Below are 66,279 nucleotides of genomic sequence, written 5' to 3'. Positions count from 1 at the left end.
AGAACAAGAAAAAGTCGCTGGGGGCCAGATCTGGAGAATTCGGTGGGTGAGGAAGCAATTCGAAGCCCAATTCATGATTTTTTGCCATCGTTCTCAATGACTTGTGGCACGGTGCGTTGTCTTGGTGGAACAACACTTTTTTTTTTGACGCGATTTCGACCTTCGTTTTGACGCGATTTCAACCTTCAAACGCTCCAATAACGCCAAATAATAGTTACTGTTTTCCCTTCTCAAGATAATCGATAAAAATTATTCCAAGCGCATCCCAAAAACAGATGCCATTACTTTGCCAGCGGACTTTTGAGTCTTTCCACGCTTCGGAGACGGTTCATCGGTCGCTGTTCACTCAGCCGAGTGTCGATTGGACTCAGGAGTGTAGTGATGGAGCCATGTTTCATCCATTGTTACATATCGACGGAAAACCTCGGGTGTATTACGAGTTAACAGCTGCAAACACCGCTCAGAATCACCAACACGTTGTTGTTTTTGGTCAAATGTGAGCTCGCGCGGCACCCATTTTGCACAGAGCTTCCGCATATCCAAATATTGATGAATGATATGACCAACACGTTCCTTTGATATCTTTAAGGCCTCTGCTATCTCGATCAACTTCATTTTACGGTCATTCAAATTCATTTTGTGGATTTTTTTGATGTTTTCGTCTTTCGGGGGTCCACTGCGTTCACCGTCCTCCGTGCTCATTTCACCACGCTTGAATTTTGCATACCAATCAATTATTGTTGATTTCCCTGGATCAGGGTCCGGAAACTCATTATCAAGCCAAGTTTTTGCTTCCACCGTATTTTTTCCCTTCAGAAAACAGTATTTTATCAAAACACGAAATTCCTTCTTTTCCATTTTTTTTCACAATAACAAAAGTTGCTTCTCACAAACTAATTGACTTACAGACGTCAAATTTTGACACGAATCATTTGAAGGTTTGTACTATATAAAAATAATATGCATTTAATACTAGCGACGCCATCTATGTGTCAGACCGGGGACTTATCAGCCAACCTGTTACGGCCGTAAGTTCGGCCAGACCGAATCTTATGTACCCTCCAACATGGATTGCGTAGAAACTTCTACGAAAGACTGTCATCCACAATCGAATTACTTGGGTTGTATGGGGGTCGCTTATATTGGGGCTATATACAATTATGCACTTGATATGGCAAAATTTCTGTGTGATTTGGGGCTACATATAACTTATCTGAGGGCTACATATAACTTTAGACCGATATTTACCTAGTTAGGCATGGTTGTTAACGGCCATATACTAGCACAATGTACCAAATTTCAACTGACTCGGATGAAATTTGCTCTTCCAAGAGGCTCCAAAACCAAATCTCGGGATCGGTTTATATGGGACTATATATGATTATGGACCACTATTGGCATGGTTGTTAAATATCATATACTACCACCACGTAGCAAATTTCAACCAGATCGGATGAATTTTGCTTCTCCACAATGCACCGGACTTCAAATCTGGGAATCGGTTTATGTTATATGGGGGCTATATATAATTATGGACTGATATGAACCAATTCCTGCATGGTTGTTGGATACCATATACTAAGATCACGTACCAAATTTCAACCGAATCGGTTGAATTTTGCTCTTCCAACCGGCTTCGGAGGTCAAATCTGGGGATCGGTTTATATGGGGGCTATATATAATTATGGACCGATTTCGACCAATTTTTGCACGGGTGTTTTAGGCCATATATTAACACAACGCAGCAAATTTCAGATTAATTTTGGTCTTCCAAGAGGCTCCGGAGTTCAAATCTGGTGATCGGTTTATATGGGAGCTATATATAATTATGGAGCGATGTGGACCAATTTTTGCATGGTTGTTAGAGACCATACACTAACACCATGTACCAAATTTCAGCCGGATCGGATGAAATTTACTTCTCTTAGAGAATCCGCAAGCCAAAATTGGGGGTCTGTTTATATGGGGGCTATATGGTCCATTTGCAATACCATCCGACCTACTTCAATAACAACTACTTGTGCCAAGTTTCAAGCCGATAGCGTGTTTCGTTTGGAAGTTAGCGTGCTTTCAACAGACGGACGGACGGACATGCTCAGATCGACTCAGTATTTCACCACGACCCAGAATATATATACTTTATGGGGGTCTTAGAACAATATTTCGATGTGTTACAAATGGAATGACAAAGTTAATATATCCCAATCCTATGGTTGAGGGTATAAAAACAATGTGTTGATAGTCAAACCAGAGATGAAGTTCATCCAATTCTTAGATATCGTCCAAAAAATGGACAAAAGAATATAATACATTCCGAAAAGTGCAAGATTTCACCGATCCAAGGTGTTGCTTCGTTGGCACAAAAGTGGCCACCTACCGAATTTGGGTTTTTCCGATAAGAAGCCATTTCGAATTGACCAGTTTGGAACAAATAAAATCATCGGGTTTACCTGTCAAAGAGGCCAGCTGAGAATGTAAACAAACCTTCGATTGGCCACCAGAACTAAAGAGCCACCGATGGTGTATAGACCTTCATCTGTAACGGACAATTGTACAAATACAAATCTGATTCATACAGATACAAAGCTATTCATTTCAAAATAAATGTCAATTTAAATTTTTAAAATTTATTAATAAATGTAATTAATAAATAAATAAAACAAGGAATTATTTAAAAAACTAATTACTTTTGTGTTTCTTTTTCTCGATTAAAACAGTATTTCATAAAGACGTAACATTTTACATTGCGAAAATATTTTTTTAATTTGGACAAAACTATTTTCTTATAGATCATAGAATGTGAACATTTTCTTCTATTTCAAACATCATTATGTTCATCAATATCACAACATTTTAGCCTTGAGCGAACATTGTTTCAGATGTTCGAATGTTAAATGGTCGCCCCAAAAAAGCTGCAATCATATTTATTTTTTATTTATTAATTATTAAGTTACAATTAACATTGATAACTTAAACAAGTAAGGAAAGTCTAATGTCGGGCGGTGCCGCTATATTATACCCTGCACCACTTTGTAGATCAAAATTTTCGATACCCTATCACATCCGTCAAATGTGTTGGGGGCTATATGTAAAGGTTTGTCCCAAATACATACATTTAAATATCACTCGATCTGGACAGAATTTGATAGACTTCTACAAAATCTATAGACTCAAAATTTAAGTCGGCTAATGCACAAGGGTGGAACACAATGTTAGTAAAAAAATATGGGAAACATTTAAATCTGAAGCAATTTTAAGGAAATTTCGCAAAAGTTTATTTATAATTTATCGCTCGATATATACACGCAAAAAAATAATTCTTTCCTCCCAAACGAAATTTTAGACAAACAAAGTTCGTTTCTCATTTGCTTTTCGTTGAAACGAAGTGTATTTGGAAGAAAAGTATATTCTTTTTGTGATAAACGTTTATTCTTTTCCAGGATGTAATAACAATTTCATAAAGACTAACTCAAAACAATTTTTTTCTGGCTAATTGCATTTTCACATCTTTCTCACTTCCACGAAGTTTTTTATTTCTTAGCACCTTTTTCTGTAATACAAGCAATGTAGAAGAAATTATACGATTTTATAAATTTTAAATTTTTTTTACCTTTCGCCAGGACGGAAAATCGAACCGCGGACCATGCAATTTGTAAGCCAACACACTATCCACTGAGCTATGTAGCCGTTATAGTCATCAATAGACAATTACCCATATAAGTTATATTTATATAGCATAGCTTGCGGCGCCCACGAGCCGATTAAACAAAGTTTATTTAACAGAAAAATACATTTAGTTGGGCACCGTGGTGCAGTGGTTGCTACGTCCGACTTGCATGCCAAGGGTCGTGGGTCCGATCCCTGCTTCGACCAAAGTTTTTTTTTGTTTTTTTTTACATATATTCCAGAGATGGTCGAAAGATTCCGAAAAAATGTTCAACATTACATTCTACTATATTAAATTTTACTATGAACTTTAAAATGTGTCTTATTAAAGACCTAAAGTCAGAAAAGAACAGTGTTTGAGATAAACGAAATGGACTGTGTTTTTGGTTCAAAAATAACTTTTTTTATTGAAAAAATAAAAATTTTGTACCAAATGAATTTTTTTGGTGATAAAAGTGTATACTTTTCGAAGCAATTCAAAAAACTCTAACAAAAGAAAAACGTTTTCGGTACACGTTTTCCAAACGTTTTTTTTCTTTGCGTGTATGTATTAGAAGTTTAGGAAAATAAGAGTCATTTTTACAACTTTTCGACTAAGCAGTGGCGATTTTATAAGGAAAATGTTGGTATTTTGACAATTTTCGTCGAAATCAGAAAAACATATATATGGGAGCTATATCTAAATCTGAACCGATTTCAACCGAATTTGGCACGCATAGCAACAATGCTAATTCTACTCCCTGTGCAAAATTTCAACTAAATCGGAGTTAAAAATTGGCCTCTGTGGTCATATGAGTGTAAATCGGGAGAAAGCTATATATGGGAGATATATCTAAATCTGAAACGATTTCAACCAAATTTGGCACGCATAGCTTCAATGCTAATTCTACTCCCTGTGCAAGATTTCAACTAAATCGGAGCAAAAAATTGGTCTCTGTGGTCATATGAGTGTAAATCGGCCGAAAGCTATATATTGGATCTATATCTAAATCTAAACCGATTTCAACCAAATTTGGCACACATAGCTACAATGCTAATTCTACTCCCTGTGCAAAATTTCAACTAAATCCGAGCAAAAAATTGGCCTCTGTGGTCATATGAGTGTAAATCGGGCGAAAGCTATATATGGGAGATATATCCAAATCTAAACCGATTTCAACCAAATTTGGCACGCAATGCTACAATGCTAATTCTACTCCCTGTGCAAAATTTCAACTAAATCGGAGTTAAAAATTGGCCTCTGTGGGCAAATGAGTGTAAATCGGGCGAAAGCTATATATGGGAGCTATATCTAAATCTGAACCGATTTGGCTAATATTTTGCAGGTTTTTCGAGACCCATAAAATATTCGGATGTACGGAATTTGAGGAAGATCGGTTGATATACACGCCAATTATGACCAGATCGGTGAAAAATATATATGGCAGCTATATCTAAATCTGAACCGATTTTTTCCAAAATCAATAGGGATCGTCTTTGAGCCGAAACAGGACCCTATACCAAATTTTAGGACAATCGGACTAAAACTGCGAGCTGTACTTTGCACACAAAAATACATCAACAGACAGACGGACAGACAGACAGACAGACAGACAGACGGACATCGCTAAATCGACTCAGAATTTAATTCTAAGCCGATCGGTATACTAAAAGATGGGTCTATGACAATTATTTCTTGGCGTTGCATACAAATGCACAAACTTATTATACCCTGTACCACAGTAGTGGTGAAGGGTATAAAAACAATATAATGCACTTAAAACACATAAAATTAAAAAATATAATTACTTAGATTTTTGTTTCAAACTTTCTGAAAGTATTTAATTTCTATTTTAAGACATATTTTTAAAAATCATAACAAAAATATTTCGATTAATAACAATACTTTTTTATTACATTTCACATTCTGCGTTAACCCTCTAATGCCCCAATTTTAACAAGAAAAATTTATACGGTAAAATTCAGTATATGCTGCAAAGCCTCTTGATCAGTTTCAACTAAATTTTCTTTTTATTTTATCCATTTCTGTTGTCTTAAGGTGTGTTTTACTGAAAGCTTCCTTATAAAATGAAGCCCGCCTAAAGGCGGGCTTGGGCTTTAGAGGGTTGATTGATATAAAACGAAGCTTAGGGAGAACTTGGAGGAGCAACTGTAGGCGTCCAATACCATTCGGCCCATGGTACACAAGCTCTAGCGGTTTCCAAAAATCCTTTATCATTTGGACAGTATTGTAAGGAGGCAGGAACACCCAATTGAGTACATTGCCAGTAGGCTGTCTTATTTTTGAAATGACGATATACACCGATTTGAAGTTCTTCATGGGTTTTACAACCTGGTTGTCCAGAATATTGGGGTGGAATGGCTGCTTGGCTCAAGGCCAAAATTGCGAAAATAACAACGAAGAAAAATGCTATCGCTTTCATTTTTGCGCCGAATATTGTAGTAACAATTGGATGAACTTTTTTACTAATTTGGAGCAGCAGCAATGACTTGGTTTTTATATGGCATTTGGAGGCCCGTCTTCAGCATTGTTTTTTTTTTATTAATTATTTTTATGATGATAAGCTATCATAACATTATTGTACACAGATAAATTTAAATAGATAAGAAAATTTGGTACTTTGCGGATTAGCTTGTTCACAAAGTGATTTTATTTCTTGTATCCATGTTGATTAGAGCACTTAGATAAAAGCTTAAAATATATTCTTATTTGGTGTTCTATAAGAAACAAGCAAAAAACTTCAAAGAAATCTCGAAAAAAATGTTACGACAGAAAGACTGTAGGTGCCTTTTTCGAAAAAAATGGTCTAAATTCTGTATATTTAGTCTACAAATTTTAATCTAAAGCACATAAGTGCATAATTTTTTTTTATTATACCCTGCGCCACACTGTGGAACAGGGTATTATAAGTTAGTGCATATGTTTGTAACACCCAGAAGGAGCCGAGATAGACACATGGTGTCTTTGGAAATAATGCTCAGGATGGGTACCTGAGTCGATATAACCATGTCCGTCTGTCCGTCCGTCCGTCTGTCTGTGAACACATTTTTGTGATCAAAGTCTAGGTCGCAATTTAAGTCCAATCGCCTTCAAATTTGGCACATGTTCCTAATTTGGGTGAGAATAGAACCCTATTGATTTTGGAAGAAATCGGTTCAGATTTAGATATAGCTCCCATATATATCTTTCGCCCGATATGCACTAATATGGACCCAGCAGCCAGAGTTTTATACCGATTTGCTTGAAATTTTGTACAAACATGACACTTAGTCGTATAGTCAAGTGTGAAAAATGTGATTGAAATCGGTTCAGATTTAGATATAGCTCCCATATATATCATTCGCCCGATGTGGACTTATATGGCCCCAGAAGCCAGATTTTGCACTAGGAGTACAATTAGTAGTATAGTCAAGTGTGCAAAATTTGATTGAAATCGGTTCAGACTTAGATATAGCTTCCATATATATTTTTCGCCCGATATGGACTAATATGGCCCCAGAAGGCAGAGTTTTGGCCCAATTTGGTTGAAATTTTGCACTAGGAGTATAATTAGTACAATAGTCATGTGTGCCAAATTTGATTGAAATCGGTTCAGATTTAGATATAGCTCCCATATATATCGTTCGCCCGATTTACACTAATATGACCACAGTGGCCAATCTTTTACTCCGATTTAATTGAAATTTTGCACAGGGAGTAGAATTAGCATTGTAGCTATGCGTGCCAAATTTGGAAATCAGTTCAGATTTAGATATAGCTCCCATACATAGCTTTCGCCCGATTTACACTCATATGACCACAGAGGCCAATTTTGTGCTCCGATTTAGTTGAAATTTTGCACAGGGAGTAGAATTAGCATTGTAGCTATGCGTGCCAAATTTGGTTTAAATCGGTTCAGATTTAGATATAGCTCCCATTTATAGCTTTCGGCCGATTTACACACATATGACCACAGAGGCCAATTTTTAACTCCGATTTAGTTGAAATTTTGCACAGGGAGTAGAATTAGCTTTGTAGCTATGCGTGCCAAATTTGGTGGAAATCGGTTCAGATTTAGATATATCTCCCATTTATAGCTTTCGCCCGATTTACACTCATATGAACACAGAGGCCAATTTTTAACTCCGATTTAGTTTAAATTTTGCACAGGGAGTAGAATTAGCATTGTAGCTATGTGTGCCAAAGTTGGTTGAAATCGGTTCAGATTTCGATATAGCTCCCATATATATTCATATATTCTGATTTCGACAATAATGGTCAAAATACCAAAATTTTACTTGTAAAATCGCCACTGCTTAGTCGAAAAGTTGTAAAGATTACTCTGATTTTCCTAAACTTCTAATGCATATATATCGAGCTATAAATCATAAATAAACCTTTGCGAAGTTTTCTAAAAATTGCTTCAGATTTAAATGTGTCCCATATTTTTTGTTACTAATACCCTAGTGCATTGGCCGACTTAAATGTTGAGTCTATAGATTTTGTAGAAGACTATCAAATTCTGTCCAAATCGAGTGATATTTAAATGTATGTATTTGGGACAAACCTTTATATATAGCACCCAACACATTTTTTGATATAGTATCGAAAATTTAGATCTACAAAGTGGTGCAGGGTATAATATAGTCGGCCCCGCCCGACTTTAGACTTTCCTTACTTGTTTCATGTTAGCCTGATACCGAAACAGGCAATTGACGTCCAAATGCATTATATCTAATTATACAATAATTTTTCGAGCCTTATGGACAGATATATATTAAGGAACATGGTTAATAGAGCTATTGAAAAGAAAACGCCAGATACAAATCTATACACGCCTGGACTGTACATGTTTCGGTTCGGGCGAATGAACCTTTCCACAGCCTTTGGCTGTGAGAGATAACTCAATGTTGGGCCCTTTATGTTAACTCCTTATGGAGAAAACATTTGGGAATTTTCCTCTTACAAATTGAATCATCTTTTCTCCCACTGTACATCATCTTTTCATATAACTTACAAGTCCCTTAATCTTATTTTTATTTCGTTTTGTTACATAGTAATGCAACAACATGAAATTTATTTTAAAATTTTTATTGCAAAATTTTTAAAATTTTGCAATAACTTAATTGTGAATCCATATCTTGCAAACTATAAACGATATTCGCCCACGCACGCAAACTTTTTTGTAGAGTTTTACAACCCAGCAAAAAAAAATTGTAAGTTGTTCTGTTAAAATGTTATGTCTATGGAAAATTTTGTAGAAATTTTAATTCTATAGAAAATTTTGTAGAAATTCTAATTCTGTAGCAACACAGCAAAAACAAATATATACGGCCGTAAGTTCGGCCAGGCCGAATCTTAGGTACCCTCCACCATGGATTGAGTAGAAGCTTCTACTTCAGACTGTCATCCACAATCGAATTACTTTAGTTGCGGTAACACTTGCCGATGGCAAGGTATCTTAAAACTTCTTAACACCGTCTTCTAAATTGTAAGTTAGTCCATACGGTGTATATATTAAACAAAACAAAAAAAGCCGATTAAATACGTATATAATTCAGCTTGAAAAAATTTTCTATAGAAATAAAATGTTGACAAAATGTTCAATAGAAATAAAATTTTGCAAAATTTTCTAAAAAAATAGAGTTTTAACAAATTTTTCTATAGAAATAAAATTTTGATAAAATTTTCTATAGAAATAAACTTTTGACAAATTTTTTTCTATAGAAAAAGAATTCTGACGACATTTTCTATAGAAATAAAATTTTTAAAAATTTTTCTACAGAAATAAAATTTTGACAAAATTTTCTACAGAAATAAATTTTTGACAAAATTTTCTATAAAATAAAATTTGGATAAAATTTTCTATAGAAACAAAATTTTACAAAATTATCTATAGAAATAAAATTTTGACAAATAGAAATAAAATCTTGATAAAATTTTGTATTTTAATAAAATTTTGTCAAAATTTTCTATAGATATAATATGTTGGTAGTTTATTTTTGGCCATATGGATCAATTTTTGTGTGATTGGGGATCGGCTATATATAACTATAGACCGATATGGACCAATTTTGGCATGGTTGTTAGCGGCCATATACTAGCTTAATGAACCAAATTTCAACCGAATCATGTGAATTTTGCTCCTCCAAGAGGTTCCTGAGATCAAATTTGGGGATCGATTTATAGGGTGGGCTACATATATAATTATGAACCCATATGGACCAATTTTTGCATGGTTGTTAGAGACCTTATGATAATACCACGTACCAAATTTCAACCGGATCGGATGAATTTTGCTCTTCCAAGAGTCTCAGGAGTTCATATCTGGGGATCGGTTTATATGGGGCCTGTAAATAATTATGGACCGATATGTACCAATTTATGCATGGTTTTTAGACCATATACTAATATCACGTACCAAATTTCAACCGGATCGGATGAATTTTCTCCTCCAAGAGGCTCCGGAAGTCAAATCTGGGGATCAGTTTATATGGGGCCTATATATAAATATGGACCGATATGGACCAATTTATGAATGGTTGTTAGAGACCATATACTAACACCACGTACCAAATTTCAACCGGATCGGATGAAATTTGCTTCTCTATGAGGCTCCGCAAGTTAAATCTGGGGATCGGTTTATATGGGGGCTATATATAATTATGGACCGATATGGACCAATTTTTGCATGGTTGTTAGAGATCATATACCAACACCACGTACCAAATTTCAGCCGGATCGGATGAATTATACCTATTATTATACCCTTCCCATTCTATGGTGAAGGGTATAATACCACAGTTTTCACACAAGGATTATGTTGGTAATCTTTATCGATTCAAAAGTTGTAGAATTATTTAAAAAAACAATTTGGAACCACTGTGCGATGGTTATCTTTTATATTTTTTGGGAGCCACCGTGGTGCAATGGTTAGCATGCCCGCCTTGCATACACAAGGTCGTGGGTTCGATCCCCGCATCGACCTAACACCAAAAAGTTCTTCAGCGGTGGATTATTCCACCTCAGTAATGCTGGTGACATTTCTGAGTGTTTCAAAGCTTCTCTAAGTGGTTTCACTACAATGTGGAATGCCGTTCGGACTCGGCTATAAAACGTAGGTCCCTTGTCATTGAGCTTAACATGGAATCGGGCAGCACTCAGTGATAAGAGAGAAGTTCACCAATGTGGTATCATAATGGACTGAATAGTCTAAGTGAGCCTGATACATCGGGCTGCCACCTAACCTATCTTTTATATTTCGCGATTGGTCAACCCTATACTGGAACAAGTATATACAGCACTAAGTTGCGCCTTCTACACCCGCAAGAAGTGAAGTCGGTCTATATGGAGGCATTACCAAATGGACCGATAAAAACTTAATCCGATACACGTTTTTGTGAGCCTAAAATAACAGAATATTTACAATTTCAGGCAAATCAGATAAAAACTACTGTTTCTAGAAACCTAAGGAGTTAAATCGGGAGATCGTTCTTATGGGGGCTATACTAAAATATGGACCGATACTTACCGTTTTCGGCACACCTCCTTATGACCCGAAAATACCTTTAGATTTCCAATTGCAGACAAATTGGATAAAAACTACGATTTCTATAAGCCCAAGACCCCAAATCGGGAGGTCGGTTTATATGGGGACTATATCAAAAACTGGACCGATATAGCCCATCTTCGAACTTGACCTGCCTGCAGACAAAAGACGAGTTTGTGCAAAATTTCAGCACGATTGCTTCATTATTGAAGACTGTAGCGTGATTACAACAGACAGACCGACGGACATCGTTGTGTCGTCTTAGAATTTTTCCCTGATCAAGAATATATATACTTTATATAGTAGGAAATCGATATTTTGATGTGTTACAAACGGAATGACAAACTTATTATACCCCCGTCACCATTCTATGGACGGGGGTATAATAAGGAAAAATAAATCGCTATAATAATTATTATAAGATGCATTGGGAATGCCATATTTACTCAACTATAAAAATTTCCCACTTAAAAGTTTGATGAATGTCGTCAAAAATGTAACGTATTAATTCTAAGAATTTAAATATATATGAAAATGCAATCGACGCTATTTGCATTGATCTGCCATGTCAAATGTTCTAATCTAATCCACAAACACCTCAGAATGTATGTTGATATAGAAATTAAACTAATTCACACATCAATCAAAACTTGCTCTTCGAAAGAGCGCTGTATGGTTTGAGAATACTATGATGGCTTATCGCCATATAGCAATCGGTGCAAAAATTGCTAAAGTCAGGCCTTCCAATGAAATATAAGACCATGTCAGTGCTCTAAATAAATCAGTCAATACATTCATCTTAGTCTTACAACAGTTGTAAAACATGAAGGCCGCGGCAGTTTTCTTCATTGTATTTTTCACGGTTTTAGCACTAAGTGAAGCTGATATATCTGATATTCCTCCCAGATATTCTGGACAACCTGGCTGTAAAACCCAAGAAGAGCTTCAAGTTCGTATCTATCGTCATTTCAAAAAGAAGATTGCATATTGGGAATGTACACAATTGGGTGTTCCTGCCACCTTGCGCTTTTGTCCCTACGAAACAGGATATTTGGATGCCGCAAAAGATTGTGTTAGTTGGCGGCAATGGTATTGGACACCCACTGTTGCCCCACCCAGCTCTCCTTAAGTATAGCATGATTTAAAAGAATACAAAAACCAATATATTATGGAATAGAGATGTGTGTAAGGATGAATGTTCACACAAAATAATATTATAATTTTTGAACTTACAATAAATTGTTGTTAAATAAAGTTTTTAAGTTCAACAAAATTTTCATTTATAAATATAACAAAATTGGTTGCTAATGTGACAAAATATTACTAAAATCGTAATTATATTTACAAATTATATATATATTAAAATGTAATTAGTTGAAATATCAAGAGTAAATAAGGTACAAAGTTGGTCTATATTATACCCTAAACTGGGATTAGTATACCTAAATATTTGAGGAGTACAATATTAAAATAAATTTTAATTTAAATTTCTTGAAACCCAATTTCATTAATAGGAAGTCTGAACTGAGTATTGATAATAAGTTGCTAATCTTTAAGGTTGTCTTTAGTAGTATGCTCTTTATGCCGCTGCCGTTTGGCATGATGCATCTGACTGTCATATCGAGCGCCTACATGTAGCTCAGAATAAGTTACTGAAGATGATATATAATCTTCCATATTTCTACCCTACCTCGAGTCTTCACTCTATCCACAATATTCCTTTTGTCAAAAACAAACTATGTACTATTGTCAATAAATTTGCCGACAATTGCTCTTGGTCAAGATATGATCATATCAACTCACTTTACCATTAATCGATTCCCCTTTTATTCAATCGTAACTATATATAGCAGTTTTTAGTTTTTTTTTCTCTTTTTATACCCACCACCATAGAATGGTGACGGGGGCATAATAAGTTTGTCACTCCGTCCGTAACACATCGAAATATCGATTTCCGACTATATAAAGTATATATATTCTTGATCAGGGAGAAATTCTAAGACGATATAACGATGTCCGTCTGTCTGTCTGTCTGTCTGTTGTAATCACGCTACAGTCTTCAATAATGAAGCAATCGTGCTGAAATTTTGCACAAACTCGTTTTTTGTCTGCAGGCAGGTCAAGTTCGGAGATGGGCTATATCGGTCCAGGTTTTGATATTTGGGGTCTTGGGCTTATAGAAATCGTAGTTGTTATCCAATTTGCCTGAAATTTTAAATCTAGAGGTACTTTATGACCGCAAAGAGGTGTGCCAAAAATGGTGAGTATCGGTTCATGTTTTGGTATAGCCCCCATATAGACCGATCTCCCGATTTATCTTCTTGGGCTTATAGAAACCGCAGTTTTTATTCAATTTACCTGAAATTGGAAATCTAGAGGTATTGTAGGACCACAAATACGTGTGCCAAAAATTGTCAGTATCGGTCTATATTTTGGTGTAGCCCACATATAGACCGATCTCCCGATTTTATTTCTTGGGCTTATAGAAACCGCAGTTTGCATCCGATTTACCTGAAATTGGATATCGAGAGGTACTTCAGAACCGTAAAGAGGTGTGCCAAAAATGGTGAGCATCGGTCCATGTTTTGGTATGGTCCCCATATAAACCGACCTCCCGATTTGGGGTCTTGGGCTTATAGAAATCGTAGTATTTATCCAATTTGCCTGAAATTGAAAATCTAGAGGTACTTGAGGACCATCAAAAGGTGTGCCGAAAATGGTCCGTATCGTTCCATGTTTTGATATAGCCCCCATATAGACCGATATCCCGATTTTACTTCTTGGGCTTCTAGAATCCGGAGTTTTTATCCAATTTGCCTGAAATTGAAAATCTAGAGGTATTTTCGGGCCATAAAGAGGTGTGCCGAAAACGGTGAATATCGGTCCATATTTTAGTATAGCCGCCATAAGGACCGATTAAAGGTCCTAGAATACCTCTAGATTTCCAATTTAAAGCAAATTGGATAAAAACTACGGATTCTAGAACCCCAATAATTAAAATCGGGAGGTCTGTCTATATGGGGGCTATATCAAAACATGGTCCTAGAATACCTCTAGATGTCCAATCTCAGGCAAATTGGATATAAACTACGCTTTCTAGAAGCCCAAGAATTAAAATCGGGAGGCCTGTCTATATGGGGGCTATATCAAAACATGGTCCGATACTCACCATTTGCGTCACACCTCCTTATGGTCGTAGAATACCTCTAGATTTCCAATTTAAAGCAAATTGGATAAAAACTACGGATTCTAGATGCCCAGAAATAAAATCGGGAGATCTGTCTAAATGGGGGCTATATCAAAACATGGTCCGCTAATCACCATTTGCAGCACACATCTTTATGGTCGTAGAATACCTCTAGATTTCCAATTTAAAGCAAATTGGATAAAAACTACGGATTCTAGATGTCAAGAAAAAATAAAATCGGGAGATCTGTCTATATGGGGGCTATATCAAAACATGGTCCGATACTAACCATTTGCGGCACACCTCATTATGGTCCTAGAATACCTCTAGATGTCCAATTTCAGGCAAATTGGAGAAAAACAACGCATTATAGAAGCCCAAGAAATAAAATCGGGAGATCGGTCTATATGGGCTTCGAATTGCTGCCCCCAAGGACTTTTTCTTGTTCTCAGACCTCAAAAGGATGCTCGCAGGGAAAAAAATTTGGCTGCAATGAAGAGGTGATCGCCGAAACTGAGGCCTATTTTGAGGCAAAACCGAAGGAGTACTACCAAAATGGTATCAAAAAATTGGAAGGTCGTCATAATCATTGTATCGCTCTTGAAGGGAACTATGTTGAATATTAAAAATAAATTTTGACAAAAAAATGCGTTTTTGTTTGTTAGACCGGGGACTTATCAGCCAACCTATTATAATAATATAATCTCTGTTGTTCCTAAACAACCAGTCGTTTATAGTTTTGCAAACTGTACCAGGTGTTATAAATGTCATAAAGACAACGTTAAAATAGATAAAAAATAGATGAAAATAAACATGTTTACTTCATAGCTTATTGTGGTCTGATTATATTTAATAAACAAAATTCATTTTTTTTTTTTGAAAATAAACCTGAAGATTAATATAACCCAGATAGTTTAGAAAACTGTCAATTGGCCAGATAAACCAATAATTGTCGGGAAACTTAGTAGACTTAAAAATATCCACTGCTTTTTTTAAAACAAAACAAAACAAAGAAAGATATTTTGGTTTAATTTAATTGTACTACTTTTTTGAGGTTTTCCACAGCCTAATGCAATTTTATTTATCCCAAGTATGTCTCAAAATTTTTATGAACTAAACGCGAATATAAAATTCAATGACTGACTAATTTCACTGTAGGTTAAAGCACAAGAAAAAAAAATAGTAGAATCAAAAAAAAAATGAAATAAGAATAAAATAATGGAATTTGTAACAAGTATAAACGGCCGTAAGTTCGGCCAGGCCGAATCTTATGTACCCTCCACCATGGATTGCGTAGAAACTTCTACGAAAGACTGTCATCCACAATCGAATTACTTGGGTTGTGGTATCTTAAATCGTTTTCTAAATTGTGATCCATACGTGGTATATACTAGACAAAAAAGGTATGTGTAGGTAAGTCTACACATAATTACGAATCGATATGGACTTTTGTACGGTACGTAGGGAGCTAGAATTGAAATATGGGGGTCGCATATATGGGGGCTATATACACCCAGCAAAAAAATTTGGAAGTTCTTCCAAAGGCACAACCTTAAAAGCACTTCCAGAAGATGCACTCCCATTGAAGTTCTTTATTTTAACTACCCAGGAAGTTCTTTTAATTCAATTTTTTATAACTTGATTTGTTCATACTTTTAATGGGTATTTTTAACTTTTTTTGTTTCAAATAGGTTAAAAACAGAGTAAGATTTCATAAAATGGTACAAATCATTTAAATTTTGTCGAAAAAAAGCTAAATTCAATTTGAAAAAATTTTGATTTTTGAAAATATTTGAGGTCAAACGTTTCCAACAAGGGTTAGAATCCATTAAAAATTATAAAAAATTATAAAAATTATTTATTTGAGAAAATATAATAGAATTTTTTAATTTACATCTAAAACACTGAATTCGGATTACATCTAAAGAAGTGATGCAAATTCAGTGCAACGGCTGTTGAAATGGAGAACTTCCGTCCTATGACAAGCCCATGTTAAATTCATCGCTTCTGCGTCCATTATGCACCACTTCCGGATCCAAAAAGAACATTTTCATTACTTATTTGGCGACGCTTTTTTTGCTGGGCAATTATTGATATGGAATAATTTTTGTGTGATTGGGAATCGATTTATCTGAGGGCTATATATAACTATAGACCGATATGGACCTAGTTAGGCATGGTTGTTAACGGCCATATACTAGCACAATGTATCAAATTTCAACTGACTCGGATGAAATTTTCTCCTCCAAGAGGCTCCAAAACCAAATCTAGGGATCGGTATATGAGGGCTATATATGATTATGGACTGATATGGACCACTTTTGGCATGGTTGTTAAATATCATATACTACCACCACGTACAAAATTTCAACCAGATCGGATGAATTTTGCTTCTCCAAAAGGCACCGGAGGTCAAATCTGGGGATCGGTTTATATGGGTGCTATATATAATTATGGACTGATATGAACCAATTCCTGCATGGTTGTTAGATACAATATACTAATATCACGTACCAAATTTCAATCGAATCGGATGAATTTTGCTCTTCCAAGGGGCTCCGTGGACCAATTTGTGCATATTTCTTAGAGACCATATACTAACACCATGTACCAAATTTCAGCCGGATCGGATGAAACTTTCTTCTCTTAGAGGCTCCGCAAGCCAAATCTGGGGATCGGTTTATATGGGGGCTATATATAATTATGGACCGATGTGGACCAATTTGTGCATAATTGTTAGAGACCATATACTAACACCATGTACCAAATTTCAGCCGGATCGGATGAAATTTGCTTCTCTTAGAGGCTCCGAAAGCCAAATCGGGGGATCGGTTTATATGGGGGCTATATATAATTATGGACCGATGCGGACCAATTTTTTCATGGTTGTTAGAGACCATATATAAACACCATGTACCAAATTTCAGCCGGATCAGATGAAATTTGCTTCTCTTAGAGGGTCTGCAAGCCAAGTTTGGGGGTCCGTTTATATGGGCTATACGTAAAAGTGGACCGATATGGCCCATTTGCAATACCATCCGACCTATATCAATAACAACTACTTGTGCCAAGTTTCAAATCGATAGCTTGTTTCGTTCGGAAGTTAGCGTGATTTCAACAGACGGACGGACGGACGGGCGGACGGACGGACATGCTCAGATGGACTCAGAATTTCACCACGACCCAGAATATATATACTTTATGGGGTCTTATAGCAATATTTCGATGTGTTACAAACGGAATGACAAAGTTAATATACCCCCATCCTATGGTGGAGGGTATAAAAGTGGTCATGATTTTGGGGCCAATGATTTTTATACCCTCCTATATAACTTCGCCATTCTATACTAACTTTGTCATTATTTTTATAACGCACAGAAATATTGGCCTCTGGCCCTATAAAGTATATTCTTGGTCGTAGCGAACGGTATTAAAATGGGGCCCACACTGAAAAAATATTGGTGTGAGGTCAAAGATTTGTACGAATCAAAATTTTGCTTTGCATAGAAAACGCATTTCTCAGATATAAAGTTTTATCCTTGTACAAAAATCGATCAACTTTTCAATAAAGTCGTTTTGGCCTAACCTAACCTAACTTAAGCTCAACTTGGTTTAATAATTCTGAAAAATTCTTTAAATTTCCTCACTTTCTGCATATTCACTACAAAGCAAAAAAAACCTTTAAAAATAGAACGCTTTAATATAACGATTTTTTTACTTGAAACAAGGCATAATTTATACTTATATAAATTATTTAAGTTGTTGTTAACATGACTCCGCCTTGCATACACAAGGTCGTAGGTTCGATTCCTACTTCGACAGAACACCAAAAAGTTTTTCAGCGGTGGATAATCCCACCTCAGTAATGCTGGTGACATTTCTGAGGGTTTCAAAGCTTCTCTAAGTTGTTTCACTGCAATGTGGAACGCCGTTCGGACTCGGCTATAACATAGTATCTGGCAGCACTCAGTGGTAAGAGAGAAGTTCACCAATGTGGTATCACAATGGACTGAATAGTCTAAGTGAGCCTGATACATCGGGCTGCCACCTAACCTAACCTAACATGACTCTGAAGCACATGAAGAAAAACGATGAAAACACTAATAATTAAACTTTGTTTCCTAGAATCAAGTAAGCAAAATTTAAATTTAAAAGAGAACAAGCTTAAGGTTGTCCTTATTCCAATTTTTCGTTTCATTGAAATTAGTGTAAAGACAAAATCTTTGGAACATGCCAGGAAAATGAGCCCCAAAACTCACATATGTGGGACGACGCTTCATAATGAATATTAACCCCAAAAATATGTAACTGAAGCATGAACATCAACCCGATAATAATATTAGGGCTAATTTTCACTTTTCGTTTACGCAAAAACCAAAAATGCTATTCGGGATTATTTTCATTTGAAATATTGTGGATAAGTTTCATAATGCAAACGGGTCCCAAAAATAAAATGAAGTTACTTCCAAAGAAAACTTTGGTATTGCTGTTTTCCATAAAATTTTTGGGGTCCTATTTCATTTAGGTTATGAATATGGGCCCCCTGAAAAAAGCCCCTAACCACCAATTGAAACATGGCAACAAATGTAGGGCGACATTTCATACTGAATATGAGCCCCACGAAAATGAGTCCCAAAAAAAAAAAATTTAACCGAAACATGAAAATTGACTACAAAATAAAATTGGGGCTTATTTTCACTATTGATTTAAAATACCGCGTGAAAATGAACACTAACTGATGGAAAAACAAGTAAGAAAAGTCGAAAGTCGGGCGGGGCCGACTATATTATACCCTGCACCACTTTGTAGATCTAAATTTTCGATACCATATCACATCCGTCAAATGTGTTGGGGCTATATATAAAGGATTGTCCCAAATACATACATTTAAATATCTCTCGATTTTGACAGAATTTGATAGACTTTTACAAAATCTATAGACTTAAAATTTAAGTTGGCTAATACACTAGAGTGGAACACAATTTTAGTACAAAAATATGGGAAACATTTAAATCTGAAGTAATTTTAAGGAAATTTCGCAAAAGTTTATTTATGATTTATCGCTCGATATATATGTATTAGAAGTTTAGGAAAATTAGAGTCATTTTTACACCTTTTCGACTAAGCAGTGGCGATTTAACAAGGAAAATGATGGTATTTGAACCATTTTTGTCGAAATCAGAAAAACATATATATGGGAGCTATATCTAAATCTGAACCGATTTCAATCAAATTTTGCACACTTGACTATACTACTAGCTGTACTTCTAGTGCAAACTTTCAACCAAATTGGGCAAAAACTCTAACTTCTGGGGCCATATAAGTCCATATCGGGCGAAAAATATATATGGCAGCTATATCTAAATCTGAACCGATGAAATTTGGCACACGTGACTATACCACCAATTTTACTCCTTGTGTAAAATTTCAAGCTAATCGGGATAAAACTGTGGCTTCTGGGTCCATATAAGTGCATATCGGGCGAAAGATATATATGGGAGCTATATCTAAATCTGAATCGATTTCAACCAAATTTGGCACGCATAGCTACAATGCCAAATCTACACCCTGTGCAAAATTTCAACCAAATTGGGCCAAAACTCTGGCTTTTAGGACCATATTAGTCCATATCGGGCGAAAGATATATATGGGAGCTATATCTAAATCTGAACCGATTTCAATCAAATATTGCACACTTGACTATACTACTAATAGTACTCCTAGTGCAAAATTTCATCCAAATTCGGCCAAAACTCTGGCTTCTGGGACCGTATTAGTCCATATGGGAGCTATATCTAAATCTGAACCGATTTCAATCAAATTTTGCACACTTGACTATACAACTAAGTGTTATGTTTGTACAAAATTTCAAGCAAAATTTCACAGACGGACGGACGGACAGACGGACATGGTTATATCGACTCAGGGACCCACCCTGAGCATTATTGCCAAAGACACCATGTGTCTATCTCGTCTCCTTCTGGGTGTTACAAATATATGCACTAACTTATAATACCTTGTTCCACAGTGTGGTGCAGGGTATAAATATGGGGTTATAAGAAAAAATATTACTCATTACGAATCTCTTTTGAATCGAAAAGCCTACTTTGTACTCTTTCCATGAGAGAAAGTCTACAACACCCGCCGAAGGCCATCGACTCAAAAACAAATCTGATGCAATACAATACTATTCAGAACAACAACAAAAGCGTGTATAGTTTCGTCCATTGGCAAATCCAAGAAAGCAAAAATAGGTCCTACTTCAACACGAAGAACAATCTCAAAAAGAAAATTGGGGTTTATTTTCATTTGAAATATTGGGATTTATTTTCATAACTCAAACGAGCCCCGAAAATAAAAAAATACTTCCAAAAAAATTTTGTGTTGTAGTTTTCTATGTAATTTGTGGGGCCCTCCTTCATTTAGGTTTTGGGGCGCTTTGAATATGGGTCCCATGAAAAAAAAGCCCCAAACCCCACCGGCCGAAGGCGGCCCTCTCAAAAAATAAATCTGATGCAATACAATACTATTCAGAACAATAAAAGTGTCTATAGTTGTCAATATAGTAAAATTCCTAAAATGCGAAAATAGGTCTCGCATGAAAACGAAGTACAATCCGAAAAATGAAAGTGGGGTTTATTTTCATTTGAAATATTGGGGTTTCTTTTACTCTTGGGCTTAGTTACTCCCAACAAAAAAAGTGGTGTTATTGTTTTCCATATAATTTTTGGGGGTGCTATTTCATTTAGTGATGGAGCCCATATTTATAGCGCCGATCTAGCGATGTCCATCCGTCTTTCAGTCTGTTGAAAACACCCTAACTTCCGAGCGAAACAAGGTATTGGCTTGAAACTTCTGATAAGTACACCCTCAAAAAAAAAATCACTTCTGTAACATATACCCCAAACACATTTTGCTTCAAGCATATATATTTTCAGGATTGGTGCAAACAAAATATTGTTTGTATTGTTCAAACATATTATGTTTCACCTTAGGGTATACATTGGTAGTAAAAAATTTTAGTGAAATTGTCTTTGTGTGGATATATTTTTATGACGCCAATTGGTTACTTCCCTTATTTTACTTGTAGCATATTCTCTAGGTCTCTCTTTCTAAACACATATATGTTTATAGGCTATTTCCAATTTAATATATGTTTGCATCTCAACATATTATATTTACAAATATTTTATGTCCCAAACATAATATGTTCTAACATATTAACATATATGTCCCAAACATGTTATGCTAGTTTATGAAAATTATATGCTTGCACTTAAAAATATTGTGTTGTAAATTTTGAGTTCCAAACATATAATTTTTACACCCAAACATATGAAAAACAGTCTTTTTCGTCCGTGTATATATACCTTCTAACAACCATGGAAAAATTGGTGTATATTGATCCATTGAATTGAAACCACAACCCTTTAAATGAAAAGCGGCTATGCTAACCATTACACCACGGTGGCTCCAACCGGAGCATTTTGGAGGAGCAACAAAATATTATAAAATTTAAGAACAATTTCAATAATATTGAATATTTTGTTTTGGATGTTTTAGGAAAAATAGATCTCAGGTCTAGAGAATTTTCTTCTAGGTAAAGATTCCCATTTTATGTTAAAGTAGAATCTCCCAACTCTAAGGACAAAATGAGAAGGGCAGCTGGAAAGCTGTTAACTAAATTTGAAAGCTGAAATAAAAAACCAAATACTACTTCTCTCCAATTTTTTATTTTATTTTCAATATCCGACAAAATCCAAAGGTTTATTGCTTTAAGGTAAAACTTCTACAGTTGGAGGAACTGGGAAGCTAGGTGGAGCTACAGTAGGTGTCCAGTACCATAAGCCCCAAGGTACGCAAGCTCTTGCAGGTTCCAAAAATCCTTGAGCCACAGGGCATACCTCCAATGTGGCGGGTTGTCCCAACACTGTGCATCTCCAGTAGCCGTTCTTCATACGGAAATGGGCATAAACTCCCACAGTGAGTTCTTCTTCAGTTTGACATCCTGGTTGTCCCGTATATACTGGGTTGTTGTTGCCGTTGTTGTTATTCAATCCTTGATTAAGGAGTTGAGCTTGACATGCCACGGCTATGGCTAAAAGGATCAAAGAAGTAACGTAGACCTTCATGTTGATTGAGATAATTGTTGTTGATTATTAGACGCTTGTAAATTTGCTACTGTTCTGGTGGGTTCATTCGAGTTCGCTTATATATGAAAGGGTAGCGATATTTGCTACATTAGGAAAATAAAGTAGCCATATTAGTTTAAACTAACGATACCTTAAATTATGTAGCATTTTACTCGCATGAATAAATCATTTTAAGGGAGGTGTTTTTATTATCAGATAGTTATTAAGGTGGGTCGATTGGTTGGAAAACAAACGGCTCGAAATAAGTATATTACAAAGGGTCTGTAGAAATCGAATTAAGCGGGGCAATATGTTCGTGGTGTTGAATAGATGGCGGGCCCATATGGGCAGTAAGACTAAATCATTTAAGCGTTTACCGCACCATCGAGTAGGACATAGTAATTGTGGCTTGAAGTCTCCTATTGAAATAAGTCTATTCTCTAGTTTACTTTTTATACCCTGCGCCACACTGTGGAACAGGGTATTATAAGTTAGTGCATATGTTTGTAACACCCAGAAGGAGACGAGATAGACACATGGTGTCTTTGGCAATAATGCTCAGGGTGGGTCCCTGAGTCGATATAGCCATGTCCGTCTGTCCGTCCGTCTGTCTGTGAACACATTTTTGTGATCACAATCTAGGTCGCAATTTACGTCCAATAGCCATCAAATTTGGCACATGTTCCTAATTTGGGTCAGAATAGAACCCCATTGATTTTGGAAGAAATCGGTTCAGATTTAGATATAGCTCACGTATATATGTTTCGCCCGATATGCACTAATATGGACCCAGCAGCCAGAGTTTTATACCGATTTGCTTGAAATTTTGTACAAACATAACACTTAGTAGTATAGTCAAGTGTGCAAAATTTTATTGAAATCGGTTCAGATTTATATATAGCTCCCATATATATCTTTCGCCCGATATGGACTCATATGGCCCCAGAAGCCAGATTTTTGGCCGAATTTGGTTGAAACTTTGCACAGGGAGTAGATTTAGCATTGTAGGTATGCGTGCCAAATTTGATTTAAATCGATTCAGATTTAGATGTAGCTCCCATATATATCTTTCGCCCGATATGCACTTATATGGACCCAGAAGTTTTATCCCGATTAGCTTGAAATTTTGCACAAGGAGTACAATTGGTAGTACAGTCATGTGTGCCAAATTTGACTGAAATCGGTTGAGATTTAGATATAGCTCCCATATAAATGTTTTTCTGATTTCGACAAAAATTGTCAAAATATCACCATTTTCCTTGTTATATATATATATATATATATATATATATATATATATATATATATATATATATATATATATATATATATATATATATATATATATATATATATATATATATATATATATATATATATATATATATATATATATATATATATATATATATATATATATATCGAGCGATAAATCATAAACTTTTGTGAATTTTCCTTAAAATTGATTCAGATTTAAATCTTTCCCATATTTTTATACCCACCACCATAGAATGGTGACGGGGGTATAATAAGTTTGTCATTCCGTTTGTAACACATCGAAATATCGATTTCCGACTATATAAAGTATATATATTCTTGATCAGGGAGAAATTCTAAGACGATATAACGATGTCCGTCTGTCTGTTGTAATCACGCTACAGTCTTCAATAATTAAGCAATAGTGCTGAAATTTTGCACAAACTCGTCTTTTGTCTGCAGGCAGGTCAAGTTCGAAGATGGGCTACATCGGCTTATAGAAATCGTAGTTTTTATCCAATTTGCCTCAAATTTTAAATCTAGAGGTATTTTGGGACCATAAAGAGGTGTGCTAAAAATGGTGAGTATCGGTCCATGTTTTGGTATAGCCCCCATATAGACCGATCTCCCGATTTTACTTCTTGGGCTTCTAGAATCCGATTTTTTTATCCTATTTGCCTGAAATTGGAAATCGAGAGGTATTTTCGGGTCATAAAGAGGTGTGCCGAAAACTGTGAGTATCGGTCCATATTTTAGTATAGCCCCCATAAGAACGATCTCCCGATTTAACTCCTTGGGTTCTAGAAACAGTAGTTTTTATCTGATTTGCCTGAAATTGTAAATATTCTGGTATTTTAGGCTCACAAAAACGTGTATCGGATTAAGTTCTTATCGGTCCATTTGGTAATGCCTCCATATAGACCGACTTCACTTCTTGAGGGTGTAGAAGGCGCACTGATCATGAAAATTGCTTGAAACTCAATGTAAAATTTCCAGATTTTACTTCTACAGATTTAAGTTTTCAAATCAAGACGTTATTTTATAATATTCTTGCACACTTACAAGAGATGTTAATGATTCCTCTAAAACTCAAACAAAAATGGTTCTTATAAATCCAGAATCTGATATAGTCCTCATAGGTGAAATCTTTAAATTTATCTTCGGGAAGTGTCCTCAAGTCCTCAAGCCCTCCTGAAATTTCAAAGGAAACCCTAATATTTGGTTCATGGTGGTGGGTATTAAAGATTCGGCCCGGGCGAACTTACTGCTGTATATACTTGTTTTTACTAACATTGCGTTTCACCCTAGTGCATTAGCCGACTTAAATGTTGAGTCTATAGATTTTGTAGAAGTCTATCAAATTCTGTCCAGATCGAGTGATATTTAAATGTATGTATTTGGGACAAACCACATTTAACGGATGTGATATGGTATCGAAAATTTAGATCTACAAAGTGGTGCAGGGTATAATATAGTCGGCCCCGCCCGACTTTAGACTTTCCTTACTTGTTTAAATACCAATTTTGTGGAAACTCTTGAGCATTGACACTTCTTCGAACATATCATCATCTTTGATATCATCGAATACGCTGCCCAGCTGGCAGTTCAACATTTACGACCTTTACAAATTTGCGACAGCCGCAACCCTGAAAAAGTTTAATACAGATCATCTCTGCTACCAAGATTCTGGCAATAGCTACGTTCTGTCAACCCACCTTAACAATTTTATTTGAGTTGTCTAAAATGTCTTATATCTTGGAGCAGGTGATATTTTCATTTTGGTTCCAGTCTTTACAACGCATAAAGAATTTCCTCTGATATCTCTTGTTTACAACTATTTTTCCAAAGGGCTTTGCAATTCTCATTTATATCCAATGCTATTTCGTATCATAAAAACACAAACAGCAATATTTGTTGAATTAGTTGAACTTGTTTTCATCGTCATAGCGTATTTTTATAATATTGTAAATTAATTAAGTAATAAACATAGACAAAAACAAATCAGACAATAAGAGGGCGGTTCGGAAACTTCTTAGCCTATCAATGAAAGAGAATAGTTAGTTTTTCAAAAATATTTTTATTTTTATACCCTCCATCATAGGATGGGGGTATATTAACTTTGTCATTCCGTTTGTAACACATCGAAATATTGCTCTAAGACCCCATAAAGTATATATATTCTGGGTCGTGGTGAAATTCTGAGTCGATCTAAGCATGTCCGTCCGTCCGTCCGTCCGTCCGTCTGTTGAAATCACGCTAACTTCCGAACGAAACAAGCTATCGACTTGAAACTTGGCACAAGTAGTTGCTATCGATGTAGGTCGGTTGGTATTGCAAATGGGCCATATCGGTCCACTTTTACGTATCGCCCCAATATAAAGGGACCCTCAGATTTGGCTTGTGGAGCCTCTAACAGAAGCATATTTCATCCAATCCGGCTGAAATTTGGTACATGGTGTTGGTATATGGTCTCTAACAACCATGCAAAAATTGGTCCTCATCGGTCCATAATTATATATAGCCCCCATATAAACCGATCACCAGATTTGGCTTGCGGAGCCTAAAAGAGAAGCAAATTTTATCCGATCCGGCTGAAATTTGGTACATGGTGTTAGTATATGGTCTCTAACAACCATGCAAAAATTGGTCCACATCGGTCCATAATTATGTATAGCCCCCATATAAACCGATCCCCAGATTTGGCTTGCGGAGCCTCAAAGAGAAGAAAATTTCATCCGATCCGGCTGAAATTTGGTACATGACGTTGGTATATGGTCTCTAACAACCATGCAAAAATGGGTCCATATCGGTCCTTAATTATATATAGCACCAATATAAACCGATCCCCAGATTTGGCTTGTGGAGCCTCCAAGAGAAGCAAATTTCATCCGATCCGGTTGTAATTTGGAACATGGTGTTAGTATATGATCTTTAACAAGCGTGCCAGAATTGGTCCATATCGGTCCATAATTATATATAGCCCCCATATAAAACGTTCTCCAGATTTGACCTCCGGAGCCTCTTGGAGGAGCAAAACTCATCCGATCCGGTTCAAATTTGGAACGTGGTGTTAGTATATGGTCGCTAACAACCATACGAAAATTGGTCCATATCGGTTCATAATCATGGTTGCCACTAGAGCCAAAAATAGTCTACCAAAATTTTATTTCTATAGAAAATTTTGTCAAAATTGTATTTCTAGAGAAAATTTTGTTCAAATTTTATTCGGTTCATAATCATGGTTGCTACTCGAGCCAAAAATAATTTACCAAGATTTTATTTCTATAGAAAATTTTGTCAAAAGTTTATTTCTGTAGAAAATTTTGTAAAAATTTTATTTCTATAGAAAATTTTGTTAAAATTTTATTTCTGTAGAAAATTTTGTCAAAATTGTATGTCTACTTTGTCAAACTGAATTATATACGTATTGGATCGATCTTTTTTTATTTAATATATACCACGCATGGACTTACATACAAATTAGAAGATGGTGTTAGGAGGTCTTAAGATACCTTGCCATCGGCAAGCGTTACCGCAACTTAAGTAATTCGATTGTGGATGGCAATGTTTAGAAGAAGTTTCTACGCAATCCATGATGGAGGGTACATAAGCTTCGGCCTGGCCGAACTTACGGCCGTATATACTTGTTCAATATTATCTCCTGAAACTTCAATACACTTAGTCCAACGCTTTTCTAGCAATTCTATCCCTTGATTAAAATAGTTTTCCTCAAGGTCTTCCAAGTAGTGGTTTAGAACTGTAATTGCATCCTCATTTGAGGTAAAACGCTTGCCAGCAACGAATTTCTTTAGATTTGGGAACAAGTAAAAGTCAGTGGGAGCTAAATCAGGAGAATAAGGTGGGTGGTCAAGCAACTCGTACTTTAATTCGTTGATTTTAGCCATTGTTAAAACCCTTTTGTGCGCTGGTGCGTTGTCTTGAAGCAAAATTATTTTTTTGTGTTGTAAGCCAGAACGTTTTTCTCGAATTTGTACATTTATATTAATTGATCCAAAAGGTGGCAATAGTACTCTGAATTTATTGTTTTAGTTACCCTTTGGAGATCAATCAATAAAATACCTTTGAAGTCCCAAAAAACCGTTGCCATAACCTTACCAGCCGATTGAATTGTTATTGCCTTCTTTGGGACACTTCCTCCAGCTTCAGTTTGGATTGTTCTTTTGTCACTCTGGAGTATAGTGGTGGATCCATGTCTCATCAACAATTATGAAACGACGCTTAAAACCATCCAAAGAAGCTTGAGAAATGTTCATTCATATGCTTTTTTGATCGACTGTTAACAAATGCAGAACCCATCTTGCAGAAAGCTTTTTCTTCTGTAGTTCTTCATGCAAAATTAAATGGACTCGATAATTTGAGATGCCCATGATATTAGCAATTTCACGCACTTTTGATTCGTCGATCATTTAATACCATATCATGCACTTTGGCTACAATTTCTGTTGTTGTTGCTGTTTTTCGACGTCCACTACGTGGTTCATCTTCAATGCTTGTACGACAACGTTTAAATTCAGCAACCCAATTTTTTACTGTTGCATATGAAGGAGCATTTTCACCTAACACATTCACCATATCATTATGAATTTCTTGTCCCGATAAACATTGTAAAAAAAAAACATCGGATGCGTCTTTTTTGAACACTTGTTTCATATGAAGGAGTTGCTTTATATGAAGGAGTTGCCAGATCGGAACAAAATTTAACATGTGTTCATTACAAAGATGGAAGTTTCCAAAACACTTATATATTTATAGCTTATTTAGATTAAAGCCTCTGCTTTAAACATTGAGAAATAAATCAAAACTAAGTAGGAAAATAGAATTTGGTGTCTTTTTCGAATGTCCTTCTAAGTGGACATCGGTAGTGAAAGGGTTAAGGTATGGTATGATCCGAATTCAGTGTTTTGGATGTGAATTAAAAATTTCTGTGATATTTTACCAAATACATAATTTTTTAAGATTTTTAATGCCTTCTGTGATATTTTGCACAAATAATTTTAATTTACATACATACATTTTTTAAAATTTTTTATGGTCCTAAAATACCTCTTGATTTTCAATTTGAGGTAAATTGGATAAAAACTAATGTTACTATAAGTCCAAGAAGTGAAATCGGGAGATTGGTTTCTATGGGTGCTATACCAAAACATGGACCGATACTCACCATTTTCGGCACACCTCTTTATGGTCCTAGAATACCTCTAGATTTCAAATTTCAGGCAAATTGGATAAAAACTACGGAGTCTAGAAGCCCAAGAAATAATATCGGGAGATCTGTCTATATGGGGGATATACCAAAACATGAACCGATACGCACTATTTTTGGCACACCTCTTTACGGTCCTAAAGTAACTCTAGATTTCAAATTTTCGGCAAATTGGATAAAAACTACGGATTCTAGAATCCCAAGAAATTAAATCGGGAGATCGGTCTATATGGGGACTATACCAAAACATGGACCGATACTCACCATTTTTGGCACAACTCTCTATGGTCCTAAAATGCCTCTAGATTTCAAATTTCAGGCAAATTGGATAAAAACTACGGTTTTTATAAGCCCAAGACCCGAATCAGGTGGTCGGTTTATATGGGGACTATATCAAAACCTGGACCGATATAGCCCATCTTCGATTTTGACCTGCCTGCAGACAAAAGACGAGTTTGTGCAAAATTTCAGCACGATTGCTTCATTATTGAAGACTGTAGCGTGATTACACCAGACAGCCAGACAGACGGACATCGTTATATCGTCTTAGCATTTCTCCCTGATCAAGAATATATATACTTTATATAGTCGGAAATCGATATTTCGATGTGTTACAAACGGAATGACAAACTTATTATACCCCCGTCACCATTCTATGATGGTGGGTATAAAAAGTTAAAATTATCCTTTAAAAATATGAAGCGAGTTACAAAAAATTTAATTAAAAGAACATAAGGAATTTTTTTTTCGTATTTTTAGAACTAGGACATTTTTGTTTAACTAAGTTCATCTTGGCTTTAATAATTCACAAAAAACAACCAGTCTTTAAATTTTGTTGATGTTTTCTTGATTACAAAGCAAAAAAAAAAAAACAAAACATTAAACAAGTATATAAAGAAGTAAGTTCGGCCGGCCCACCACCATGAATCAAATATTATAGTTTCCTGTGAAAATTTCAGGGGGATTTGGTGACAAGCAGATCAGTTCAACCAGTACACTTCCCGAAAATAAATTCAAAGATTTTACCTATGAAGACTAGATCAGATTCTGGAACCATATTTGCTTGAGTTTTAGAGGAATCATAAACATCGTGTGCAAGTGTGCAAGAAAATGAAATGAAAATGAAATAACGCCTTGATTTAAAATCTAACATCTGTAGATTTTTACCCCCATTATCTGAATGCTTACCAGAAGTAAAATCTGGAAACTATAATTCAGTTTCAAGCAATTTTCATTATCAGTGCACATGGACCGATATTCACCATTTTCGGCACACCTCTCTATGTTCCTAAAATACTTTTAGATTTAAAATTTCATGCAAATTTGATAAAAACTATGGTTTCTAAAAGCCCAAGAAGTAAAATCGGGAGATCGGTCTATTTGGGAGATAAACCAAAACATGGACCAATACACGCCATTTTCGGCTCTCATATATAAGGTCCTATAATACCTGTAGATTTCTCATTTCAGGCAAATTGGATAAAAACTACGGATTCTGGAAGCCTAAAAATAAAATCATTTCATGCACACCTATTTGTATACCTAAAAACCTCCAGATTTTCTATTTCAGGCAAAGCGGACAACAATTACGGTTTCTAGAAGCCCAAAAAGTAATATCGGGAGATCGGTCTATCTGATGGCTATATCAAAACATGGACCTATACTCACCATTTTCGGCATACCTTTTTATGGTCCTAAAATACCTCTAGATTTCCAATTTGAGGCAAGTTAGATAAAAACTACGGTTTCTATAAGCCCAAGAATAAAATCTGGAGATCGGTCTATATGGTGCCTATATAAAAACATGGTCCGATGCTCATCATTTTCAGCACACCTCTTTAGGGTTTTAAAATACCTCTAGATTTCTAATTTCAGGAAAATTGGATAAAAACTACAGATTTTAAAAGTAAAAACTGGAGATTGGTCTATATGGGGGCTATACCAAAACATGAACCGATACTCACCATTTTCGGCACACCTCTTTATTGTTCTAAAATACCTCTAGATTTCGAATTTCAGGCAAATTGGATAAAAACCACGGATTCTATAAGCCCAAGACCCCAAATCGGGAGATCGGTCTATATGGGGATATACCAAAACCTGGATCGATAATCACCATTTTTAGCACACCTCTTTATGGTCCTAAAATACCTCTAGATTTCAAATTTCAACCAAATTGGATAATAACTACGGATTCTAGAATCCCAAGAAGTAAAATCGGGAAATCGGTCTATATGGGGGCTATACCTAAACATCAACCGATAGTCACCATTTTTGGCACACCTCTTTATGGTGCTAAAATACCTCTAGATTTCCAATTTCAGGCGAATTGGATAGAAACTATCAATTCTAGAAGCCCTAGAAATATAATCGGGAGATCGGTCTATATGGGGGCTATACCAAAACATGGACCGATACTCACCATTTTTGGCACACCTCTTTGTGGTCATAAAATACCTCTAGATTTCCAATTTCAGGCAAATTGGATAGAAACTAAGGTTGTTATAAGCCCAAGACCCCAAATCGGGAGGTCGGTTTATATGGGGACTATCAAAACTTGGACCGATATAGCCCATCTTCGAACTTGATCTTCCTGCAGATAAAAGACGAGTTTGTGCGAAATTTCATCACGATTGCTTTATTATTGAAGACTGTAGCGTGATTACAACAGACAGCCAGACAGACAGACGGACAGACGGTCATCGTTATATCGTCTTAGCATTTCTCCCTGATCAAGAATATATATACTTTATATAGCCGGAAATCGATATTTCGATGTGTTACAAACGGAATGACAAACTTATTATACCCGCGTCACCATTCTATGTTGGTGGGTATAAAAAGTTAAAATTATCCTTTAAAAAATATGAAGCCAGTTACAAAAAATGGCATTAAAAGAACTTAAGGAAATTTTTTTTTCGTATTTTTAGAACAAGGACATTTTTGTTTAACTAAGTTCATCTAGGCTTTAATAATTCACAAAAAAAAAAAACAAACCATATTTAAATTTGTTGATGTTTTCTTGATTACAAAGCAAAAAAAAAAAACATTAAAAAATAAAAAAAATATCAAGTACGCCTAATTCAAATTTAAAAGAGAATTTTGTCCTAAAAATATTTTTGCTTCAATTCTCCCCTTCTGTGGCTCGGAAACAATATCAAAGTCATTAAAGTAAAGGCAAAATATTCGGAACCATGCAAGCATTTTTTTCAGTTTGGCCAGTTGCCAATTTTGTGAACAATCAAAATGATCGGCTTTACTTGTCAAAGAAGTCAGCTGAAATTTTACACTATCGATCAGTGATGCCAACTCTCGAATGGCGAAAAACACCAAAAATATGTTATAATTTCTAACATCCCAATTCCGATAATAATATGGATAACTTGGCCGCCAGAACTCAAGCGCTGCCTATGGTAATGGCGTTAGCTGCCGTCGAAATGTCGAATATTTTCGGGAAAATGTCCTTAAGACAATATCGAAGCCTTGGGAATACAAATATGTTCGCCACAGATTATGGGCAAGAGTCTGCACCAAGAATGGCCGAAAAAGAAATGGCCAACATTTCCAGATCTCAATCCGTTGGTAATTTGTTTTCCCGGAATTTTTTGCTTTTGAACAATAATATTAAAAAAGTGAGAAAATGTAGCGCTTTACTTTGTTGCATTACATATCAGCCACCTTGCATATACTACTCTAAAACATCGTCTTGTTGCATATGTCCATAGAAATACCGGACCTTTTATTTTTTGTGCCATTTTAGTACCTTATAATATATCTATGACGAATTCTTTCAGTATGTAATGGGTGGTGCAGAATGTACATCCATTAATGTAGCTAGACAATTTTCCTAGGGGGGGGCTATAGCCCCCCTAGCTAAAAATTTATAGACTGAACTTATAGGTTCAATTAATGTTTTATTTCATAAAATTGAATAAAAAATTAGACATCAAAATAACTCGACAATTAATTTATAATAAAGCAACTAAAAGTAGTTCCACACTTTTCCCAGCAAAAAAATTGTGAGTTGTTCTAAAGGCACAACTTTAAAAGCACTTCCAAAAATGTCCGCAAATTTGTTCTTTGGTGTGAGTGAGAAAAATGTTTGGAAAATCGAACTCACCATAATATTCACTCTTAGGGACATAATCATACGCCTGTAGATCTCTAATATTGAGTGGTACAGGTTTTGTCCCAACAAGTGATAATTGGAAATAAAATATTCTTCATTACAAATGTCAAGACATTGATTGGTTTATTTATTTATTTTTTTTTTTATTTGAGAAATTAATCCAATTCTTCGCAGTTAGACTTAGTCGTGATACACGGTATACAATAAAAGTGAATCAAATAGGAATCCATTTTGTAAAATTATTTACACTTAGGCAAAAACTTCTAGTGTTGGTGGAAGGGGAGCGCTAGAAGGAGCTACAGTGGGAGTCCAGTACCATAGACCCCATGGCACACAAGCTCTCAGAGGTTCCAAAAATCCTTCAGCTACGGGGCACATTTCCAATGTAGCCGGTTGTCCCAATACTGAGCATCTCCAATAGGCATTCCTTAAACGAAAATGTGGATAAAGTGCCAAAGTTACTTCCTCTTCTGTTTGGCATCCAGGTTGTCCTGTATAGGCTGGATTATTGTTAAGAGCTTGATTGCCTTGAGCTTGACATGCAACGGCAATTGCGAAGACGATCAAACAAACGGCGTAGATTTTCATGATGCTAGATAGTTGTGATAAAATTCAATGTAGAATTGCTACTGATCTTAAAACATAAAGTGACCCCTTTTATATATGAAGAAATAAAACAAAGGAAGTGCTATCCAGTAATGATAAGTAAATCAAATTTCCTTATTAGATTGGGATATTTAAAAGTTGATAGTATCAAAATGACATTGGACTGGATATGAAGCTTTCATAAATTTTAGATAACAATTTAATAGTCTGGACAAATGATATTCTTATCTGCTTCAGACAGTAGTGCATTGTAAACTAAGTGATAAATGTTTTCTATAGTTAATGCAAATTGACTTTTACATGATTGAGTTAAGGAATTTTGCGTTAAAAACAAGTAGGAGGGTGGTCCGATAAGTACTCAACGTACACAATTTTACAAATATTTGTGAAAAATTGTATTTATATTTGTCATATACACCCTCACAAAAAATCGCTTCTGTAACATATACTCCCAAACATATATTGCTTCAAGCATATACATTTTTGGGTATTGCCCAAACATTTATATATTTGAAAGCATATTGGTCTAAACAATATATGTTTGGGTAGTCTAAGTTCCAAACATTTTGTATTTTTGCATCCAAATTCAATAATGTTGTCTTCCAAAAAACAATATGTTATTATGTGAACATATAATATGTTTGGATGCATTTTGCACCCAAAAATATTATATGCTTAAAAAAAATTCTCCCAAACAATATTGTGCTCAAAATTTTATTTATTTATTTATATATTTACAATCATAATGAATTATGAAAATAAACAGGTAATATAGGTGCTAACAATATAGGTTTTCGACCTGAATGCTCAAAATTTTGTTTCTGCCTAATTGTATATTCCCTCACATCTTTCTCACTTCCACGAGATTTTTTAGTTCTTAGCACCTTTTTCTGTAATACAAACATTGTAGAAGAAATTATTCAATTTTATGATTTTTTTATTTTAATTTTACCTTTTGCCGGACGGGGATTCGAACAGCGGACCACACAGTTTGTAAGGATCAAAGAAGTAGCTGATCAATTGCCCAAGGGAAAATAAAATGTTAATTTTGTAATAACAAGCAACAACCACCAACTTAATTCAATATCGCTCCCTGTTAAATAGCGCTCCAAGCTACTAAACACATATATGTTTATAGGCTATTTCTAAATTAATATATGTTTGCCTCCAAGCATATTATATTTACAAACATTTTATGTCCCAAACATAATATGTTCTAACATATTAACATATATGTCCCAAACATGTTATGCTAGTTTATGAACATTATATGCTTGCACTCAAAAATATTGTGTTTAAAAATTTGTGTTCCAAACATATAATGTTTATAGCCAATCATATGAAAAACAGTATTTTTCAACCGTGTAGTAAGTAGTCTACTACACTAAAAAAAAGCATGCCAAAGATTTCAAAGATTTTGTCTTTACTTTAAATATTTTGGTATTGATAACGAGCCAAAGAAGCGGATAATACAAGTTAGGATACTTTTAAGACACAATTCTCTTTTAAATTTAGGTTTTGTGTTCTTGCTTTTAGGAAGCAAATTTTAATTTTTCGTTTTTTTTCAGCTTTTTTATACCCTCCATCATAGGATGGGGATATATTAACTTGGTTATTCCGTTTGTAACACATCGATATATTGCTCTAAGACCCCATAAAGTATATATATTCTGGGTCGTGGTGAAATTCTGAGTCGATCTAAGCATGTCCGTCCGTCCGTCCGTCCGTCCGTCCGTCTGTTGAAATCACGCTAACTTCCGAACGAAACAAGCTATCGACTTGAAACTTGGCACAAGTAGTTGTTATCGATGTAGGTCGGATGGTATTGAAAATGGGCCATATCGGTCCACTTTTACGTATAGCCCCCATATAAAGGGACCCTCAGATTTGGCTTGTGGAGCCTATAACAGAAGCATATTTCATCCGATCCGGCTGAAATTTGGTATATGGTGTTGGTATATGGTTTCTAACAACTATGCAAAAATTGGTCCACATCGGTCCATAATTATATATAGCCCCCATATAAACCGATCCCCAGATTTGGCTTGCGGAGCCTAAAAGAGAAGCAAATTTCATCCGATCCGGCTGAAATTTGGTACATGATGTTGGTATATGGTTTCTAACAACCGTGCAAAAATTTGTCCACATCGGTCCATAATTATATATGACGCCCATATAAACCGATCCCCAGATTTGGGTTGAGGACCCTCAAATTCATCCGATCCGGTTCAAATTAGGCACGTGCTGTTAGTATATGGTCGCTAACAACCACACCAAAATTGGTCCAATCACACAAAAATTGGTCCATATCGGTTCATAATCATGGTTGCCACTAGAGCCAAAAATAATCTACCAAAATTTTATTACTATAGAAAATTTTGTCAAAATTTTATTTGTATAGAAAATTTTGTCAAAATTTTATTTCTAGAGAAAATTTTGTTAAAATTTTATTCGGTTCATAATAAAATTTTCATCATTGTCAAAATTTTGTTTCTATAGAAAATTTTGTCAAAATTTTATTTCTATAGAAAATTTTGTTCAAATTTTATTCGGTTCATAATCATGGTTGCCACTCGAGCCAAAAATAATCTACCAAGATTTTATTTCTATAGAAAATTTTGTCAAAAGGTTATTTCTATAGAAAATTTTGTTAAAATTTTATTTCTGTAGAAATTTTTGTCAAAATTTTATTTCTGTAGAAATTTTTATCAAAATTTTATTTCTATACAAAATTTTGTCAAAATTTTTATTTCTATACAAAATTTTGTGAAAATTTTATTTCTATAGAAAATTTTGTTAAAATTTTATTTCTGTAGAAAATTTTGTCAAAATATACGTATTGGATCATCTTTTTTGATTTAATATATACCACGTATGGACTTACATACAATTTAGAAGATGGTGTTAGGAGGTTTTAAGATACCTTGCCATTGGCAAGCGTTACCGCAAATTAAGTAATTCGATTGTGGATGGCAGTGTTTAGATGAAGTTTCTACGCAATCCATGATGGAGGGTACATAAGCTTCGGCCTGGCCGAACTTACGGCCGTATATACTTGTTTTCTTCATATGCTATCAAAGTCCTTTAATAACGAGTTAACGACAACTTTATTCTCCAAATTAAAACTCGACTTCCAGTAGAAATTATGCTATGTTTCAAGTAAAAAAACAGTCCTTAAAATAAAGTGTCCTAATTTTGAACGATTTTTTGCTTTGTAGTCAAGATGCAAAAAGACAATTTAATTAAAGAATTTTTCTGAATTTTTAAAGTCAATTTGACCTTACCCCAAAAAAATTTTCTTTCATGTTACAATACCAATTTTTAAGTCAAATCACTTAATTATAAAGACAATACGACTTCATTGAAAAGTTTATAGAAAAAAACTTTATATTAGAGAAAGGCGTCTTTTATGCTAAGCAAAATTTGCATTCGTATTTTAAGGACATGAAATCTTTGGCCTCACGACAAAATTTTTTTCGCTGTATGTAACGGTCGATTTTTTGGAACATCTTCTAAACATGTTTGCTAACTTTGCTTCCGACCGTGCTCAGTAGAATGGGGTGATTTTGCTACAAAATCAAAACATAGGTAGCAAAGCTTGCATAACATTGACTAGCTTGGATACGGAAGTATTTAAACGAGAGGAAAGAGGTTAGAACACTCAAAAAAGTTTACTTGGATTCAAAGATTTTGACCTTCCCTTAAGGATTTTGGTATTGATTCCAAGATGCGGCTTCTTTAAAATAAATAAATTTTTTAGCGACCTATCTGGTCTTAAATCTGGGACCATTAAAATTAAAATTAAGATACAGATTTTCATTTCAATTTCTTTAAATCAAAAATGTGTTTCTTTACTTTAAGGAAAATTAGCCCTAGTTCAAGGACATGCGACTTTAACGGAGGGACGCAAATTTACAAAATTTTTGTCTTAAATTTAATGAAAACAATTTTTGAAGCAAAGATTATAAACTTTATTTTAATTAAAAATTCCTTATTTTATAGAAATTTAATATTTTGTAAATTTCGCATTCTTGAATTTAGGTTGCGTAATCTTTAATATCACGTAAATATTTTTTCAGTGTAGTACCGGTTTGTAAATCTACACTGCGTAACCTATACATATAGGGAACTATACTATTGAATGCCATGTTAAGTCTATTTTTGCTCACGGAGTCACAATTTGCGAAGAGTTCAGATCCGTAAATTAAACCCGGTATCAAAAGACTTTTTGCCAGGAGAAGTCGAATATTGACTGGCGTGTATGAATGAGTACCCCATAAAGCACGTAACATGTGTTTACATGACATGACCAACACAAAGTGCTATTGACTACCACTACAAAATTCTTAGCACTAGTGACTACATCGATTTTCTGACCATTTATCAGAATATCAGCATTCGACAAAGGGAACCTTCTATTCTTGTGTATAATCAAACATTTAGACCTTTGTGGATTTAGTAGCAGACCATCGAAACACACGATCAAGGTTGTGGTTAAGTTTCCCCAAACACTCACCTACCGGACTACTAAAAAAGATTTGTATGTCGTCTGCATACATAAGCATCTGACTATGGACTATTTATAATAGAGGTCCAATTATAGAACCCTGTGGAACCCCTATCGTAACTGGTAATTGCAATGAAAAATTATCTCCGTTCTAAACTAGAGGTGTGCACGTGATTACAGTAGGCGAGAAATTGAAAAAAACGTTGAAGTTTCAGACATAACATTGTGTGATCAACAATATCGAAAGCCTTTGAGTGATCTAAGAGGACGAGAAAAGTAACACGGTTCTCATCAATATTTCTCCTAATTGATTCTGATACTTCGATCAGTGCACTTACACAACTGTGATCTCTGCGAAAACCGGACTGCCTTTCAGATAACAAGTTACCACGAACAAGATAATCATATGTCTGCTTATGTAAAATCTTTTCGAACACTTTGAAAGTCAAAATAGCAATGGGTCGTTACTCTGAATTACATTAGATTATGGTGGGATAAGTGCTGGAAGTCAGAATTGTGTTAAATACGAGTAAGTAGGTGAAAAGAGGTACACGTTGAGGGAGCAGTATTCGTATAAACATGGGGTCCATTCCATCCAGGCCAATAGCATTTGGCCTATGACTTCATCTTGGGTTACGCACCTGAACTCGAAATCGTTCCTCTCAGATAAGTTTCCTCCTACACTGTCATCCTTGTCATAGAAGGATTTGTCTGTCGGAGGGGCAGGAATATTAGAAAACATTTAGTTCAAATCATTAGTATCTCCATGCTAACTGCCCGATGACTTAGACTTCCCAACACCAATATTTTACATGATTCTCCATTTGTCCCTGGAATCTAGATCAGATTTGAAATGCGTTGCATAATATTCGGGTTTCGCCGCATTGATATATCTGTTCGCTATTCTTCTCGCCGATCGATGTTCCTCTAGAAGTTTTGGTAATCTAAAGCCTTTGATTATTTATAATTTATAAAATTATTAAAAAAAAGAGTTTTGACCTGTTCAAAACATTTGCAACTAATATTAAGTGCCCCATATATTTTTGAAAATAATTAACGTTTTTTATAACTTTTAGTGATACACCCTCAAAAAAAAAACGCTTCTTTAACATATGTTCCAAACATATTTTGCAGGAAGCACATATATTATTGGATACTGCCGAAATATTAATATGTTTGTTTTATGTGAACATATTATATGTTTGGAAGCATTTTGAGCCCAAAAATATCAAATGCTTGGAAGAATTTTTCCCAAAGACGATTGTGCTCATTGCCTAACATACTCGTAATTTTCACTTCCACGAAATATTTTAGTTCTTGGCACCTTTTTCTGTAATACAAATAATGTTGAAGAAATTATTCACTTTTATAATTTTTTTTAAATTTTACCTTTCGCCTGCACGGAGAATCGAACCGAGGACCATTTTTATACCCTTCACCACTACTGTGGTACAGGGTATAATAAGTTTGTGCATTTGTATGTAACGCCAAGAAGGAGTAATCATAGACCAACCTTTTAGTATACGGATCGGCTTAGAATTAAATTCTGAGTCGATTTAGCGATGTCCGTCTGTCTGTCTGTCTGTCTGTCTGTCCGTCTGTCTGTCTGTCTGTTGATGTATTTTTGTGTGCAAAGTACAGCTCGCAGTTTTAGTCCGATTGTCCTAAAATTTGGTATGGGGTCCTGTTTCGGCTCAAAGACGATCCCTATTGATTTTGGAAAAAATCGGTTCAGATTTAGATATAGCTGCCATATATATTTTTCACCGATCTGGTCATAATTGGCGTGTATATCAACCGATCTTCCTCAAATTCCGTACATCCGAATATTTTAGGAGTCTCGAAAAACTTGCAAAATATCAGCAAAATCGGTTCAGATTTAGATATAGCTCCCATATATAGGTTTCGCCCGATTTACACTAATTTGCCCACAGAGGCCAATTTTGTGCTCCGATTTAGTTGAAATTTTGCATGGGGAGTAGAATTAGCATTGTAACTATGCGTGCCAAATTTGGTTGAAATCGGTTCAGATTTGGATATATCTCCCATATATAGCTTTCGCCCGATTTACACTCATATGACCACAGAGGTCAATTTTTACTCCGATTTAGTTGAAATTTTGCACAGGGAGTAGAATTAGCATTGTAACTATGCGTGCCAAATTTGGTTGAAATCGGTTCAGATTTGGATATATCTCCCATATATAGCTTCGCCCGATTTACACTCATTTGCCCACAGAGGCCAATTTTTGGCTCCGATTTAGTTGAAATTTTGCATAGGGAGTAGAATTAGCGTTGTAACTATGCGTGCCAAATTTGCTTGAAATCGGTTCAGATTTAGATATACCTCCCATATATATGTTTTTCTGATTTCGACAAAAATGGTCAATGGTTGTAAAAATGACTCTAATTTTCCTAAACTTCTAATACATATATATCGAGCGATAAATCATAAATAAACTTTTTCGAAGTTTCCTTAAAATTGCTTCAGATTTAAACGTTTCCCATATTTTTTTACTAACATTGTGTTCCACCCTAGTGCATTAGCCGACTTCAATTTTGAGTTTATAGATTTTGTAGAAGTCTATCAAATTCTTCCAGATCGAGTGATATTTAAATGTATGTATTTGGGACAAACCTTTATATATATATAGCCCCCAACACATTTGACGGATGTGATATGGTATCGAAAATTTAGATCTACAAAGTGGTGCAGGGTATAATATAGTCGGCCCCGCCCGACTTTAGACTTTCCTTACTGGTTTATATTTGAAGGTGTCCGTCAACTCCTCGTGGACTACTTATTAATAAAGAGGAACTAAACTACTATTTCACTATTTCCTCCTTATTTCATTTTACTGTCCCAACTCTAAAAAGAGTATAGTGCCCTTTCGTTATTTTTATGAAGACCCCTGATTTCTTTTAACGAACCAAGAAAAAAAAATGCCCATAATGCCAAAATGATAAACAAAACACATGTCCACACATACATAAAATGCTGCTCTCAAGGCGAAAACATATGCTGTTTGTTTTTCAAATGTCTATTCTCTTGGTTCCGAATGTCTATTCTCTTTATTCAAATTAAATAATATTTAGACTTAAGCATATCAAATTTTTGGCCTTATCATAAAACAGTTTTCCGAAACAACATACAAGCGGTTTCACAGAAATTGTTCTCTTTTGATTCTTTCGCTGTGTTATGTTGATATCTTTCGTCAACTCTCCCGGTTTCCATCTCTATTTCTTTCTCTATACTCTCTCTGTCGCTTTGAATAAAATATCACAACATATGTATGTTTAGTTGAAATTTGTAAATTTATATATGTTTGCATTCACACATATGATTTTTATGAAATATTCATGCCCCAAACCTAATATATTCTAACATATTAATATAGATGTCCCAAACATTTAGTGTTACTTTAGGAACATTACATGTTTGCACTTAAATATATTGTGTTTTAAAATTGTGCCCGAAACACATTTTGTTTATATCGGAACATATGAGAAACATATTTTTCTAACAGTGTAAATATTATTTAGTTGATACTATAGCCATGTCCTTGGATTACTTTTGTGCAATTTCTTGCCATTGCACTATGGGCGTAAATAGCAAAATAGCGGTAAAAAGTGAAAAATTCTTAGATGTTCCAATTGAAATTACTTTAGACCATTTGGAAAAGTACAAATCGAAAGTAAATTTAAAACTTGGCAACCCTGTTCATGAGTAAAATGCAATTTTGTGCAATTCGTTAGAACATGTAGCAAACGCTTTATATTCAAAAGCTTAGATTAAATGCATTAATTAATATGAATTCCATACCTCATTTATCCATTGTATTCAGTCTAAAAATATAGATTTTCAGATCCAGTCTAAAAATATAGATTTTCTAAAGAAAGTATTTGGAATATTTATAATAATCCTTAGAGTATATCCGAGTATATACGTTAACTCTTTGTTCAAAAGACATTATTCGTTCAGCCTAAAAAGCCACTATAGTTTTTGGGGGAAAGTTGCTTAACTTATTATCTTTCCATGTTTGTTCGTTGGCGAATATAATTTATAAAAAAATGTGCATAATTAGTTATCTTTGTTGAAGCATTTGCCAGAACACTGAGCACTAACTCTACTATAACTACGACTGCAAATATTGCACTTTCCTCTAACCGCAATCGTATACTGTAATGTTACTGGTGTTACAAATAAAAATAAAATGGAAATGTTGGCTTTCTGTATATAGTTTAAGGGTTATTAGATAAATACAAAATTTAGTGAAAGAAAAATTACTTTTTTCAATAATTTAATAATACAAATTCCTTCATCTTCTTATCCAATAGGCTCGTATAGAATTGTAATAATATGTAGAATTATTAATTTGGACGTAAAACCAGATAGCATTGTTATAAGTTTAGAGGTATGGTCTACGGTTGCCACAGTTGGTAGAATTGTGCCAAACATGGTAGATTTTTTTTACTGTGGTAGAATTCTCGATACAAAACATTCATCTCCAACTAAGAGGCACTTAAATTTTCCATAGAAAAAAATTTTGACAAAATTTTTTACAGCAATAATAAAATTTTGACAAAATTTTCTATAGATATAAATATATGACAAAATTTTCTATAGAAATTAAATTTGACAAAATTTTCTTTAGAAATAAAATTTTGACAAAATTTTCTATAGAAATAAAATTATGACAAAATTTTCTATAGAAATACAATTTTGACAAAATTTCCTATAGAAATATTTTTTTTTTCGTTTTGTTATTGTTGGTTTATTCTTTAATCATTTTGTTGTTTGACTTAACTACAAGTGTGGCTTAATCAACAGAGGAAAAGAATGTTTGTCAAATTTATTTGGGCAAAGCCCTATAGACTGCAAGAGAAGTTGGATGGATGCACGTTTTGGAATTACCACATTCCTCATCAGCATCCTATACTTGCAGCAAAACTATCAACCAATAATAAGAATAAATGCAGGCTGTTCACTAAACTCAAAGTGAACCGCGCTTCAACCTTCCGCAAAAAGGTTTATGATAGCTTTGCCGAAATAAATAAATTTTGACAAAATTTCCTATAGAAATAAAATTTTGACAAAATTTTCTATAGAAATACAATGTTGACAAAAATTTCTCTAGGAATAAATTTTTGACAAAATTTACTACAGAAATAAAAATTTGACAAAATTTTCATTGGAAATAAAATTTTGACAAAATTTTCTATAGAAATAAAATTTTAACAAAATGTTCTATAGAAATAACATTTTAAAAAAATTTTCTAGAGAAATAAAATTTTGACAGAATTTACTAGAGAAATAAAATTTTGACAGAATTTTCTATAGAAATAAAATTTTGACAAAAATTTCTCTGGGAATAAATTTCTGACAACATTTTCTATAGAAATAAAGTTCTGTCAAAATATCTCTAGGAATAAATTTTTGAAAAAATTTTCATTGGAAATAAAATTTTGACAAAATTTCCATTGGAAATAAAATTTTGACAAAATTTCCTATAGAAATAAAATTTTGATAAAATTTTCCATAGAAATAAAATTTTGACAGAATTTTCCATAGAAATAAAATTTTGACAGAATTTTCTATAGAAATAAAATTTTGAGAAAATTTCCTTTCGAAATAAAATTTTCACAAAATATTCTCAAGGAATAACATTTTTCTAAAATTTTCATTGCGTACTTCAATTTTCCATAGAAATAAAATATGCGAAAATTTTCTATAGAAATAAAATTTGGCAAAATTTTCTATAGAAATAAAATTTGGACAGAATTTTCTATAGAAATAAAATTGTGACAAAAATTTCTCTGGGAATAAATTTTTGACAAAATTTCCTATAGAAATAAAATTTTGACAAAATTTTCTATAGAAGTAAAATTTTGACAGAATTTTCTATAGAAATAAAACTTTGAGAAAATATTCTATAGAAATAAAATTTTGATAAAATTTTCTATATAAAAAAAAATAGAATTTGAAAAATGAATACAGTGAAACCTCTCAAATTTGGATACTGTGAAAACCGGACACTCCTCAAAAACGGAAAATTGTCGTGAGACTATATTAACATATTAAAATAGACCTCTCATAATTGCACACCTCCCAAATGGGGACAAAATTTAGGCGATCGTGGGTGTCCACTTGTGAGAGGTTTCACTGTAATTAGATTCTCTTACATACATACATACATTTAAAACTAATTTCGTGAAAGAACAAGGTTTTTTTTTGTCCAAAGTCCATAGAAATATATTTTCTTTACTTATTTTGTTATCCTTTTCGGATATTCTTTTGTGGAATAGTTGTTATGTATGTGTTTGTGAGTGTTCTTTATCTTATTGCTTCGTTTTTGTTGGTGTTTGTCTTTTTTCGGGTTTGTTTCATAAACCACATGATAAAATGTTTAATGAAAAACTCATTCTTAGACTCTTTTGTTTTTCGGGGGGAAATTTCTTCAATGTACATTCATTGAAGTGCACTGCATAAACAAGCTAGGAAATCTCCCTCTTAAACCACGGCATAGTGCAGAAGAAGACAACAAAAAATAAGCCTATTTTGGGATAAACTTTTGGGGACTATGTATCATGTTGGTTGTTTAGTATTTTATACAGGCCTTTCATGATTCTACAGTGAGTTTCAAGGGATTAGAGTACCACATGATGAAAATAACATCCATCAATACGTCAGGTTATTTTATTAGGCTAGGTTCGAAAGATGTCCAGGTTTTTCTGCCTAATGTTGTTGGAGTAAAATTATTCGTTTTGTACATATGTACCCAGCAAAAAAAGCGCCACCAAAAAAGTAGTGTTGACTTCAAATATTTTCAAAAATACGCAATTTTTCTAGAATTGCTTTTTAATTTTTTCAACAAATTTTAAATAATTTCTACAATTTTATTAATTCTTATTCAGGTTTTAACCTATTTGAAACAAAAAAAGTAAAAATTACCCATTAATAATATGAAAAAATGAGTTCTACAAAATTGAATTAAAAGAACTTCCTGTGTAGTTAAAATAACGAACATCTTGGGGAGAACATTTTTGAAAGTGCTTTTAAAGTTGTGCCTTTAGAACTACTTCCAAATTTTTTTTGCTGGGTACTAGTTCCTTCGGAGATTTTGGTGGCCATAGTAAGGTCGAAATGAAACGAGGAACCTTATTTTTAAGCCATTCTTTTTTGATGCATTCTGATTGCGATGATCCTGCGGCCAATATATTCACCCGGGCTTCAATACTGTCTTTAGGACATATTCGGCATTTATTTTGACCCCACGTTTACATTCATCATCGTGCGATGCTCCTAACCGACACTTATGCTTAGGTTAGGTTGGCAATAACGTAAACGAGTAATTAAACTAGTTTATGATCATTCGTTTACGTTATTGCAACCAATACATGCAGTAGAGATGCATGAAAGGTATTGCTGTTTTCCTTCACACCAACAATGCTATACTCAAGATTATATATCACTTCTGAGCAATATTTCTATTAAAATGAGCAATTATATCAGCGCTATGTAGAAGCTGCTCTAAATCGGGACATCGTCCACAAAAATCTGCGCTGATTCGGTTGTTTTGTAAGCAGTTGGTACTGCCTCTCTCCCTAACAATCCTGCTTAAATAGTGCTCCATTTTTTGCTGGGAAGTGTTTGGTCAAGGTGGTAGGGAGCCACCGTGGTGCAATGGTTAGCATGCCCGCCGTGCATACACAAGGTCGTGGGTTCGATTCCTGCTTCGACCGAACACCAAAAAAAAAAAAAGTTTTTCAGCGGTGGATTATCCCGCCTCAGTAATGCTGGTGACATTTCTGAGGGTTTCAAAACTTCTCTAAGTTGTTTCACTGCAATGTGGAACGCCGTTCGGACTCGGCATAAAAAGGAGGTCCCTTGTTATTGAGCTTAACATGGAATCGGGCAGCACTCAGTGATAAGAGAAAAGTTCACCAATGTGGTATCACAATGGACTGAATAGTCTAAGTGAGCCTGATACATCGGGCTGCCACCTAACCTGACCTAACCTAAGGAGGCTCCCGTGTCGATGTACGGTAGTCAAAGAAATTTCCTACGCAAGAATGCGGAAGTTACTTTGCAAAATTTTCGAGGTTTTTATGGAAAAATTAACAATTTAATTAGAAAAATAATCGATGTCGATAGCAAAACCGGATTAATTGTTTAACTGATTTAATTAAAACAAGTATATACGGCCCTAAGTTCGGCCAGACCGAATCTTATTTACCCTCCACGGTACGGTAGTCAAAGAAATTTCCTACGCAAGAATGCGGAAGTCACTTTGCAAAATTTTCGAGGTTTTGTTGGAAAAATTAACAATTTAATTAGAAAAATAATCGATGTCGATAGCAAAACCGGATTAATTGTTTAACTGATTTAATTAAAACAAGTATATACGGCCCTAAGTTCGGCCAGACCGAATCTTATTTACCCTCCACCATGGATTACATAGAAACTTCTACTAAAGACGGTCATCCACAATTAAATTACTTGGGTTGCGGCCGATGGCAAGGCATCTTAAAACTTCTTAACATGATCTTCTAAATTGTAATTTAGTCCATGCGGGATATATAGTAGACAAAAGAAAGGTCGATTAAAAACGTATATATTCAGTTCTTGACCGATATATATAGGGAAGAAATAATTACGAACCGATATGAACTTTTGTGCTGTAATTATAGCGCCAGAATTGAAATATGGGGGTCGTTTTATATGGGGGCTATATATAATTATGACAACGAGTCTATCAAAAATGGCAGATTTTTCACTGTTTGGTAGAATTTTTGATGTTTTGAAAGATTTTGCAAAATATTCCTCTCCAACTATGAAATGCTTCGTAAATTTTCTATAGAAAAAACATTTTGACAAAAAGAAAGATATAAAATTCTGAAAAAATTTTCTATAGAAATAAATTTTTGACAAAATTTTGTATAGAAATAAAATTTTGATAAAATTTTGTATGGAAATTATATTTTGAGAAAATTCCCTAAAGACATACAATTCTGACAAAATTTTGTATAGAAATAAAATTTTGACAAAATTTTGTATAGAAATAAAATTTTGACAAAATTTTCTATAGAAATAAAATTTTGACAAAATTTTCAATGGCGATAAAATTTTGGTAGATTATTTTTGGCTCGAGTGGCAATCGTGATTTTTCTGTGATTGGGGATCGGTTTATTTGGGGGCTAGATACAATATAGATCGATACGGACCAATTTTGATATGGTTGTTATCGGCCATACACTAGTGAAATGTACCAGATTTCAACCGGATCGGATGATTTTTGCTCCTTCAAGAGGCTCCGGAGGCCAAATCTGGGGATCGGTTTATATGGGGGTTATATATAATTATAAACCGATATGGACCAATTTTTGCATGGTTGTTAGAGACCATATACTAACACCACGTACCAAATTTCAACCAAGCCAAATCTGGGGATCGGTTTATATGGGGGCTATATATAATTATGGACCGATGTGGACCAATTTTTGCATGGTTGTTAGAGACCACATACCAATACCATGTACCAAATTTCAGTTATATGGGATGAAATTTGATTCTCTTTGAGGCTCCGCAAGCCAAATCTGGGGATCGGTTTATATGGTGGTATATATAATTATGGACCGATATGGACCAACTTTTGCATGATTGGTAGAGACCATATACCAACACCATGTACCAAATTGCAGTCAGATCAGATGAAATTTGCTTCTTGTTTAGGGTCCGCAAGCCAAATCTGGGGATCGGTTTATATGGGGGTTATATATAATTATAAACCGAAATGGACCAATTTTTGCATGGTTCTTAGAGACCATATACTAACACCACGTACCAAATTTCAACCGAATCGGATGAATTTTGCTCCTCCAAGAGGATCCGCAATCCAAATCTGCGGATCGGTTTATATGGGGGCTATATATAATTATGGACCGATGTGGACCAAATTTTGCATGCTAGTTATAAACCCTATACCAACACCATGTACCAAATTTCAGCCGGATCAGAAGAAATTTGCTTCTCTTAGAGCAATCGCAAGACATATTTGGGGATTGGTATATATGGGGGCTATATATAATTATGGACCGATGTGGACCAATTTTTGCATGGTTGTTAGAAACCATATACCAACACCATGTACCAAATTTCAGCTACACGCACAGAAAAACCATGTTTGGACATGGTTGCCGCATCCATTTAATGCTTATCTAGAGCATGTAATTGCCGCGAAAACCATGTATTTTGTCTTTGTAAAAATAGTTTTCGAGCGGAGAAAAATGTATGGTGGCAATAAGCATTTGAATGGTTCTCAAATACCGCAAACATGTTTTATCATTTAAATGATAGAATTTGAAACCATTAAATGGTCGGGAAAATCATGTTCCTGACCATTCCATTTTTTACTTTTTTACAGGGGAAAAAGTATTTTTATAGGTTGAGTATAGACATGACTAGAACCATTACATGGCCATAAAGACCATTTACATTTTTTTCGTTACCATTTAATTTTTTAACTTTTTTGCAGCGAAAAGAATTTTATAAAAACATTGACCAGGTACACACGATTTTCATTTTGCGCGTCAGTCGTGTGTTGATTGTTTCTTGGAATGGACGAAGAATACGGATTTTTGTGTTTTGTGTTAATTTATTTAAGTGGCACGTGGTTTTATGTGACCACAAAAAAAGGAAAGTGTAATTGAAAAAATGTACCTGTTTTTTGTTCTGCATTTTGCTATATGGTATCATTTATTTTTATTTGCAGTTACATGATGTTTGCGTTTGTACATTTGATGGGCACGATGTAAATATGGAATAATTACTAATTGTTGAAATTGAAATAAAATAGAGTGTGTAAAAATATATGATGTTTGCTTGAACGGCATTATAAATACAAATAAACAATGAATTAGTTTATAAATAAATAAAAACAAACAAAAAAAATTAGTTTTGTGTTTTCTTTTCTCAAGTGGCGTCCTTTTTTCGACGATGAAAAAAGTTTTTTCATAAAGATCAAAACATTTTAGGTTGTGCCCATGTTCTTTTAACTAGGAGAAAAACATTTTTAATGAATATCATAACATTTTAAATTGTGACCATTGTCTTTTCATTCAAACAAAATTCTTTTTATCAATATAATAACATTTTAGATGAGGACAATTATATTTTTCTTAGAACCATGTTCACTGAGCCAACATGGTTGCAGGTTAAAATGTTACATGGTCGCCGCAAAAATAGCTCCTATCATATTATTTTGCTCTTCGAATATGATTGTGACAATCATGTTTCTTCTCTGCGTGTAGATGGGATGAAATTTGGTTCTCTTAGAGGCTCCGCAATTCATCACTTGAAATGTTTGCTCACTAACCCATTTTTTCACTATTTTTGCACTGTACTTCGGGTCACCATCCTGTTGAAATACGACTTCATCTTCAGGATAGACACTCTTGTCAACAAACTCGGGAAGATGAGTCTGCAAAATGGCGAGGTAGTCTGCCTTCTTCATTATACCATAAATTTTCTGCAATGGCCCAATGTACCACCAAGTGAAGCAGCCCCAAACCATGATGTTTCCACCACCATGCTTCACAGTTTGTTTAACATGGTGGCGTTGAATGGTGTAAACAGGACAACGCAATATTGCTTACCTTTCCAATCGGACGGTTAAATTTTGATTTATCTGACCAGATAACACGTTTCCAGTCATCAATCGTCCAATTTTTATGCTCTCTTGCAAACTTTATTCGCGCCTTGTTCTGTCTCATTTCTGCCATCATAAGGCGAGCGTCCGCTTCGGTCAACAGTTTTTAGCTGCCTCTGGTTTGCTCTTTGGGAGTAGCATTTCGTCTTTTTAGGACGCGAATAACCACAGACTGGCTTATATTTAGTTCCGTGGCTATTTTCCGCGATGAAGACCAATTATTAGTTAGGGAAACTATATTGTCCTCCACATCGCGCGATAACTTTTTCATTTTAATTTTTACTTGATATTATTGCAGTACACTTCGAATAAGAAACACAAAGTTGTATTATTGATCATAAATAAAGACAAAAAAAAAAATACAAAACTAACGGTATATTTTGGTTTTATGATGAGTACATCAAATGTGAATAATTGAGTACATGCGAGTTTTTTATACCCTCCACCATAGCATGGGGGTATATTAACTGTGTCATTCCGTTTGTAACACATCGAAATATTGCTCTAAGACCCCATAAAGTATATATATTCTGGGTCGTGGTGAAATTCTGAGTCGATCTGAGCATGTCCGTCCGTCCGTACGTCTGTTGAAATCACGCTAACTTCCGAACGAAACAAGCTATCGACTTGTAACTTGGCACAAATAGTTGCTATTGATGTAGGTCGGATAGTATTGCAAATGGGCCATATCGGTCCACGTTTACGTATAGCCCCCATATAAACGGACCCCCAAATTTGGCTTGCAGATCCTCTAAGAGAAGCAATTTTCATCCGATCCGGCTGAAATTTGGTACATGGTGTTAATATCTCTAATAACCATGCCAAAATTGGTTCACATCGGTCCATAATTACATATAGCCCCCATATAAACCGATCCCCAGATTTGGCTTGCGGAGCATCTAAGAGAAGCAAATTTCATTCGATCCGGCTGAAATTCGGTACATGGTTTTAGTATATGGTCTCTAGCAACCATGCAAAAATTGGTCCACATCGGTCCATAATTATATATAGCCCCCATATAAACCGATCCCCCGATTTGGGGATCGGTTTGCCTCTAAGAGAAGAAAATTTCATCCCATCGGGCTGAAATTTGGTACATGGTGTCAGCATATGATCTCTAACATACATGCACAAATTGGTCCACATCGATCCATAATTATATATAGCCCCCATACAAACCGATCCTCTGATTTGGCTTGCGGAGACTCTAAGAGAAGCAAAATTCATGCGTTTCGGTTGAAATTTGGTACGTGATGTTAGTATATGGTATCCAACAACCATGCAGGAATTGGTTCATATCAGTCCATAATTATATATAGTCCCCATATAAACCGATCCCGAGATTTAGTTTGGGAACCTCTTGGAGGAGCAAATTTCATCCGAGTCAGTTGAAATTTGGTACATTGTGCTAGTATATGGCCGTTAACAACCATGCCTAACTAGGTCCATATAGGTCTATAGTTATATATAGCCCTCAGATAAATCGATCCCCAATCACACAAAAATTGGTCCATATCAAGTTCATAATTGTATATAGCCCCCATACAAGCGACCTCATATTTCAATTCTAGCTCTCTACCACGTATGGTCTAACTCCCAATTTAGAAAACGATTTTAAGAGTTTTAAGATACCACAACCCAAGTAATTCGTTTGTGGATGACAGTCTTTCGTAGAAGTTTCTACGCAATCCATGGTGGAGGGTACATTAGATTCGGCCTGGTCGAACTTACGGCCGTATATACTTATTTTGTTATGTTTATTTACCTCTCTGAATTTGTTTTGAGTTTTTTTGTTGTTTTATTTAGAATTGAAGAAGGAATAAAGAAAAAATAAAATTATTTTGAGTTTCTTTATTGCTGCTTTTTTATTCGTTTAGAATTGAAAACAATTAATTATGTACTCATTCCTCCACCATCCTATGGTTGAGGTTATAAAAATAATTGGAAATTGGATTGAAGGTCAACAAAATAATTAATTGAGTTAATTAAAAAACCGATTGAGTTTTCCAATTGATATCAATTAAATTTTTAATTGAATCAATTAAATTATAATTGGTTTTTGCAATCAACGTTAATTAAAGTTTTAATTGAATCAATTGAAATTAAATTTTCAAATAAAATCAATTAATTTTTTAATCAAATATTTTGTATGTCCAATTAAAACTGTGATTTTAATGAAAAATTCAAATTGATCAATTAATCTCTTGATTGAATCATATTTTTTTAATGGGTAATAGGTATCATGTTTGTCGCAACCATTTTATTTTCAGAGAAATTATCTATATATGACTTAAATCGACTTTGAATTTGTGACAAAAAAAAAACCTTTTTCCCCATAAAAAACTAACATTATGCTATTGAAACATGTTTGAGAAGATTCTATTCATTAAGTGCATATACAGAAGCATATAATTTGTAAAAGATTCCATTCTATTGGCTATGCACTGTTGTTGGCATAATATTGTCTCCAGAAAATAGTAGTGAGCTATGTTTTGAATTAATTAGTAATGTTTTGGAAGCTTATTGCGACTGATATTGCAGCAAAATGTTCCTCTCCATCCTCCTCCTATATTGAGTGTTTTTTTTTTTTTGGTTTGTTGAATACCAAAATTCCTTTATCCATATCCTCCATCAACACTCCAATGTATAGTCAAGTATATGTTTTGGTTTTTTGCTTTAGTTCAAAAGTTGTCCTTTATACAACCTGGTCTATAATGGCGGTTTTTGGAGTTCGGCCTACTTTCATTGTGGGTTTTTGTTCACCCAACTGACATCCTCCATTATGCGGGCATATGGGTATGCATATAATTTTCCTTTACATTCAATTTAGACAGACTTTATTAGTTGCGTTCGTCTTTTTGTGGTTCATTATAGTCGACATACATGGTCCATGAGCTATGGGCTATGGTCTATGATATGTTTGGTTTGGGGGCTCTACTATGGTATCTATGGTTTATCCTTAAAGCTTTGTCTCTTAGGTAAATATTGGTTATCCCCAAAGGACAGTATAGGATTTATGGTGTGTTCTTTCATCCTTCGTATTCTTTGTTCATCTTCCATTTTAGTTTTTGGGGGGTATTAAGGATTTTATTTATTAATGCTTTTTGTTTTTTTTTTTTTGCCTTGGAGAACTTCAAGTGGAGTTGGCTTCATGTGGGACCTGAGTAAGCAAAAAGTATGTGCAACACTTAACCTCGATAATGGAATATGTTTGGGTTTTTGTCTCCTTTTTCTCTCTGGAAACATTTATTCTAAAGAGTGTTTACATAAATCTAATGAAATTTAACCGAGTTTTGTCAATGGAGGACATCATTTTCGCTAATGAAATGTTGGATGAGTTAAAATTTACAAATAGAAGGAAATCCATGGCGCATTTCAATAAATCCGTAATATTATTTATTAATATGAAATGTAAATGGGTCTATTTCAGTATAATGAATTTCGTGAAATCCTTTTAGGTTGTGTCTACACAGTTTTTTGCAAATGGACGGAAAGGTATAAGGTTGCACAGTATAAATAATTTTTTGTTTGAACAAGTTCTTCAAATATATATGCTTAAAGCAGAATATGTATGAGGTTGTGTACTACTACACACAAAGAAAAAAAGTTTGGAAAACGAGTAATGCAAAATTGTTCTTTTGTTATAATTTTTTGAAAAATTTTAAACTTTTATCACCAAAAATATTTTGGACACAAAACTGTTATTTTTGCGATAAAATAACATTTTTGTTATTCCAAAATCATAGTCCAATTTGTGTTCTCTGGACAAGGGATTAAACCGTACAGTGATGTCAGATGTAGGGGAAAATCCTTTTTTAGGGATTCCGTTTCTCATTTGCTTTTCTCTGTAAAGAAGTTTATTTGAAAGAAAAGTATATACTTTTTGTGATAAACGTTTATTCTTTTCCAGGATGTAGTAACAATTTCATAAAGACTAACTAAAAAAACATTCATTTCTGGCTAATTGAATTTTCCCTCACATCTCAATATCTTTCTCAATTTCACGAGTTTTTGTTTTGTTTTTAGCACCTTTTTCTGTAATACAAACAAAGTAGAAGGAATTATTCGATTTTATATTTTTATACCCTCCACCATAGGATGGGGGTATATTAACTTTGTCATTCCGTTTGTAACACATCGAAATATTGCTCTAAGACCCCATAAAGTATATATATTCTGGGTCGTGGTGAAATTCTGAGTCGATCTAAGCATGTCCGTCCGTCCGTCCGTCTGTCCGTCCGTCCGTCTGTCCGGCTGTCCGTCCGTCTGTGGAAATCACGCTAACTTCCGAACGAAACAAGCTATCGACTTGAAACTTGGCACAAGTAGTTGTTATTGATGTAGGTCGGATGGTATTGAAAATGGGCCATATCGGACAACGTTTACGTATAGCCCCCATATAAACCGATCCCCAAATTTGGCTTGGGGAGCCTCCCGGAGCAGCAAAATTCATCCGATCCGGTTGAAATTTGGTAAGTGGTCTTAGCATACGGTCTCTAACAACCATGCAAAAATTGGTCCATATCGGTCCATAATTATATATAGCCCCCATATAAACCGATCCCCAGATTTGACCTCCGGAGCCTCTTGGAGGGGCAAAATTCATCCGATCCGATTGAAATTTGGTACCTGATGTTAGTATATGGTCTCTAACAACCATGAAAAAATTTGTCCATATCGGTCCATAATTATATATAGCCCCCATATAAACCGATCCCCAGATTTGACCTCCGGAGACTTTAGGAGGGGCAAAATTCATCCGATCCGGTTGAACTTTGGTACCTGATGTTAGTATACGGCCTCTAACAACCATGCAAAAATTGGTCCATATCGGTCCATAATTATATATAGCTCCCATATAAACCGATCCCCAGATTTGACCACCGGAGCCTCTTGGAGGAGCAAAATTCATCCGATGCGGTTGAAATTTAGTACGTGGTCTTAGTATACGGTTTTTAACTACCATGCAAAAATTGGTCCATATCGGTCCATAATTATATATAGCCCCCATATAAACCGATCCCCAGATTTGACCTCCGGAGCCTCTTGGAGGGGCAAAATTCATCCGATCCGGTTGAAATTTGGTACCTGATGTTAGTTTACGGCCTCTAATAACCATGCAAAAATTGGTCCATATCGATCCATAATTATATATAGCCCCCATATAAACCGATCCCCAGATTTGACCTCCGGAGCCTCTTGGAAGAGCAAAATTCATCCGATCCAGTTGAAATTTGGTACATGGTGTTAGTATATGGTCTCTAACAACCATGCAAAAATTGGTCCATATCGGTCCATAATTATATATAGTTCCCATATAAACCGTCACCAGATTTGACGTCCGGAACCTCTTGGAGGAGCAAAAGTCATCCGATACGGTTGAAATTTAGTACATTTTGTCAATATATGGCCTCTAACAGCCATGTAAAAATTGGTCCATATCGGTCTTTAGTTATATATTGCCGATGACTTATTACACAAAAATTGGTCCATATCGCCAAAAATAATCTACCAAAACTTTATTTCCATAGAAAATTTTGTCAAATTTTATTACTATAGAAAGTTTTGTCAAAATTTCATTTCTATAGAAAGTTTTGTCAAAAGTTTATTTCTATACAAATGTTTGTCAAAATTTTATTTCCATAGAAAATTTTGTCAAAATTTTATTTCTATAGAAAATTTTGTAATCTACCAAAACTTTATTTCCATAGAAAATTTTGTCAAATTTTATTACTATAGAAAGTTTTGTTAAAATATCATTTCTATAGAAAGTTTTGTCAAAAGTTTATTTCTATAGAAATGTTTGTCAAAATTTTATTTCTATAGAAAATTTTGTAAATAATTTATTTCTGTAGAAAATTTTGTCAACATTTTATTTCTATACAAAATTTTGTCAAAATTTTATTTCTATACAAAATTTTGTCAACATTTTATTTCTATAGAAATTTTTGTCAAAATTGTATTGCTATAGAAAATTTTGTCAACATTTTACTTCCATAGAAAATTTTGTCAACATTTTATTTCTATAGAAAATTTTGTCAAGTTTTTATTTCTATAGAAAATTTTGTCAAATTTTTATTTCTATAGAAAATTTTGTCAAAATTTTATTTCTATAGAAAATTTTGTCAAAATTTTATTTCTATAGAAAATTTTGTCAAAATTTTATTTCTATAGAAAATTTTGTCAAACTAGATTATATACGTATTTAATCGGCTTTTTTTGTTTAATATATACCCCGTATGGGCTAACTTACAATTTAGAAGACAGTGTTAAAAAGTTTTACGATACCTTGCCATCGGCAAGTGTTATCGCAACCCAAGTAATTCGATTGTGGATGACAGCCTTTAGTAGAAGTTCCTACGCAATCCATGGTGGAGGGTACATAAGATTCGGCCTGGCCGAACTTACGGCCGTATATACTTGTTTTTTTTTTAAATTTTACCTTTCGCCTGGACGGAGAATCGAACCGTGGACCATGTAATTTGTAAGCCAAAACCAACGCACAAACAACTCAAATAGTTTTCGGCGGCCATGAGCAGATCAAACAAATATTATTTAACGCAAACATACATTTAGTTGGGCATCGCGGAGCAATGGTCCGCCTTGCATACCTAGGGTCGGGGGTAGGATCCCTGCTTCGACCGAACACCAAAAAGGTTTTTTGTTCTACATATAACAGGTTGCCTGATAAGTCCCCGGTCTGACACATAGATGGCGTCGCTAGTATTAAATGCATATTATTTTTATTCAAATGATTCTTGTCAAAATTTGACGTCTGTCTTTGACGTCTGTAATTGAGATAGCAGAGGCCTTAAGATATCAAAGGAACGTGTTGGTCATATCATTCATCAATATTTGGATATGCGGAAGCTCTGTGCAAAATGGGTGCTGCGCGAGCTCACATTTGACCAAAAACAACAACGTGTTGATGATTCTGAGCGGTGTTTGCAGCTGTTAACTCGTAATACACCTGAGTTTTTCCGTCGATATGTGACAATGGATGAAACATGGCTCCATCACTACACTCCTGAGTCCAATCGACAGTCGGCTGATGAACAGCGACCAGTGAATCGTCTCCGAAGCGTGGAAAGACTCAAAAGTCCGCTGGCAAAGTAATGGCCTCTGTTTTTTGGGATGCGCATGGAATAATCTTTATCGATTATCTTGAGAAGGGAAAAATCATTTACAGTGACTATTATATGGCGTTATTGGAGCGTTTGAAGGTCGAAATCGCGGCAAAACGGCCCCATATGAAGAAGAACAAGTATATACGGCCGTAAGTTCGGCCAGGCCGAATCTTATGTACCCTCCACCATGGATTGCGTAGAAACTTCTACGAAAGACTGTCATCCACAATCGAATTACTTGGGTTGTGGTATCTTAAAACTTCTTAACATCGTTTTCTAAATTGTGAGTCAGTTCATACGTGGTATATATTAGACAAAAAAGTTATGTATAATTAAGTCTACAAATAATTACGAATCGATATGGACTTTTTGCACGGTACGTAGAGAGCCAGAATTGAAATATGGGGATCGTTTATATGGGGGCTATATACAATTATGAACTTGATATGGACCAACTTTTGTGTGATTGGAACAAGAGACTCCAAAACCAAATCTCGGGATCGGTTTATATGGGGCTATATATGATTATGGACTGATATGGACCACTTTTGACATGGAGGTCAAATCTGGGGATCGGTTTATATGGGAGCTATATATAAATATGAACTGAAAGGAACCAATTCCTGCATGGTTGTTGGATACCATATACTAACATCACGTACCAAATTTCAACCGAATGGGAAGAATTTTGCTCTTCCAAGGGGCTCTGGAGGTCATATCTGGGGATCGGTTTATATGGGGCCTATATATAATTATGGACCGATACCGACCAATTTGTGCATGGGAGTTTGAGGCCATATATTAACACCACGTACCAAATTTCAACTGAATCAGATGAATTTTGGTCTTCCAAGAGGCTCCGGAGGTCAAATCTGGTGATCGGTTTATATGGGGGCTATACATAATTATGGATCGATGTGGACCAATTTTTGCACGGTTGTTAGATACCATATACTAACACCATGTACCAAATTTCAGCCGGATCGGACGAAATTTGATTCTCTTAAAGGCCTCGCAAACCAAATCGGGGGATCGGTTTATATGGGGGCTATATATAATTATGGACCGATGTGGACCAATTTTTGCATGGTTGTTAGAGACCATATACTAACACTATGTACCAAATTTCAGCCGTATCGGATGAAATTTGCTTCTCTTAAAGGCCTCGCAAACCAAATCGGGGGATCGGTTTATATGGGGGCTATACATAATTATGAACCGATGTGGACCAATTTTTGCATGGTTGTTAGAGACCATATACTAACACCATGTACCAAATTTCAGCCGGATCGGATGAAATTTGCTTCTCTTAGAGGCCTCGCAAGCCAAATCGGGGGATCGGTTTATATGGGGGCTATACATTATTATGAACCGATGTGGACCATTTTTTGCATGGTTGTTAGAGACCATATACTAACACCATGTACCAAATTTCAGCCGGATCGGATGAAATTTGCTTCTCTTAGAGGCCTCGCAAGCCAAATCGGCGGATCGGTTTATATGGGGGCTATATATAATTATGGACCGATGTGGACCAATTTTTGCATGGTTGTTAGAGACCATATACTAACTCCATGTACCAAATTTCAGCCGGATCGGATGAAATTTGCTTCTCTTAGAGGCCTCGCAAGCCAAATCGGCGGATCGGTTTATATGGGGGCTATATATAATTATGGACCGATGTGGACCAATTTTTGCATGGTTGTTAGAGACCATATACTAACTCCATGTACCAAATTTCAGCCGGATCGGATGAAATTTGCTTCTCTTAGAGGCCTCGCAAGCCAAATTTGGGGGTCCGTTTATATGGGGGCTATACGTAAAAGTAGACCGATATGGCCCATTTGCAATACCATCCGACCTACATCAATAACAATTACTTGTGCCAAGTTTCAAGTCGATAGCTTCTTTCGTTCGGAAGTTAGCGTGATTTCAACAGACGGACGGACGGACGGACATGCTCAGATCGACTCAGAATTTCACCAGACCCAGAATATATATACTTTATAGGGTCATAGAGCAATATTTCGATGTGTTACAAACGGAATGACAAAGTTAATATCCTATCCTACCATCCTATGGTGGAGGGTATAAAAAAGTGTTGTTCCACCAAGACAACGCACCGTGCCACAAGTCATTGAGAACGATGGCAAAAATTCATGAATTGGGCTTCGAATTGCTTCCCCACCCACCGTATTCTCCAGATCTGGCCCCCTGCGACTTTTTCTTGTTCTCAGACCTCAAAAGGATGCCCCCAGAGAAAAAATTTTGCTGCAATGAAGAGGTGATCGCCGAAACTGAGGCATAACCGAAGGAGTACTACCAAAATGGTATAAAAAAATTGGAAGGTCGTTGTAATCGTTATATCGGTCTTGAAGGGAACTAAAAAATGACAAATGACAAAAAAAATGTGTTTTTCTTTGTTAGACCGGGGACTTATCAGCCAACCTGTTATATTCCCAAAATATTCACAACATTCTTATTTAAGACATAAGGAAAAGAACAAAGGTTGACATGAAAGAATTAGATTGTGATTTGGGAATAACAAATATTTTTTATAGCACAAATAAAAATTTTGTAGCAAAAAAACAACATTTTTGGTAATAAAGGTTGAGCATTTCTGCACGTATCGGACCGCCCATCTATACTTGTTTAAAATTTAAATTCAAAAACATTACGTCTCCAAATAAAGAAATTGAGAATACTTACACACAAAGAACACCTCAATACATTTGTATTCGAATTCAAACGAATTTGACTTCGCAGTTCCCTTTGCACCTGTTTACATTTGCAACTGGTAAATGTATAGTATGTATGTGTGCATGCGAACGCGTGAGTGTATGTTTATTGGCATAACAAATGTTGCCATTGGCTGCTGCTGCTTAACATTTCAGCATTCATCAGTAACAGCGACATATGTTTTCACTGGCAGGCATTCAAAATTGATAAGCAGCAGAAGCTGCGGGTAGTGGCAGATTCCCAAACCACACATTTTAACCTCCTATGCTCTTTCCCAAATTCAAGGAATATTTAGTCGAAGGTGTGTGCGTGAGCTCCATTTGGGCATGCGAATGGGTCCCCGATACTTGGACGAGTAAGTGCAAAGGGAATATTTGTTAGCCTAAATACACTGAGGTTGGTTTACTATGCAATGTCATGGATTGAAGCACGTATTTCAGGTGAATGCCTAAAAATATGTCGAAATCATAAATTTTAAAGTAACCAACAAAAAAATCTACATAAAGAAATAAACAAAGTGTGGAAGCAAATGATGGTGACGTATCAAAGCTCGATGTACAGTGGTGCATGGGTTTATTGGTCCATTGAGCTTTCACAGAAATCGCAGAAGTCTATATTTATAAGGGAATTTATTTCTAAACCGCTCGACAATTGACAGATTTGTCCCAGTGACAGTTCATTTTATTGTTTACGAACTTATAAAAAATTACGATCAAACGTGATAGTGTGATTTCTTTGTATTTGGTTGTAAAACCACAAGTGGCAACATTTAAATGTGAATAAGTATTTTATTTCTCGTCCAAAAAGTGGAGGAGAAAACCAGTAATAATACCGGAAAGGATCCGAAAATTGACGGCAGATTGAAATCCACCATTGTGGCGTTGTAGAAAACTTGCTTGAAAGCTGAATATGTCGGGAAACGGAAGCACAACATATTGAACAACAAGTATATACGGCCGTAAGTTCGGCCAGGCCGAATCTTATGTACCATCCGCCATGGATTGCGTAGAAACTTCTTCTAAAGACTGTCATCCACAATCGAATTACTTGGGTTGCGGTAACACTTGCCGATGGCAAGGTATCTTAAAACTTCTTAACACCGTCTTGTAAATTGTATGTTAGTCCATACGTGGTATATATTAAACAAAATAAAAAAAAAAGACCGATTAAATACGTATATAGTTCAGTTCGACAAATTTTTCTATAGAAATAAAATATAATATTCTATAGAAATAAAATTTTGACAAAATTTTACATAGAAATAAAATTTTGACAAAATTTTCTATAGAAATAAAATTTTGACAAAATTATCTATAGAAATAAAATTTTGATAAAATTTTCTATAGAAATAAAATTTTGATAAAATTTTCTGTAGAAATAAAATGTTGACTAGGCTGTCCATTACATCTCTTTTAAAGAGAACATGTTCTCTTTTTGTGTTCGTATCTTTTTGTTCACTCTCTTTTTTTGGTGCCGTGTTTTTTTGTCCAACAGTGCTCTTTATGTACTCTATTTCAAAAAAAATCCTAGATTGATGGAATTTTATTTATTTAGTAGGAATTCGCCACAATTGTTCGCCACTAATTATTTACTGGGTTAAATCTGTTGACAAATTAAAGGCCGGAACACAATTGAAACGTTTCGACGTACGGCGTAAAAATTAGATATAGATGTAACTGAACGTACGACGTAAATACGCCAATACGTTGTAGTCGTCAATTTATTTTGTTTATTTTTTAAGAAAATGTGATTCTTTTTGTTTTTTATTGTTTTATTATATATTTATTTTGTTGTTTCTATCATTAAAAACTATTACTATTTTAATTTTAACATCAATAACATTATTAATTATTTAATAAAGAATTTTTTATTGTAAACTTTTTTTAGTTAAAATGTTCTCTTTTTTTAAAGCGAAAGTTCTCTTTTGAAAATTATCCACATGGAAACCCTAATGTTGACATAACTTTCAACAGAAATAAAATTTTAACAAAATTTTGTACAGAAATAAAATTTTGACAAAATTTTCTATAGTAATACAATTTTGACAAAATTTTCTATAGAAATAAAATTTTGATAAAATTTTCTATAGAAATAAAATTTTGGTAGATGAATTTTGGCGATATGGACCAATTTTTGTGTGATTGGCCATTGGCTATATATAACTATAGACAGATATGGACCAATTTTTGTGTGACTGTTAGCGGCCATGTACTAGCGCAATGTACCAAATTTCAACCGAATCGGATGAATTTTGCTCCTCCAAGAGGTTCCGGAGGTCAAATCTGGGGATCAATTTATATGGGGGCTATACATAATTATGGACCGACATGGACCAATTTTTGCATGGTTGTTAGATACCATATGCTAACACCACGTACCAAATTTCAACCGGATCGAATTAAATTTGCTCTTCCAAGAGGCTCCGGAGTTTAAATCTGGGGATCGGTTTATATGGGGTCTATATATAATTATGGGCCCATATGAAACAATTTTTGCTTGGTTGTTAAAGACAATATTCTAACACCACGTACCAAATTTCAACTGGATCGGAAGAATTTTGCTCCTCCAAGAGGCTGCGGAGGTCAAATCTGGGGATCGGCTTATATGGGGGCTATATATAATTATGGACCGATATGGACGAATTTTGGCATGGTTGTTAGAGACAATGTACTAACACCACGTACCATATTTCAATCGGATCGGATGACTTTTGCTCCTCTAAGAGGCTCCGGAGTTCAAATCTGGGGATCGATTTATATGGGGGCTATAAATAATTATGGGCCGATGGGGACCAATTTTTGCATGGTCATTAGAGAACATATACCAACACCATGTACCAAATTTCAGCAATATCGGATGAAATTTGCTTCTCTTAGAGGCTCCGCAAGCCAAATCGGGGGATCGGTTTATATGGAGGCTATATATAATTATGGACCGATGTGGACACCATGTACCAAATTTCAGCCGGATCGGATGAAATTTGGTTTTCTTAGAGGCTCCGCAAGCTAAATCGGGGGATCGGTTTATGTGGGGGCTATATGTAATTATGGACCGATATGGACCAATTTCTGCATGGTTGTTAGAGACCATATACTAACTCCATGTACCAAATTTCAGCCGGATCGGATGAAATTTGCTTCTCTTAGAGCAATCGCAAGCCAAATTTGGGGGTCCGTTTATATGGGGGCTATACGATATGGCCCATTTGCAATACCATCCTACCTACATCAATAACAACTACATGTGCCAAGTTTCAAGTCGATAGCTTGTTTCGTTCGGAAGTTAGCGTGATTTCAACAGACGGACGGACGGACGGACGGACATGCTCAGATCGACTCAGAATTTCACCACGACCCAGAATATATATACTTTATGGGGTCTTAGAGCAATATTTCGATGTGTTACAAACGGAATGACAAAGTTAATATACTGGGGGTCCTATGGTGGAGGGTATAAAAAATATTTTTTTTTTGCAATAAAAATAATTCAAATTTAGCGTTAGTTTACCTACAGTTTTTTTTCGGTGTAACTACATGGTCGAAAATTGATATTTAAATTCGATAAAATACTGTGATAGAACTTCATAACAAATGTCCTTGCAAACCACTATTCATTCAGTTTACCTGAATTTTGTTTTGTGCGACCCCAAAACAAAGTCAAAATTCGTTTGTTGTGCCTGATGGCTGTTAGCTGGCAAAAGCTGAGAACAACATAAATTTTACAATGAATCGGAATTCGCTTGGCGGATGGTTTGGGGCGTTACAACATTTGTTGTAATAAATTATTCAAAAGTACATTTTGAAAAATTGAACAGGCATAAAATGTTTTAAAATGATTTTGTTAAAAGTGCTTTATCGGAAAATTGTTTGCTGTTGTTATACAATCGTTGTTGTTTTGATTAGGGTGAGATAACATCTGCTGTTAACATTAACTGACGAATATTTTTGTAGGAACTGGTGCTTTTTTCTGGGGAGCTCGTTAATAATTGCAGCACCTGTATGACAAGGATAATAGATGAAAGATATGAAAAATGAAATAAGGTGTGAAACAAATTTGTCAACACACAATTTTTTGTACGTTGGGGTGACATGGGTGACTCTAAGAACGTTGGATATAGTCACCGCACTTAAACCTAATGCAAATTCATTTGTATTTAGGTAGTGATCATAAATTTTGCATAAAAAAATTTTCGAAATTCCACATTTGGAGAAAAGAGAAATTTTATTCTAAAAGAAAACATTTTTTGCATGCACGGTTGCCACTTGTGCTAAAAATAATCTACCAAAATTTGAGGGAAATTTTACCACAAATCTAACAAATTACAAAAATCCCAAATAAATTTAACAAACGTACTTTCCCTCTATTGGTTAATTGGTTAATTACAAAAATCCCAAATAAATTTTGCAAACATACTTAAGCTACTCTTGTAGTTTAGTCAACGCATAGTTTTAAGCTGAAATCAAAACAAAAAGAAAAAGTTTATTTATTGAAACTTTGTCAAAATTTTATTTCTATAGAAAATTTTGTCAAAATTTTATTTCTATAGAAAATTTTGTCAAAATTTTATTTCTATAGAAAATTTTGTCAAAATTTTATTTCTATAGAAAATTTGGTCAAAATTTTATTTCTATGGAAAATTTTATCAAAATTTTATTTCTATAGAAAATTTTGTCAAAATTTTATTTCTATAGAAAATTTTGTCACAACTTTATTTCTATAGAAAATTTTGTCACAATTGTATTTCTATACAAAAATTTGTCAAAATTTAATTTTTATAGAAAATTTTTTCAAAATTTTATTTCTATAGAAAATTTTGTAAAAATTTTATTTCAATAGAAAATGTTGTCAATTTTTTTTTCTATAGAAAATTTTGTGAACATTTTATTTCTATAGTAAATTTTGTCAAAATTTTATTTCTATAGAAAATTTTGTCACAATTTTATTTCTATAGACAATTTTTTTAAAATTTTATTTCTAAAGAAAATTATGTCAATTTTTTTTCTATAGAAAATTTCGTGAAAGTTTTATTTCTATAGTAAATTTTGTCAAAGTTTTATTTCTATAGAAAATTTTGTCAAAATGTTATTTCTATAGAAAATTTTGTCAAAATGTTATTTCTATAGAAAATTTTTTCAAAATTTTATTTCTATAGAAAATTGTATCACAACTTTATTTCTATATAAAATTTTGTCACAATTGTATTTCTATACAAAAATTTGTCAAAATTTAATTTCTATAGAAAATTTGTTCAAAATTTTATTTCTATAGAAAATTTTGTCAACATTTTATTTCTATAAAAAATTTTGTCAAAATTTTATTTCTATGGAAAATTTTATCAAAATTTTATTTCTATAGAAAATTTTGTCAAAATTTTATTTCTATAGAAATTTTTGTGAACATTTTATTTATATAAAAAATTTTGTCAAAATTTTATTTCTATAGAATATTTTCTTACAACTTTATTTCTATAGAAAATTTTGTCACAATTGTATTTCTATACGAAAATTTGACAAAATTTAATTTCTATAGAAAATTTTTTCAAAATTTTATTTCTATAGAAAATTTTGTAAAAATTTTATTCAATAGAAAATGTTGTCAATTTTTTTTCTATAGAAAATTTTTTGAAAATTTTATTTCTATAGTAAATTTTGTCAAAATTTTATTTCTATAGAAAATTTTGTTAAAATTTTATTTCTATGCATTGTTGTTTTTATTGCAGCTTAAAACCATACATTGACTAAACTACAAGTGTAGCTTAATCAACAGAGGAAAAGAATGTTTGTCAAATTTATTTGGGCAAAGCCCTATAGACTGCAAGATGGTTGGATGGACGCACGTTTCGGAATCACCACATTCCTCATAAGCATCCTCTACTTGCAGCAAAACTATCAACCAATTATCAGAATAAATTCAGGCAGTTCATTAAACCCAACAATGAACCTCCCGAATTTTGAATTTATTTCGGCATAAGCCGGAAAATACCTCTTTTCCTATGCCACTGTCAAATCATCGATTTGAATTCAGTTGGCTGGGTTTATTTTAAGTGTGTTTTATTTCTATAGAAAATTTTATCAAATTTTTTTTCTATAGAAAATTTCGTGAAAGTTTTATTTCTATAGTAAATTTTGTCAACATTTTATTTCTATAGAAAATTTTTTCAAAATTTTATTTCTATAGAAAATTTTTTCAAAATTTTATTTCAATAGAAAATGTTGTCAAATTTTTTTTCTATAGAAAATTTTGTGAAAATGTTATTTCTATAAGAAATTTTGTCAAAAATTTATTTCTATACAAAATGTTGTCAAAATTTTATTTCCATAGAAAATTTTGTCACAATTGTATTTCTATAGAAAATTTTGTAAAAATTTTATTTCAATAGAAAATGTTGTCAACATTTTATTTCTATAGAAAATATTGTCAAAATTTTATTTCTATATTTCTATAGAAAATTTTGTCAAAATTTTATTTC

General features: G+C 34.4%; 4 protein-coding genes across 4 annotated transcripts; 1 reads left to right on the top strand and 3 right to left on the bottom strand.

Moving 5' to 3' along the window:
- Window positions 1-5,532: 5,532 nt before the first annotated feature.
- On the bottom strand, window positions 5,533-6,144 carry LOC142219497 (uncharacterized). The gene has a single exon (XM_075288456.1). It carries the CDS (start codon window positions 6,087-6,089, stop codon window positions 5,793-5,795), a length of 297 nt encoding a protein of 98 aa, XP_075144571.1. The 5' UTR covers window positions 6,090-6,144; the 3' UTR covers window positions 5,533-5,792.
- Window positions 6,145-11,968: 5,824 nt separating this feature from the next.
- Window positions 11,969-12,468, top strand: LOC142222662 (uncharacterized). The gene has a single exon (XM_075292913.1). The coding sequence runs from the start codon at window positions 12,019-12,021 to the stop codon at window positions 12,322-12,324; it is 306 nt and encodes a 101-aa protein (XP_075149028.1). The 5' UTR covers window positions 11,969-12,018; the 3' UTR covers window positions 12,325-12,468.
- Window positions 12,469-22,096: 9,628 nt separating this feature from the next.
- LOC142222661 (uncharacterized) lies at window positions 22,097-22,582 on the bottom strand. The gene has a single exon (XM_075292912.1). The coding sequence runs from the start codon at window positions 22,512-22,514 to the stop codon at window positions 22,158-22,160; it is 357 nt and encodes a 118-aa protein (XP_075149027.1). The 5' UTR covers window positions 22,515-22,582; the 3' UTR covers window positions 22,097-22,157.
- Window positions 22,583-33,221: 10,639 nt separating this feature from the next.
- Window positions 33,222-33,765, bottom strand: LOC142222660 (uncharacterized). Its single transcript, XM_075292911.1, has one exon. The coding sequence runs from the start codon at window positions 33,710-33,712 to the stop codon at window positions 33,374-33,376; it is 339 nt and encodes a 112-aa protein (XP_075149026.1). The 5' UTR covers window positions 33,713-33,765; the 3' UTR covers window positions 33,222-33,373.
- Between the last annotated feature and the right edge of the window lie 32,514 nt (window positions 33,766-66,279).

The sequence above is a fragment of the Haematobia irritans genome, chromosome 1, assembly GCF_050003625.1.
Source record: "Haematobia irritans isolate KBUSLIRL chromosome 1, ASM5000362v1, whole genome shotgun sequence".
Taxonomy (NCBI): domain Eukaryota; kingdom Metazoa; phylum Arthropoda; class Insecta; order Diptera; family Muscidae; genus Haematobia; species Haematobia irritans.
This window is presented reverse-complemented; position numbering and strand designations above follow the sequence as displayed.

What these genes read in the sequence shown, in the direction of transcription:
- LOC142222661 (XM_075292912.1), bottom strand. Translation starts at nt 22,514, where the DNA reads ATGAAGGTCTACGTTACTTCTTTGATCCTTTTAGCCATAGCCGTGGCA.
- LOC142222660 (XM_075292911.1), bottom strand. Translation starts at nt 33,712, where the DNA reads ATGAAAATCTACGCCGTTTGTTTGATCGTCTTCGCAATTGCCGTTGCA.
- LOC142219497 (XM_075288456.1), bottom strand. Translation starts at nt 6,089, where the DNA reads ATGAAAGCGATAGCATTTTTCTTCGTTGTTATTTTCGCAATTTTGGCC.
- LOC142222662 (XM_075292913.1), top strand. Translation starts at nt 12,019, where the DNA reads ATGAAGGCCGCGGCAGTTTTCTTCATTGTATTTTTCACGGTTTTAGCA.